Source organism: Oncorhynchus nerka, linkage group LG25 (genome assembly GCF_034236695.1).
Source record: "Oncorhynchus nerka isolate Pitt River linkage group LG25, Oner_Uvic_2.0, whole genome shotgun sequence".
Lineage (NCBI taxonomy): Eukaryota > Metazoa > Chordata > Actinopteri > Salmoniformes > Salmonidae > Oncorhynchus > Oncorhynchus nerka.
Window position 1 is genome coordinate 9,975,930 of NC_088420.1, and position 72,089 is coordinate 10,048,018.

At 41.5% G+C, this 72,089-nt stretch overlaps 3 protein-coding genes and 1 pseudogene across 4 annotated transcripts; all 4 read left to right on the forward strand.

Moving 5' to 3' along the window:
* Positions 1–17,964: 17,964 nt before the first annotated feature.
* On the forward strand, positions 17,965–23,689 carry LOC115109024 (receptor-transporting protein 3-like). Its single transcript, XM_029633569.2, has 2 exons — positions 17,965–18,291; positions 22,704–23,689. Exons 1-2 carry the CDS (start codon positions 18,143–18,145, stop codon positions 23,053–23,055), a joined length of 501 nt encoding a protein of 166 aa, XP_029489429.1. The 5' UTR covers positions 17,965–18,142; the 3' UTR covers positions 23,056–23,689.
* A 4,504-nt stretch (positions 23,690–28,193) lies between these two features.
* Positions 28,194–31,351, forward strand: LOC115109025 (receptor-transporting protein 2-like). The gene is made up of 2 exons (XM_029633570.2): positions 28,194–28,461; positions 29,659–31,351. The coding sequence occupies exons 1-2, from the start codon at positions 28,307–28,309 to the stop codon at positions 30,005–30,007; spliced, it is 504 nt and encodes a 167-aa protein (XP_029489430.1). The 5' UTR covers positions 28,194–28,306; the 3' UTR covers positions 30,008–31,351.
* A 412-nt stretch (positions 31,352–31,763) lies between these two features.
* On the forward strand, positions 31,764–41,657 carry LOC135564485 (5-hydroxytryptamine receptor 3A-like). 2 transcript variants are annotated; one of them, XM_065009522.1, is made up of 10 exons: positions 31,764–33,345; positions 33,645–33,708; positions 34,255–34,424; positions 34,614–34,658; positions 34,959–35,065; positions 39,301–39,470; positions 39,772–39,944; positions 40,181–40,391; positions 40,569–40,772; positions 41,042–41,657. In XM_065009522.1, the coding sequence occupies exons 1-10, from the start codon at positions 33,316–33,318 to the stop codon at positions 41,332–41,334; spliced, it is 1,467 nt and encodes a 488-aa protein (XP_064865594.1). In that variant the 5' UTR covers positions 31,764–33,315; the 3' UTR covers positions 41,335–41,657. The 2 variants fall into 2 exon arrangements, with proteins under 2 accessions (XP_064865594.1, XP_064865593.1); XM_065009521.1 differs by having other exon boundaries at positions 31,765–33,345; positions 41,036–41,657.
* Positions 41,658–48,124: 6,467 nt separating this feature from the next.
* LOC135564590 (5-hydroxytryptamine receptor 3A-like) lies at positions 48,125–55,327 on the forward strand (annotated as a pseudogene).
* Positions 55,328–72,089: the final 16,762 nt, after the last annotated feature.

Below are 72,089 nucleotides of genomic sequence, written 5' to 3' on the forward strand. Positions count from 1 at the left end.
AGGGTTAAATTAACACACTCCTTATTGTGAAGCCTTATTTGCATATTTCCCAGAGTGCATGTAAGAACTAGTTCGTTGTCACTAGCAAATACAGTCATGGGTGGTAACTACAATTCTTTAACATTCATTCAATTTTAGAGTGTGTGGCCTTCACCAAGTGAGTTCCTCTTATGTCAGGACTAGCAGCCTGTCCATGAGGTGTACTTGTACATCAAGCTACCTAAAGAAACAGAAAATAAGATCCTGTCCCAACCATTCTGGCTCAGACAAGGCTTAGGATATGTTTACTGTATCTCAGTATTTAATTTATACAGTATGGGGGTTATTTAATCTGGTGGGGAATTAACATAACATCATGTTGGCATATTACCAGTCAGATAGAAGGGCAATAGAAGGGCAATAAGGACAATAGCAGGCACAAATATGATAGGAGAGGGTGAAAAGGGGTATCTTGCTTTCATACACAATGTGTGGTCAGTGTGGTCAGTGTCATTGTGTAAAATGACCACTGGAGACTAGCAGTAGATTACAGAATGGCTTCGGAAAGTATTCAGACCCTTTAATCAGTACTTTGTTGAAGCGCATATGGCAGCGATTACAGCCTCAATTCTTCTTGGGTATGACTCTGCAAGCTTGACACACCTGTATTTGGGCAGTTTCTCCCATTATTTTTTGCAGATCCTGTCAAGTTGGATTGGGAGCATAGCAGCACAGCTATTTCAGGTCTCTCCAGAGATGTTCGATCTGGTTCAAGTCCGGGCTCTGGCTGGGCCACTCAAGGACATTCAGAGATTTGTCCCGAAGCAACTCCTGCATTGTCTTGGCTGTGTGCTTAGGGTCGGTGTCCTGTTGAAAGGTGAACCTTCACCCCAGTCTGAGGTCCTGAGCACTCTGGAGAAGGTTTTCATCAAGGATCTCTCTGTACTTTGCGCTGTTCATCTTTCCCTCGATCCTGACTAGTCTCCCAGTCCCTGCCGCTGAAAAACATCCCCACAGCAAGATGCTTTCACCCCCATGCTTCACTGTAGGGATGGTGCCTGGTTTCCTCCAGACATGAAGCTTGGCATTCAGGCCAAATAGTTCAATCTTGGTTTCATCAGACCAGAGAATCATGTTTCTTATGGTGTAAGAGTCTTTAGGTGCCTTTTGGCAAACCCCAAGCCGGCTGTCATGTGCCTTTTACTGATTGGCATCCGTCTGGCCACTCTACCATAAAGGCCTGATTGGTGGAGTTCTGCAGAGATGGTTAGCCTTCTGGAAAGTTCTCCCATCCCCACAGAAGTACTCTAGAGCTCTGTCAGAGTGACCATCAGGTTCTTGCTCACCTCCCTGACCAAGGCCATTCTCCCCCGATTGCTCAGAAGAGTCTTGGTGGTTCCGAACTTCTTCACTTTAAGAATGATGGAGATCACTGTGTTCTTGGGGACGTTCAATGCTGCAGAAATGTTTGCCACCCTTCCCAAGATCTGTGCCTCAACTATATCCTGTCTTGGAGCTCTAAAGACAATTCCTTCCACCTCGTGGCTTGGTTTTTGCTCTGACATGCACTGTCAACTGTGGGACCTTATATAGACTGGTGTGCGCCTTTCCAAATCATGTCCAATCCATTGGATTTACCACAGGAGGACTCCAATCAAGTTGTAGAAACATCTCAAGGATGATAAATGAAAAACAGGATGCACCTGAACTCAATTTCAAGTCTCATAGCACAGGGTCTGAATACTTATGTAAATAAGGTATTTCTGTAAAAAAAAAAAATTACATTTGCAAAAATTCTACAAACCTGTTTACACTTTCTCATTTATGGGGTGTAGATTGCTGATTTTTATCTATTTATTCATTTTAGAATAAGGCTGTAGTTTGTACATAACATAATGTGAAAAAAGTCAAGGGTTGTGAATGCGTTCCCAAGGCACTGTAAATAGCACCCATCCTTTTGTTTCTATATTTCCATCACCTTCATGAGGCGTGTTACCAAGTGTTTGTCGCTCGCAGCTTGTGGTGTGTGATGCTTACTGAATCGTTAATAACCACCACCTCTGGCTCTGCACAAGATCTCAGGCGTGCAGGTCGCATATCTCTTTGACAAAAAACTGTTGCCCCATCAGCCCACAATCTAACCACGCCACGCCACACTCCATAGCTGTGTTGTCAGCACGTTTACCACAAGATTTTTCTCTCTTACTGTTAGTATTAGCAAACAGGTCTAATTTTCCTAATACAAACTTGACCTTGATAACTACAGAGTATGCTGAGAACTAGTTGAGATCAACATAAAGCATCTGAATTTCCAATTGGCGTCACCAGAAAATGCAGAGCAACACAACACAGAGCAATATAGTGAAGTTGGAAACTTTTCATTAGTAATTTCAGTATGGTCTGATCATGTGTTGATCAGAGTGTTGTACACTACAGAGTACATGCAATATCAGATGACAAGATGGCGCCAACAGAGATGGTCGCCTCACTTCAGGTCCTTACGAAACTATGCAGTAATTTGTTTTTTATGCATTATTTCTTACATTGTTAGCCCAGAAAAGCACAAGTGTTATTACATACAGCCGGAAAGAACAATTGGATATAAAAGCGAAGTCAATTTACCAACATTTACGACCAGGAACACGATTTTCTCGAAGCGGATCCTTTGTTCGGACCTCCACCCTGGACATGGGATCTAATCCCAGAGGCCGTCCCAAAACAATGCCGTCGCCACAGTTTGAGGCAGACGAAGCGGCCTACTGGTCAGACTTAGAAGGCGAGCACACCATCCACCACTTCCGAGCATATTACTCGCCAATGTCCAATCTCTAGACAACAAGGTGAACGAAATTAGCGCACAAGTTGCCTTCCAGAGAGACATCAGAGATTGAAACATTCTCTGTTTCACAGAAACATGGCTCACTCTGAATATGTTGTCAGAGTCGGTACAGCCACCTGGTTTCTTCATGCATCATGCAGACAGAAGAAGGGCGGGGGGTGTATGCCTTATGATTAACAACTCATGGTGTAATAAGAACAACACACAGGAACTCAAGTCCTTATTTTCACCTGACCTAGAGTTCCTTCGATTATAGTCACAGCCGTGGATATCCCCCGCAAGCAGATACCTCGGCGGTCCTGAAAGAACTTCACTGGACTCTATGTAAACTGGAAACCATATATCCTGAGGCTGCATATATTGTAGCTGGGGATTTTAACAAAGCTAATCTGAGATCAAGGCTTCCTACATTCTATCAGCATATCGAATGCGCGACACGAGCTGGTAGCATTCTGGACCATTGCTTCTCTAACAACCGCGATGCATACAAAGCCCTCCCCCGCCATCACTTCGGCAAATCTGACCATGACTCCATTTTGTTGCATCCATCCTATAGGCAGAAACTAAAACAGGAAACGCCCATGCTCAGGTCTATCCAACGCTGGTCTGACCAATCGGATTCCCCACTTCAAGATTGGGACTGGGATATGTTCCGGGTAGCCTCAGACAATAACACTGACTCGGTGAGCGAGTTTATTAGCAAGTGCATCGGAGATGTTGTACACTGTCCCCACATGCTTCAAGATGGACACCATTGTTCCTGTTCCCAGGAAAGCTAAGGTAACTGAACTGAATGACTAACACCCTGTAGCACTCACTTCTGTCATCATGAAGTGCTTTGAGAGACTAGTCAAGGATCATATCACCTTTACCCTACCTGATACCCTAGACCCACTCCAATTCGCTTACCGCCCCAATAGGTCCACAGACGATGCAATCACCATCACACTGCCTCTATGCCATCTGAACAAGAGGAATACTTATGTAAGAATGCTGTTCATTGACTACAGCTCAGCATAGTACCCTTCAAACTCGTCATTAAACTTGAGACCCTGGGTCTCGACCCCACCCTGGGCAACTAGGTCCTGGACTTTCTGACGGGCCGCCCCCAGGTTGTGAAGATAGGAAACAACCTCTCCACCCCGCTGATCCTCAACACTGAGGCCCCACAAGGGTGCATTCTCAGTCCTCTCCTGTACTCCCTGTTCACCCATGACTGCGTGGCCATGCATGCCTCCAACTCAATCATCAAGTTTGCAGACAACACTACAGTGGTAGGCTTAATTACCAACAACCACGAGACGGCCTACAGGGAGGAGGTAAGGGACCTCAGAGTGTGGTGTCAGGAAAATAACCTCACACTCCACGTCAACAAAACAAAGGAGATGATCGTGGACTTCAGGAAACAGCAGACAGAGCACCCCCCACCCCCCTATCCACATCGACGGGACAGTAGGTAGAAAGTTTTAAGTTCCTTGGCGTACACACCATAGACTGAAATTGTCCACCCACACAGACAGCGTGGTGAAGGCGGCGCCTCAAGTGGCTGAAGAAATTCAACTTGTCATCTAAAACACTCACAAACTTTTACAGATGCACAACCGAGAGTATCCTGTCAGGCTATATCACTGCCTGGTATGGCAACTGCACCGGCCTCAACCGTAAGGCTCTCCAGAGGGTTGTGTGGTCTGCACAACGCATAACCGGGGGCAAACTACCTGCCCTCCAGGACACCTACACCGATGTCACAGGAAGGCCATAAAGATAATCAAGGACAACAACCACCCAAGCCACTGCCTGTTCACCCCATTAACATCCAGAATGTGAGGTCAGTGCAGGTGCATCAAAGCTGGGACCGAGAGACTGAAAAACATCTATCTCAACGCCATCAGACTGTTAAACAGCCATCACTAACATAGAGAAGCTGTTGCCAACATACAGACTCAAATCTCTAGCAACTTTAATAAATTGATTTAATAAAGATATCACTAGTCACTTTAAATGACACCACTTTAATAATGTTTACATATCCTACATTACTCATCTCATATGTTTATTTTTATTATTTTGTATTTTCACCCCTTTTTTCTCCCCAATTGGTAGTTACAGTCTTGTCTCATTGCAGAAACTCCCGAACAGACTAGGGTTAGGTGAAGATCAAGAGCCGTGCATCCCCCGAAACACAACCCAACCAAGCCACATTGCTTCTTGACACAATGCCCACTTAACCCAGAAGCCAGCCCCACCAACGTGTCGGAGGAAGCACTGTACACCTGGAGACTGTGCACTGAACCCAGCCCACCACAGGAATCGCTACTGAGCTATGGGATAATGAAATCCCTGCCTGCCAAACCCTCCCCTAACCCGGACGACGCTGGGCCAATTGTGCGCCGCCCCATGGGTCTCCTGGTCACGACAGAGCCTGAACTCGAACCCAGAATCTCTAGTGGAGAGGCCCCACTCATCTCATATGTATATACTGTATTCTGTAACATCTAATGCATCTTGCCTATGCCACACGGCCAATACTCATCCATATATTTCTATGGACATATTCTTATTCATCCCTTTCAATTTGTGTGTATAAGGTAGTCGTTGTGAATTTGTGAGATTACTTGTTAGATATTACTGCACTGTCGGAACTAGAAGCACAAGCATTAACATCTGCTAACCATGTGTATGTGACCAAAACAATTTGATTTGATTTGATATCTGCATAAGTACAATGTAATTACTAGGTGTTACACTGGATTTATCTACTTGAAATTAAGTGTATCTTGAGGGGTACTTTATTGTAATGATTGTGTACCTACAAAGTACATGATCCATTCTGACAATCTAAATCGTCAGCTTCTGAAAAGCGCCATCCAAGTGAGAAAATACACTCACCAATATACCACAGACAGAGTACATATGTACAGCTGAAGTCAGAAGTTTACATACACCTAGGTTGGAGTCATTAAAACTCATTTTTCAATCCACAAATTTCTTGTTAATGAAACTATAGTATTTGGCAAGTCGGTTAGGACATCTACTTTGTGCATGACACAAGTAATTTTTCCAACAATTGTTTACAGACAGATTGTTTCACTTATAATGCACTGTATCACAATTCCAGTGGGTCAGAAGTTTACATACACTAAGTTGACTGTGCCTTTAAACAGCTTAGAAAATTCCAGAAAATGATGTCATGGCTTTAGAAGCTTTGACAGGCTAATTGGCATCATTTGAGTCAATTGGAGGTGTACCTGTGGATGTATTTCATGTCCTACCTTCAAACTCAGTGCCTCTTTGCTTGACATCATGGGGAAATCAAAATAAATCAATTCTAGACCTCCATAAGTCGGGTTCATCCTTGGGAGCAATTTCCATGGTACCACGTTCATCTGGTACCACGTTCATCTGTACAAACAATAGTGCGCAAGTATAAACACCATGGGACCACACAGCCGTCATACTGCTCAGGTAGGAGATGCGTTCTGTCTCCTAGAGATGAATGCACTTTGGTGCGAAAAATGCAAATCAATCCCAGAACAACAGCAAAGAATCTTGTGAAGATGCTGGAAGAAACAGGTACAAAAGTATCTATATCCACAGTAAAATGAGTCCTATATTGACATAACCTGAAAGGCTGCTCAGCAAGGAAGAAGCCACTGCTTCAAAACGGCCATAAAAAACGTCAGACTATGGTTTGCAACTGCACATGGGGACAAAGATCGTACTTTGTGGAGAAATGTCCTCTGGTCTGATGAAACAAAAATAGAAATGTTTGGCCATAATGACCATCGTTGTCACGCCTTGGTCATAGTGTTTTGTGTTTTCGTTATATATTTGGTCAGGCCAGGGTGTGACATGGGTTTATGTGTTGTGTTTCGTATTGGTGTTTTATAGGATTTGGGATTGCGAATGATTAGGGGTGTGTCTAGTTAGGCTTGGCTGCCTGAGGCGGTTCTCAATCAGAGTCAGGTGATTCTCGTTGTCTCGGATTGGGAACCGTATTTAGGTATTTAGGCTTCATCTCAGTACTGGGCTTCCTCTCAGTACTGGGCTTCCCCTCAGTCCTGAGCTGCCCCTCAGTCCCGAGCTGCCCCTCTGTCCCGAGCTGCCCCTCTGTCCCGAGCTGCCCCTCTGTCCCGAGCTGCCCCTCAGTCCCGAGCTGCCCCTCAGTCCAGTGGGGTTCTAGATGAGGACTATTAGGCCACGGTCGGCGGCGAGGGTGGATTATCCCAGGACGCGAAGGGGAGGAACTAGGACATTAATGGAGTGGGGTCCACGTCCCGAGCCGGAGCCGCCACCATGGACAGACGCCCACCCGGACCCTCCCTATGGTTTTGAGGTGCGTCCGGGAGTCCGCACCTTAGGGGGGGTTCTGTCACGCCTTGGTCATAGTGTTTTGTGTTTTCGTTATATATTTGGTCAGGCCAGGGTGTGACATGGGTTTATGTTTTGTGTTTCGTATTGGGGTTTTATAGGATTTGGGATTTTGAATGATTAGGGGTGTGTCTAGTTAGGCTTGGCTGCCTGAGGCGGTTCTCAATCAGAGTCAGGTGATTCTCGTTGTCTCGGATTGGGAACCGTATTTAGGTATTTAGGCTTCATCTCAGTACTGGGCTTCCTCTCAGTACTGGGCTTCCCCTCAGTCCTGAGCTGCCCCTCAGTCCAGAGCTGCCCCTCAGTCCCGAGCTGCCCCTCTGTCCCGAGCTGCCCCTCTGTCCCGAGCTGCCCCTCTGTCCCGAGCTGCCCCTCAGTCCCGAGCTGCCCCTCAGTCACGAGCTGCCCCTCAGTCCAGTGGGGTTCTAGATGAGGACTATTAGGCCACGGTCGGCGGCGAGGGTGGATTATCCCAGGACGCGAAGGGGAGGAACTAGGACATTAATGGAGTGGGGTCCACGTCCCGAGCCGGAGCCGCCACCATGGACAGACGCCCACCCGGACCCTCCCTATGGTTTTGAGGTGCGTCCGGGAGTCCGCACCTTAGGGGGGGGTTCTGTCACGCCTTGGTCATAGTGTTTTGTGTTTTCGTTATATATTTGGTCAGGCCAGGGTGTGACATGGGTTTATGTTTTGTGTTTCGTATTGGGGTTTTATAGGATTTGGGATTGCGAATGATTAGGGGTGTGTCTAGTTAGGCTTGGCTGCCTGAGGCGGTTCTCAATCAGAGTCAGGTGATTATCGTTGTCTCGGATTGGGAACCGTATTTAGGTAGCCTGGGTTTCACTTTGTATTTCGTGGGTGATTGTTCCTGTCTCTGTGTATTAGCACCAGATAGGCTGTAATAAGTTTCACGTTCCATTTGTTGTTTTGTATTCAATAGTTATTTCATGTATCGTCATTTCTTCATTAAAGACATGAGTAACCACCACGCATTTCGGTCCTCTCTTTCGACAAACGAAGAACGCCGTTACAATCATTATGTTTGGAGAAAAAGGGCGGAGGCTTGCAAGACGAAGAACACCATCCCAACCGTGAAGCACGGGTGTGGCAGCATCATGTTGTGGGGGTGCTTTGCTGCAGGAGGGACTGGTGCACTTCACAAATTAGATGGCATCATGAGGGAGGAAAAGTATGTGGATATATTGAAGCAACATCTCAAGACATCAGTCAGGAAGTTAAAGCTTGGTCACAAATGGTTCTTCCAAATTGACAATGACCCCAAGCATACTTCCAAAGTTGAGGCAAAATGGCAACAAAGTCAAGGTATTGGAGTGGCCATCACAAAGCCCTGACCTCAATCCCATTGAACATTTGTGGGCAGAACTGAATAAGCGTGTGCGAGCAAGGAGGCCTACATCCTGAATGTGTTACACTAGTTCTGTCAGGAGGAATGGGCCAAAATTCACCCAACTTATTGTGGGACGCTTGTGGAAGGCTATCCAAAACGTTTGACTCAAGTTAAACAATTTAAAGGCAATGCTACCAAATACTAATTGAATGTATGTAAACTTCTAACCCACTGGGAATGTGATGAACGAAATAAAAGCTGAAATAAATGTACTCTTCTGTTTTTCTGACATGTCACATTCTTAAAATAAAGTGGTGATCCTAACTGACCTAAGACTTGGAATTTTTACTAGGATTAAATGTGAGGAATTGTGAAAAACTGAGTTCAAATGTAGTTGGCTAAGGTGTATGTAAACTTTCGACTTCAACTGTATAATACCTGCGTAAGTACAAAGTATAAATCGTCAGCTTCTGAAAAGATTGTCGCAGGATTTACATATTTAAAGAAAAGTGTAACTCTTTAAGCAATTTCTATATAATTAGTTATTACCAAGTGAAAATACCTACAAACAAAAGAAGAGCTTCTACTTTAGTCAACTTTATTTCAACATGTAAAAAGACCTTACATTTCTGACAAAATAATAAGGATTTTATTTTTAGATTAATAATTAGATTAATTAGATTAAACAAAGATATATAGGCCTACTCAAAAACATAAAATGACCTATTCTAGTGGTGACTCAAATAGTATGGTGAGTAGCTTAGATAGCTAGCTAATTTAGAAAAATTGGATTGTCTTTTTCGTCTCTTTTTAACATTACAAGTAACAATGGAAATCGACAACTCTGTCTCTGACTGTCTTCATCCGTTTCGTTCTTGTTTTATGTTATTTTATTTTTTAACCTTTATTTACCTAGGCAAGTCTGTTAAGAACAAATTCTTATTTACAATGACGGCCTACCAAAAGGCAAAATGCTTCCTGCGGGGATGTGGGCTGGGATATTTAAAAAAATATATAAAATAAAAATATATACAGTAAATACTATATAGGACAAAAAACACACATCACGACAAGAGAGACAACACTACATAAAGAGAGACCTAATATAGCAAGGCAGCAACACATGACAACACAGCATAAAACTGTCCAGTTTGAGTGTTTGTGTAACGGATTTCCTCCTCTTCGTCTGAGGAGGAGTAAGGATCGGACCAAAGCGCAGCGTGGTAAGTGTTCATGATGATTTTTAATTCAAACTCAGAACACTAAACAATAAATGACAACGTGAATATACAAAACCGAAACAGTACCGTGTGGCCCAAACACTCACACGGAAACAAACACCCACAAACCAAAAGTGAAACCCAGGCTACCTAAGTATGATTCTCAATCAGAGACAACTGACGACACCTTTCTCTGATTGAGAACCATACTAGGCCGAACAGAAAAAACCAACATAGAAAAACAAACAGACTGCCCACCCCAACTCACGCCCTGACCATACTAAAACTAAGAATAAAATAACAGAACTATGGTCAGAACGTGACAGTTTGTTGCAGCTTGTTCCTGACGCTAGCTGCAGCAAACTGCAAAGACGAGCGACCCAGGGATGTGTGTGCTTTGGGGACCTTTAACAGAATGTGACTGGCAGAACGGGTGTTGTATGTGGAGGATAAGGGCTGCAGTAGATATCTCAGATAGGAGAGAGTGAGGCCTAAGAGGGTTTTACAAATAAACATTAACCAGTGGGTCTTGAGACAGGTAAACAGAGATGACCAGTTTACAGAGTAGCATCGAGTGCATTGATGTGTCCTATAAGGAGCATTGGTAGCAGATCTGATGGCCGAATGGTAAAGAACATCTAGCCGTTCGAGAGCACTCTTACCTGCCGATCTATAAATTACATCTCCCTAATCTAGCACGGGTAGGATGGTCATCTGAATCAGGGTTAGTTTGGCAGCAGGGGTGAAAGAGGAGCGATTAAGATAGAGGAAATCAAGTCTAATTTTAACCTTAGCCTACAGCTTGAATATGTGCTGAGAAAAGGACAGTGTACTGTCTATCCACACTCCCAAGTACTTGTATGAGGTGACTACCTCAAGCTCTAAAACCTCAGAGGTAATAATCACATCTGTGGGGAGAGTGGCATTCTTCTTACCAAACCACATGGCCTTTGTTTTGGGAGGTGTTCAAAACCAGGTTAAGGGTAAATAAAGCTTCTTGCACACTAAGAAAGCTTTGTTGTAGAGCATTTAACACACAATCAGCGGAGGGCCAGCTGAGTATAAGATAGTATCATCTGCATATAAATGGATGAGAGAGCTTCCTACCTACTGAGCTATGTTGTTGATGTAAATTGAGAAGAGTGTGGGGCCTAGGATTGAGCCTTGGGGTACTCCCTTGGTGACAGGCAGTGGCTGAGACAACAGCTGTTCTGACTTTAGACACTGCACTCTTTGAGAGAGGTAGTTAGCACACTAGGCCAAAGACGCCTCAGAGACACTAATACTCCTTAGCCGGCCCACAAGAATGGAAAGGTCTACCGTATCAAAAGCTTTGGCCAAGTCAATACAAATAGCAGCACAACTTTGCTTAGAAAAATGGGAAATGGTGACATCATTGAGGACCTTTAAGGTTGCAGTGACACATCCATAACCTGAGCAGAAACCAGATTGCATACCAGAGAGAATACTATAGACATCAAGAAAGCCAGTCAGTTGATTATTTACAAGTTTTTCCACCACTTTTGATAAACAGGGTAAAATAGAAATAAGCCTATAACAGTTAGGATCAGCTTGATCTCCCCCTTTAAATAAAATACCAACAGTGGCTGCCTTCCAAGCAATGGGAACCTCCCCAGAAAGGAGAGACACGTTAAAAAGGTTGGAGATAGGCTTGGCGATGATAGGGGCAGCAACCTTAAAGAAGAAAGGGTCTAAACCAGGGATGGGCAGTTCTAGTCCTCAAGGGCCTGTTTGGTGTCACCGTTTTGCCCCAGCCCCAGCTCCAGCTAACACACCTGACTCCAATCACCTAATCATTATCTTCAGTTTAGAATGCAATTTGATTCATCAGCTGTGTTTGCTAGGGAAGGAGAAAAAGAGAAAAAGTGTGACTCCAATCAGGCCCTCTCGAGGACTGGAGTTGCCCACCCCTGTTCTAAACCATCTGACCCAGATGTTTTTTTGTGGTCAAGTTTCAGGAGCTCCTTTAGCACCTTGGACTCAGTGACCGCCTACAGGGAGAAACTTTGTAGCGGGGCAAGGGGAAAAGAAGGAGCAGCATCGAGGCTAGTCGCTTTAGAAGGGGTGAGAGATTAGGAAATGTTGGACTGGCAAAGAGGCATAGCTGAGTCAAATAAGAATCCTGACTTATTGAAGTGGTGATTAAAGAGGTCAGCCATGTGCTTCTTGTCAGTAACAACCACATCATCAACATTAAGGGACATGGGCAGCTGTGAGGAGGAGGGTTTATTCTCCAGGTCTTTAACCATTTTCCAGAACTTCTTGGGGTTAGACCCACAGAGAGCGAACTGCTCCTTAAAGTAACTAACTTTGGACTTCCGGATAGCCTGAGTGCACTTATTTCTCATTTGCCTGAACAAGAGCAAGTCAGCCTGAGTATGCGTGTGCCGAGCCTTTCACCAAATGCAATTCTTGAGGTGGAGTAACTCTGCAAGATCACAGTCGAACCAGGGGCTGAACCTGTTTTTAATTCATATTTTCTTTATGGGTGTGTTTGTTAACAATACCACTGAAAATATCAAAACAGAAGGTCCAAGTGTCTTCGACAGAGGGGATCAAGCTGATTATATACCATTTTACAGAGGCCAGGTCATGAAGGAAGGCTTGCTCATTAAAGTGTTTTAGCAAGCGTCTATGACAAATCAGGACAGGTCATTTCACTGAGCAGCCATTACGAACACAGGCTGTAAAACAGTGATCACTAAGGTCATTACAGAAAACACCAGACTGATACCTATCATGATTATTTGTGAAGATAACATTGAGGAGAGTAACCTTTTCTGGGGTAATTGAAGTTGTATCTGGTCTGTCCTAGCAAGCCTGGCAGCCTTAACTCAGCAATCAGTCCCCATAAAGTCAAATATATCATTGTAATGTACTTTATTTGTCTTTATTTTTTTTAATGTTTTTTTCTTCTTGGCTTTCAAAATAGCATCAGACTAAACACTACTCACTCAGTCCCAGGTTGGATGGTGTCCTCAGATCTCTCCTGTTTGTTTGGTAGAGCCACCTCCGTATAGCTTGGAAAAAGGAATTCTTGGTAGCAGTAATCCCTCCAGGTAATTTTGGCCAAAATTAGGTTATAGGTTTGGAGTTCTGATCTGGAGCGAAGGCCATGTTGTAGCGGGTAGCATCCTGCATATGTCCCTGCCGAAAAATCCAAGTTTATTTAACTCCAAATCTATCCTTTTGTAAAACATGTTGAAAAATATGAGCGCTCACGTGTAGCATACCGGAGTCGCCTCCTCACTGTTGAAGTTGAGACTGGTGTTTTGCAGTTACTTTTTAATGAAGCTGCTAGTTGAGGACTTGAGAGGCATCGGTTTCTCAAACTAGACACTAATGTACTTGTCCTCTTGCTCAGTTGTGCACCGGGGCCTCCCACTCCTCTTTCTATTCTGGTTAGAGCCAGTTTGTGCTGTTCTGTGAAGGGAGTAGTACATAGCGTTGTATGAGATCTTCAGATTCTTGGCAATTTCTCGCATGGAAGAGCCTTCATTTCTCAGAACAAGAATAGACTGACAAGTTTCAGAAGAAAGTTATTTGTTTCAGGCCATTTTGAGCCTGTAATCAAACCCACAAATGCTGAGGCTCCAGATACTCAACTAGTCTAAAGAAGGCCAGTTTTATTGCTTCTTTAATCGGGACAACAGTTTTCAGCTGTGCTAACATCATTGCAAAATGGTTTTCTAATGATCAATTAGCCTTTTAAAATTATACACTTGGATTAGCTAACACAACGTGCCATTGGAACACAGGAGTGATGGTTGCTGATAATGGGCCTCTGTACGCCTATGTAGATATTCCATGCAAATAAATGTAGTTTCCAGCTACAATAGTCATTTACAACATTAACAATGTCTACACTGTATTTCTGATCAATTTGATGTTATTTTAATGGACAAAAAATGTGATTTTCTTTCAAAAACAAGGACATTTCTAAGTGACCCCAAACTTTTGAACGGTAGTGTAGATACTATACATTACCCCTAATCATCATTATGATTTCTATAGTTTAGGCATATAGCTAGTTAGGCCTAGCTAGTTGTTGTATTATCCAGCTAGCAATAATAGTGCTCGTGTTGACACAAATAGCTAGCTAGCTAGCTAACATTAACATGCTGGGGATCTCACGTAATACCGTTGTGGTATGGATACCCTGAGAACAAGGTTCAGGGACGATAAGACCATTGAGCCCAGCTAACGTTAGCTAGATATTTAGCTAGCGAGTAGCAACCATAGCAAATTTGCCAGCTTTAGGTCGCTAGCTAGCTGGTCATGGTTAGAAAGCTAGCTAGAGCGCTAGCTAGTCTAAAAATAAATAAACAGACCACCCATGGGGAGCCAGGCGCAACCAATCAGAATGAGTTTTCCTCACAAAAAGGGCTTTATTACGGTCAGAAATACACCTTAGAACCCAACACTCAGACGATCCCTCAGGTGGAGAAGCCGGATGTGGAGGTTCTGGGCTGGCGTGGTTACACGTGGTCTGAGGTTGTGAGGCCGGTTGGACATACTGCCAAATTCTTTAAAATGACGTTGAAGGTGGCTTATGGTAGAGAAATTAACATGAAATTATCTGGCAACAGCTCTGGTGGACATTCCTGCAGTCAGCATGCCAATTGCATGCTCCCTCAAAACTTTGACATCTGTGGCATTGTGTTGTGTGACAAAACTGCACATTTTAGAGTGACCTTTTATTGTCTCCAGCATAAGGTGCATCTGTGTAACGATCATGCTGTTTAATCAGCTTCTTGATATGCCACACCTGTCAGGTGGATGGATTATCTTGACAAAGGATAAAATGCTCACTAACAGGGATGTAAACAAATTTGTGCGCACATTTTGAGAGAATGTAAACCAGGTGTCCTGAAAAAATGGAGCGGCGATGGCTAGAAGGCCGGTGACATTGACAGTACCCACCCTTGACGCGCGGATCCAGCAGCGCGCCTCGGGGACGACCCAGAGGACGAGGCGCAGGGAGATCTGGCTGGAGACGGTGGAACTCCCGTAGCATTTCAGGGTCCATCACGTCCGCCACCGGAACCCAGCACTTCTCCTCAGAACCATACCCCTCCCACTCCACGAGGTACTGAAGGCCCCTCGACCGACGCATCGAATCCAGGATGAAATGGATGGAGTACGCCGGGGCCCCCTCAATGTCCAGAGGGGGCAGAGGAACCTCCCTCACCTCAGACTCCTGGAGCGGACCAACCACCACCGGCCTGAGGAGAGACACATGGAATGAGGGGTTAATACGGTAATTGGGGAGAAGATAACCTGTAACACACCTCGTTCACTCTCCTCAGGACTTTGAATGGCCCCACAAACCGCGGACCCAGCTTCTGGCAGGGCAGGCGGAGGGACAGGTTTCGGGTCGAGAGCCAGACCCGGTCCCCCGGCCTCACTGCGGTGAAAGTCCGCGCTGGTTTTTTGGCGCAGAGCGGCCTGTTGGAGGTGAACATGGGCGGCTTCCCATGTCTCCTCCGCGCGCCTGAACCAGTCATCCACCGCAGGAGCCCCGGTCTGACTCTGATCCACGACGCCAGAAACAGCTGGTACCCCATTATGCACTGAAAGGGGGAAAGGTTAGTGGAGGAGTGGTGGACAGATCCACCAGTTGGTCAAAGGTGATGGGGGCATCCCTGCAGGCCAACTCCCGAAGGACATCCTCGCGCAGGCTGCATCTTTAATGGTCGATAAGGGCCCTATCGTTCCATCCTGCTCCGGAGGCCAAGGTCTGAAATTCCAGGGCGAACTCCTGGACGCTCCTCGTCCCCTGCCTCAGGTGGAAGAACTGTTCACCCACCGCTGTACCCGGGTGAACTCCTCGAAGTGGTCCAACGCCGTATCTCCCCCCCCCACAGCGTTTGCCCACTCCAGAGCTCTCCCCGAAAGGCACGAGACGAGGGTGGAAACACTCTCTCTTCCCGAGGGAGCTGGGTGAACGTTGGCCAGGTAGAGGTCCAGCTGTAACAGGAACCCCTGGCACCGTGCTGCCGTCCCATCATACTCCCTGGGAAGGGAGAGAGCATCCCACGGGGACCGGATACCATGGACCAATATCTCTCCCAGCGGCCCATGGTCTGGACAATCCATCGTGGCACCAAGATGTTGCAGCATCGCCACGTGTTCTCGGGCGTGGTCCTTTGACCGGGGTACCTGCTCCTGCTGACTCCATGGGTGGTGTGGAATTCTGTCAGGGTTTTCGCTGCTGGTCATTCGAGTCAAGTGCAGGAGAGCAGAGAATAGGTGATCAGGCAACTTTATTAGCCAAGGGAAACAAACAGACGGGCGCAAACAGCTACAACTCAAGCCAACCATCAAAAGTGACAAGTGCAAAATACCGTCAATAATATAACAATAAGGTTCACCAATAATTCCCCAAATAGGGTACAGGCGATGCCCAAGGTGAAAACCAGACTGGCGCGATACAACAAACACAAAACAAAAACAATTCCAAACAAAGACATGGGGGGGGAACAGAGGAATATATATATATGCAGTGTGATTAGGGAATGTAAACCAGGTGTGCGGGGAACAAGACAAAACAAATGGAACAATGAAAAATGGAGCGGCGATGGCTAGAAGGCTGGTGACGTCGACCGCCGCCCGAACAAGGAGGGGAGTCGACTTCGGCGGAAGTCGTGACAATTGTGGACTACAGGAAAAGGAGGACCGAGCACATCCCCATTCTCATCGACGGGGCTGTAGTGGAGCAGGTTGAGAGCTTCAAGTTCCTTGGTGTACACATCAACAACAAACTAGAATGGTCCAAACACACCAAAAAAGTTGTGAAGAGGGCACGACAAAGCCTATTCCCCCTCAGGAAAGTAAAAAGATTTGGCATGGGTCCTGAGATCCTCAAAAGGTTCTACAGCTGCAACATCGAGAGCATCCTGACTGGTTGCATCACTGCCTGGTACGGCAATTGCTCGGCCTCCGACCGCAAGGCACTACAGAGGGTAGTGTGTACATCCCAGTACCTCACTGGGGCTAAGCTGCCTGCCATCCAGGACCTCTACACCAGGCGGTGTCAGAGGAAGGCCCTAACAATTGCATGGCAAGTGGTACCGGAGTGCCAAGTCTAGGACAAAAAGGCTTCTCAACAGTTTTTACCCCCGAGCCATAAGACTCCTGAACAGGTAATCAAATGGTTACCCGGACTTTTTGCATTGTGTGCCTCCGCCAATCCCTCTTTTTTACGCTGCTGCTACTCTCTGTTTATCATATATGCATAGTCACTTTAACTATACATTCTGCCTGTACATACTACCTCAATTGGCCCGACCAACCGGTGTCTGTATGTAACCTCGCTACTGTTATTTTTCACTGTCTTTTTACTGTTGTTTTATTTCTTTACTTACCTATTGTTCACCTAATACCTTTTTTGCACTATTGGTTAGAGCCTGTAAGTAAGCGTTTCATTGTAAGGTATACACCTGTTGTATTCGGCACACGTGACAAATAAACTTTGATTTGATCCCCTGAACGCAGCTCACTCTCCAGATCCCAATCACCTGAATTCTGATCACCTGTCCACACACCTGTATGTCATTTACACACACTATTTAATTCAGTTCATTGCACCCCATCATTGTGAGGTATTGTTAATTTTTGTACACATTCTATTCGGAGTACTGTTTATTTCTATATTAGTCCTCCCGTGTATCGTAGTTTTTTGCCTATTCCCTGCCTGTACTTTTGCCTATCAGATGCCTGTCATCAACCTCTTGCCTGATCTCCCAGACTGCGTTATTAGCCTTTTCCCTGGCTGTACTGTTACCTTTTTGGATTCCCAGTGTATGACCTTCTGCCTGTCCCTAGATCCTGCTACCTGCCTCCTCCTGTGGTCCTTTTCTAAATAAACACCTGCTGCGCCCTGTGCTTGAAACCAACACTCTGTCTCCCATCATACTCAATACAGATAGCTTGCCATCGTCCATGGAAGATGTTGGGGAAAGGAAATTGAACGTTTACGCCATAGTACATACAGTATTCATAGTTGGTAGTTGAGCAGTGCCGTTAACACATTCTACATGCCGGATTATTGCGCTGGACTTTGTAGAGACGTGTCATAATGACAAAGTAATTTCCGCTGCAAATCGAAACTTAACGGAAAACAGAGAGCAAGCTTTCAGTTTCATTTCTCTCTTCCTTTCGTATCTCTAGCAACAGATGTATTGATGTCAGTTGTCCAAATGCAGAGCCAATCAACAATCAGCTGGACAGCCCAGTCATTGTAGATAGCATATATAAAGCCCAGTGAGTGGACACAATCTCACGGACAGACATACGTTTCGAAAAGCTACAGCTAAACTGTCCGTTTTGGAAACCCACTACTTCCCCTGCTCAGAAGCAATGGATCTTCAGGAATGGGCCAACACTCTCCAGAACACGATTGAGGAGCATGACATAGAGGACACCTGGAGCATTGAATTTGATAACACCATCATTCCTGATCACCCGGCCAGAGGTTGGAAGCAGTACATCAGTGGGGCATTTGCAAGGTAGGCTCTTTGAATAAAGTGTAAATAGACGTATATCAATTCAATTCAGAACATAGAAATGTGTTTACAAATGTACAGTAAACCCGGATTAAATGTTAAATTACTGTATTCAATGGGATAGGGATTTAATAGATTACATTCAGAATTAAGACATGAAATATACTTTACAGTGGGGCAAAAAAAGTATTTAGTCAGCCACCAATTGTGCAAGTTCTCCCACTTAAAAAGATGAGAGAGGCCTGTAATTTTCATCATAGGTACACTTCAACTATGACATACAAAATGAAGAAAAAAAATCCAGAAAATCACATTGTAGGATTTTTATGAATTTATTTGCAAATTATGGTGGAAAATAAGTATTTGGTCAATAACAAAAGTTTATCTCAATACTTTGTTATATACCCTTTGTTGGCAATGACAGAGGTCAAACGTTTTCTGTAAGTCTTCACAAGGTTTTCACACACTGTTGCTGGTATTTTGGCCCATTCCTCCATGCAGATCTCCTCTACAGCAGTGATTTTGGGGGGCTGTTGCTGGGCAACACAGACTTTCAACTCCCTCCAAAGATTTTCTATGGGGTTGAGATCTGGAGACTGGCTAGGCCACTCCAGGACCTTGAAATGCTTCTTACAAATCCACTCCTTCGTTGCCCGGGTGGTGTGTTTGGGATCATTGTCATGCTGAAAGACCCAGCCACGTTTCATCTTCAATGCCCTTGCTGATGGAGGGAGGTTTTCACTCAAACTTTCACGATACATGGCCCTATTCATTCTTTCCTTTACACGGATCAGTCGTCCTGGTCCCTTTGCAGAAAAACAGCCCCAAAGCATGATGTTTCCACCGCCATGCTTCACAGTAGGTATGGTGTTCTTTGGATGCAAACTCAGCATTCTTTGTCCTCCAAACACGACGAGTTGAGTTTTTACCAAAAAGTCATATTCTGGTTTCATCTGACCATATGACATTCTCCCAATCTTCTTCTGGATCATCCAAATGCTCTCTAGCAAACTTCCGACGGGCCTGGACATGTACTGGCTTAAGCAGGGGGACACGTCTGGCACTGCAGGATTTGAGTCCCTGGCGGCGTAGTGTGTTACTGATGGTAGGCTTTGTTACTTTGGTCCCAGCTCTCTGCAGGTCATTCACTAGGTCCCCCCCGTGTGGTTCTGGGATTTTTGCTCACCGTTCTTGTGATCATTTTGACCCCACGGGGTGAGATCTTGCGCGGAGCCCCAGATCGAGGGACATTATCAGTGGTCTTGTATGTCTTCCATTTCCTAATAATTGCTCCCACCGTTGATTTCTTCAAACCAAGCTGCTTACCTATTGCAGATTCAGTCTTCCCAGCCTGGTGCAGGTCTACAATTTTGTTTTTGGTGTCCTTTGACAGCTCTTTGGTCTTGGCCATAGTGGAGTTTGGAGTGTGACTGGTTGAGGTCAGGTGTCTTTATACTGATAACAAGTTCAAACAGGTGCCATTAATACAGGTAACGAGTGGAGGACAGAGGAGCCTCTTAAAGAAGAAGTTACAGGTCTGTGAGAGCCAGAAATCTTGCTTGTTTGTAGGTGACCAAATACTTATTTTCCACCATAATTTGCAAATAAATTCATAAAAAATCCTACAATGTGATTTTCTGGATTTTTTTCTCATTTTGTCTGTCATAGTTGAAGTGCACCTATGATGAAAATTACAGGCCTCTCTCATCTTTTTAAGTGGGAGAACTTGTACAATTGGTGGCTGACTAAATACTTTTTTGCCCCACTGTATATACTAACTTGTTATACTGAAATTAGATATTTACATACAGTTGAAGTTGGAAGTTTACATACACTTAGGTTGGAGTCATTCACTCGTTTTTCAACCACTCCACAAATTTCTAGTTACCAAACTATAGTTTTGGTAAGTCGTTTAGGACATCTACTTTGTGCATGACACAAGTAATTTTTCCAACAATAGTTTACAGACAGATCATTTCACTTATAACTCACTGTATCACAATTCCAGTGGGCCAGAAGTTTACATACACTAAGTTGACTGTGCCTTAAACAGCTTGGAAAATTCCAGAAAATGTCATCGCTTTAGAAGCCTCTGATAGTCTAATTGACATAATTTGAGTCAATTGGAGGTGTACCTGTGGATGTATTTCAAGGCCTACCTTCAAACTCAGTGCCTCTTTGCTTGACATCATGGGAAAATCAAAAGAAATCAGCCAAGACCTCAGAAAAAAAAGTGTAGACCTCCACAAGTCTGGTTCATCCTTGGGAGCAATTTCCAAATGCCTGAAGGTACCACGTTCATCTGTACAAACAATAGTACGCAAGTATAAACACCATGGGACCACGCAGCCGTCATACCGCTCAGGAAGGAGACGCGCTCTGTCTCCTAGAGATGAACGTACTTTGGTGTGAAAAGTGCAAATCAATCCCAGAACAACAGCAAAGGACCTTGTGAAAATGCTGGAGGAAACGGGTACAAAAGTATCTATATCCACAGTAAAACGAGGCTGCTCAGCAAGGAAAAAGCCACTGCTTCAAAACAGCCATAAAAAAAGCCAGACTATGGTTTGCAACTGCACTTTTTGGAGAAATGTCCCCTGGTCTGATGAAACAAAATAGAACTGTTTGGCCATAATGACCATCGTTATGTTTGGAGGAAAAAGGGCGGAGGCTTGCAAGCCGAAGAACACCATACCAACCGTGAAGCACGGGGGTAGCAGCATCATGTTGTGGGGATGCTTTGCTGCAGGAGGGACTGGTGCACTTTACAAAATAGATGGCATCATGAAAAAGGAAAATTACGTGGATATATTGAAGCAACATCTCAAGACATCAGTCAGGAAGTTAAAGCTTGGTCGCAAATGGTTCTTCCAAATGGACAATGACCCCAAGCATACTTCCAAAGTTGTGGCAAAATGGCTTAACCTTTCTGGCGCAGGCGTTCTGCTAGCGACCCACCTCGACAACATCCGGTGAAATTGCAGAGCGCCAAATTCAAAATACAGAAATAGTCCAAATAAACATTCATAAAAAACAAGTGTTATACATCGGCTTGAAGATTAACTTCTTGTTAATCCAGCCGCTTTGTCAGATTTCAAAAAGGCTTTACGGCGAAAGCATACCATGTGATTATCTGAGGATACACCGCGCTTACAAAAGCATACAAACATTTTACAACCAAGTAAAGGAATTACAAAAGCCAGAAATAGCGATAAAATTAATCACTTACCTTTGAAGATCTTCATATGGTTGCAGTCACAAGAGCTACACTACTAAATGTTTGATAAAGTCCCACTTTATATCCCAAAAACTCAGTTTTGTTGGCGCGTGTTCAGTAATCCACTGGCTCAAAGGAGGTCAAAACATGCAGACGATTACATCCTAATAGTACCGGTTTGTTGAAACATGTCAAACGATGTTTATAATTAATCCTCAGATTGTCAATTGTCTAAATAATCGATAATATTTAAACCGTACAATAGCGTATTCAATAGAAAGGAAAAACAACGAAGGGTGCGCACTCCGTCATGCGCAAAACCAGCACTGCATGATTCTACAGTCCACTGAGAGAAAGGTCTCATTCTTCTTCATTTTTTCAGAAAACAAGCCTGAAACAATGTCTAAAGACTGACATCTAGTGGCAGCCATAGGAACTGCAATCTGGGTCGTAACCCATTAGATAGGCATTCAATTAAAAATACCCACATAAAAAAAAATCGCACTTCCGGGATGGATTTTCCTCAGGTTTTCACCTACCATATCAGTGTTATACTCACAGACATTATTTTAACAGTTTTGGAAACGTTAGTGGTTTCTATCCGAATCTAAATGCATATCCTAGCTTCTGGGCCTGAGTAACGGGCAGTTTACTTTGGGCACGCTTTTCATCCAGACATCAACATTTTGCCCCCAAGCCATATTAAGGACAACAAAGTCAAGGTATTGGAGTGGCCATCACAAAGCCTGACCTCAATCCTATAGAAACTTTGTGGGCGGAACTGAAAAAGTGTGTACAAGCAAGGAGGCCTTCAAACTCAGTTACACCAGCTCTGTCAGGAGGAGTGGGTCAAAATTCACCCAACTTATTGTGGGAAGGTTGTGGAATGATACCAGAAACGTTTGACCCAGGTTAAACAATTTAAAGGCAATGCTATCAAATACTAATTGAGTGTATGTAAACTTCTGACCCACTGGGAATGTGATGAAAGAAATAAAAGCTGAAATAAATAATTCCCTCTACTATTATTCTGACATTTCACATCCTTAAAATAAAGTGGTTATTCTAACTGACCTAAGACTTAGAATTTTTTACTAGGATTAAATGTCAGGAATTGTTAAAAACTGAGTTTACATACACCTTAGCCAAATACATTTAAACTTCAGACTTCAACTGTATCACTTATCTCTCCTTGCAGGTTCATGTGCTCAAAGTGTAAGAGGACCTGGCCTTCGAAAAGAGTTCTGGTGGTGTTTCACATGCGTCTGTTGGAGGACAAGGGGATGGTTAAAGTGAAACGCTACAGACAGGAGTGCAAGAAGTGTGTACAGAGTACAATGGAGGAGCCTCGTTTTAAGACAGAGAACATTGAGGTGCTGCTGGAGAAGCTTGTTGTGAAGATCCTCGTCAAGTGCTACCATCAGGACGCAGGCGAAAATAATAACCCATTCCATTTGGAAGGGAGGAGTGATGGACCCCATGAGGCTGCCCATTGTGAAGCCTGTAAACATGGCATCTGCAGACAGGTGACCACAACAGAAACAGAATGAAAAATATAGAAACATCTGGGAAATGTTTAATTCCTAAATGTATTGTATAATCAATGAACAATTTTGAGGAGAGTTGGATGTGGAACTGGATATAATACTGTAAAGATAATTGTATTTCCTGATGAAGCTGCGAAAACTATATCCTCTGAATCAAGGATGGGGGGAAAAAGAAGGCATTAACAGAATTGTCCACCATTTAAATGTACTTGTTTTTTTACTAAAGTTGATAGTTGATTGAGAAAGTAGTTTCCGATATGCATTCTTTGCAATAATCTCTTACACTTTAAAAGAGTTGAAGGAATTACTTCTCAACAGGTGTACAAATCATATATCCCATATGTCAGGTGATGACCTTTATAGTGCAGAGACGACGGGCTACAATGCAAATGCATACAAGCAAGGCAACATTGCTTTAGAAGCCCATTTGCATCCATTACAAATATTTGTGGGACTTTACACAGATCTTAGTGTGCAAAACGTGACAACATTTTTATAATGTTCAGTGTGTGTGTGTGTGTGTGTGTGTGTGTGTGTGCTTTGCATATGGCATCAGCAGGGAGTAAAACACCCTTTTATGATTTATAACTTTGAATCAAATGTCCTGACCTGCTATAAAACTGCTTTAAATATCTAATTTCACTGTTGTCGAGTTATTTCATCAGACAAACAGATAGGAACAATGACTACGTACAACCAGGGGTTAAATTGGGCCAGGTCCCACCCAGTCCGAGACCCTGTACCTATGATCCAAATGAGAGGCAGGCGGAGCTGAGATCCGGTACCTTTCGTTAGCCTATTTGAATTATGTCATAAAAAAAAAATGGTTGTCCACGTTTTACATTTTTCACAGTCAACAACATGAGTGGGAAAAAAGGTGCTTGTGGTTAATGCGTTTATAAGCATTACTAAGCATTACTAATAACATGAACAGGACAAGAAGTCCTGCCTAACCTAAGTACCGGGGGTCTCTAATGTAAACCGGATCTCTTTCCTCCATTGCAAAAGCCTATAAGACTGTCCCACTTTAGCTACTCCATGCTGTCCTACTTCAGTTAGCCGTGGTTGGTGAAATGAGACAACAAAAATGACAGAATTACATTTGAACATAATATGGGCAACTTTTATGTATTTTACTGCACAAGCACAAGGTGTGCACATATTCATCATAACATTTACATCACAGTTTGGCACTGTGTGTTATTCATGACAGTTTAATCATCATAACATTTACATCACAGTTTGGCACTGTGTGTTATTCATGACAGTTTAATCATCATAACATTTACATCACAGTTTGGCACTGTGTGTTATTCATGACAGTTTAATCATCATAACATTTACATCACAGTTTGGCACTGTGTGTTATTCATGACAGTTTAATCATCATAACATTTACATCACAGTTTGGCACTGTGTGTTATTCATGACAGTTTAATCATCATAACATTTACATCACAGTTTGGCACTGTGTGTTATTCATGACAGTTTAATCATCATAACATTTACATCACAGTTTGGCACTGTGTGTTATTCATGACAGTTTAATCATCATAACATTTACATCACAGTTTGGCACTGTGTGTTATTCATGACAGTTTAATCATCATAACATTTACATCACAGTTTGGCACTGTGTGTTATTCATGACAGTTTAATCATCATAACATTTACATCACAGTTTGGCACTGTGTGTTATTCATGACAGTTTAATCATCATAACATTTACATCACAGTTTGGCACTGTGTGTTATTCATGACAGTTTAATCATCATAACATTTACATCACAGTTTGGCACTGTGTGTTATTCATGACAGTTTAATCATCATAACATTTACATCACAGTTTGGCACTGTGTGTTATTCATGACAGTTTAATCATCATAACATTTACATCACAGTTTGGCACTGTGTGTTATTCATGACAGTTTAATCATCATAACATTTACATCACAGTTTGGCACTGTGTGTTATTCATGACAGTTTAATCATCATAACATTTACATCACAGTTTGGCACTGTGTGTTATTCATGACAGTTTAATCATCATAACATTTACATCACAGTTTGGCACTGTGTGTTATTCATGACAGTTTAATCATCATAACATTTACATCACAGTTTGGCACTGTGTGTTATTCATGACAGTTTAATCATCATAACATTAAAACAGAAAAAAAACGATGTCACTGATATTGTTGTTTGCTTCGCGGGGTGAGCTTCCTGTTTGAAGCTTCCTGTTTGAAGCTTCCTGTTTGAAGCTTGCTTTGCCCGCCTCTCTGATGTCACAGTCATATAGGCTTTTCCGATGGATTAAAGACATGTAATCAATAGTGTTTTTTTAACCGTGGGTTCGAGCCCACTTTGCATCAAGCTTTTTTTTTTTGAGGAAAAAACAATTAAATATTTGTCATTGATGCTCGATTTCAAAACACATGTGACGAAGTGGATTATTATAATAATGCATAAACTGTAAAACATTGTAGTCCTGCATGTAAGTGTAACCTTCATAAGAATACACTAATGACAGTCAACTGTCTTCCTGAGGAGTATGTATTCTTTTTTCGTTTTTGCTCAATCTGATTGGGTGGGCCTGGCAGGGCCAGGCTCCCCAGTGAGTGGGCCCTAGACACCACAGTCCCACCCCATGCCTACCAGAGGAGGCTGGTGGGAGAAGCTATATGAGGACATGCCTATTGTAATGGTTAGAATGAAATAAATGGAATGGAGTCAAACGTGTGGTTTCCAGACATGCCGCCCACCAGCCTCCTCTGATGCCCCTGACACCGGTACCTATTTTACTCCAAGTCAAGCACTACACACTAGCATAATAAATATAATATTTCAACTCTACTTATGAGTCAACTCTAAATATATAACGTTATTCATGAACAAATCACTGTGTGCATGACTTTGTATTTAAAGCAATGTTTACTTCTCCTAGAACGACATAAATACTCGCTCCCCTATTCCCCCAGGATTCAGGCATGCATAATAACACATTAACATGCTATATTAATATATGAGCCTGGTGAAATTCACAAAATACTATTAACAGCTGTTACATTCTGACAACCATTTGTCTCTTCGAGCTTGGTGAGAGCATGGTTGTCCTATTATTTTGCATACAACCTTCGCACAACATTCTGGGAACGGCGCAGGATACCCAGCTAGCACATAATGTTCTGAGAACCATATGTTTCTTATATGGGAATTTCAGTCCTTCAGCATAATATTTTCTGCAGGTTTCCTCATGGTTCTATTTCAAGTCATGTTCTCAGAACAATAAGAAAACTTTCCATAAAAACTACAAGAAAACATTAATAATATGCAAACAACCTTGTAAGAAATGTGTTTAAAAACATTCTTTTCTCAGCAATAAAAAAAACTCTAGCATCTATCTCGTTAAATGTGTCCAGGTGTGTTGGCCGCCCCCACTAATTGGCCATACCTGATCTTAATGAGTGCTTGTTTCCTTTGAAATTGGGGTTATTTGAATAGACTAAAATGAACAGCTTTGTGTGAGTAAAAAAAACATGCCATACTAGCTCAATCCTGATGGGGCATTGGACTAATTCCATGGATAGAGAACAGAATATCACATTGACACTGTGCCACAAGGAAAAAAATGTGTTTGTATGATTAATGCCAAAAGAAATAATGTGTCCTATCTGTGTTTGGAGTTCAAAACAGTTAACTTTAGCTAGCAGTGTTATTGAAACATGTTCTCATAATGTAAATACCTTAAAATTACCTTTCATTTCCATTCTTAGAACCTTTAAACCCCCAGGGGAGCCTAGTAAAACATTCTCAGAACCTTTAAACCCCAGGGAAGCCTAGTAAAACATTCTCAGAACCTTTAAACCCCCAGGGAAACATAGTAAAACATTCTCAGAACCTTTAAACCCCCAGGGGAGCCTAGTAAAACATTCTCAGAACCTTTAAACCCCAGGGAAGCCTAGTAAAACATTCTCAGAACCTTTAAACCCCAGGGAAGCCTAGTAAAACATTCTCAGAACCTTTAAACCCCCAGGGAAACATAGTAAAACATTCTCAGAACCTTTAAACCCCCCAGGGGAGCCTAGTAAAATATTCTCAGAACCTTTAAACCCCAGGGAAGCCTAGTAAAACATTCTCAGAACCTTTAAACCCCCAGGGGAGCCTAGTAAAACATTCTCAGAACCTTTAAACCCCAGGGAAGCCTAGTAAAACATTCTCAGAACCTTTAAACCCCAGGGAAGCCTAGTAAAACATTCTCAGAACCTTTAAACCCTAGGGGAGCCTAGTAAAACATTCTCAGAACCTTTAAACCCCCAGGAGAGCCTAGTAAAACATTCTCAGAACCTTTAAACCCCCAGGGAAACATAGTAAAACATTCTCAGAACCTTTAAACCCCCAGGGAAGCATAGTAAAACATTCTCAGAACCTTTAAACCCCCAGGGAAACATAGTAAAACATTCTCAGAACCTTTAAACCCCCAGGGAAACATAGTAAAACATTATCAGAACCTTTAATCCCCAGGGAAGCCTAGTAAAACATTCTCAGAACCTTTAAACCCCAGGGAAACATAGTAAAACATTCTCAGAACCTTTAAACCCCCAGGGAAACATAGTAAAACATTCTCAGACTCTTTAAACCCCCAGGGAAGCATAGTAAAACATTCTCAGAACCGTTAAACCCCCAGGGAAACATAGTAAAACATTATCAGAACCTTTAAACCCCCAGGGAAACATAGTAAAACATTCTCAGACTCTTTAAACCCCCAGGGAAACATAGTAAAACATTCTCAGAACCTTTAAACACCCAGGGAAACATAGTAAAACATTCTCAGAACCTTTAAACCCCCAGGGAAGCATAGTAAAACATTCTCAGAACCTCGCTGCAATCTAAAACATTAAGGTTCCCAGAACAGGAAAAATGTATACTTCTTGTTCTCAGAACCTTTCAATAAGGTTGAGTTTTACCGGTCAGGAAACGTATGGCTTTGTTCCCAGAACCTATGGGAAACAAAAAATGTACATTCCCACAACTTCCAAGGAAACAAATGTGATAGCTGGGCCAGGACTATCAGTTGAAATAGAAACCTAACAGCACACTTAAGTTTCACTTTCCTTTCGCATTCCTGTTGAAGGCAACATTTTTAAGAAAGCTATTTGCATAACTGCCAGGTCATTCTTAGCTACAGTATAAGTGTGTGTGAAGAAGAAGGATATAACAACAAGTCAAAGGGTTTGGCTACTTCACCAAAAGAGCAATGACTAACCAAGAATGGATTAGGATTTTTCAATCAAAGGTCAAAAATCTGAAGAGGAATAAGAGAGACCGCTGGCGTATCGAGTTTGATGATTCCATTAAGGCAGACAATGTGCAATTTGGCTGGCATCAGTACATCAGTGGGGCATTTGGAAGGTAGGAGTCCTTTGATATTGTTGCCCTGTGTGTGTTACCTGTTAGGTGCTAACATAGACAACCAAAAACAGGTAATTGTGTGTATCTGATAAATCAAATACATTAGACTGATAGTTGACATTGAAGTTTTAATCTAAAGGGTAAATGCTGTAAAATGTTTTAAACTATAGTAGATAGATATATTTAAACTGTATGCTGAACAAAAATATAAAAGCAACAATTTCAACGATTTTACGGAGTTACAGTTCATATGAGGAAATCAGTCAATTGGGTGCATGGCTGCACCCCTGCCCAGTCATGTGAAATCCATAGATTAGGGCTGATTAGTCAATCAGAATGAGTTTTTCCCCACAAAAGGGCTTTATTACAGACAGAAATAAGCCTCAGCACCCCCCCTCAGACGATCCGGCAGGTGAAGAAGCCGGATGTGGAGGTCCTGGGCTGGCGTCCTGGGCTGGCTTGATTACACACGGTCTGCGGTTGTGAGGCCGGTTGCAAGTATTGCCAAATTCTCTAAAACGATGTTGGGGACGGCTTATGGTAGAGAAATTAAATGAGCTTTGGCAACATCTCTGGTGGACATTCCTGCAGTCAGCATTCCAAATTGCATGCTCCCTCAAAACTTAAGACATCTGTGGCATTGTGTTGTGTGACAAAACTGCACATTTTAGAGTGGTCTTTTATTGTCCCCAGCGCAAAGTGCACCTGTGTAATGATCATGCTCTTTAATCAGCTTATCGATATGCCACACCTGTCAGGTTGATGGATTATCTTGGCAAAGGAGAAATGCTCACCAACAGGGATGTAGACAAATTTGTGCACAAAATTTGAGAGACATAAACTTGTGCGTATGGAAAAGTTTGGGGATATTTTACTTCAGCTCATGGAACAAGGGACCAACACTACATATTTTTGTTCAGTATATTGTTCAGTATATTTCTCTAGCTTTCATGTAGCCCTCTCAAAAAGTATGTTTGAATGCAATTATTTGTAATTCAACACCAGGTAAAGACTGAATTATTTGTAATTCAACACCAGGTAAAGACTGTGCCTGGGGTTGAATTACAAAGAATACTTGCGCAAAGTATAACACAAGTTGATTACAACAGCACCGTAATGGATTTCAACAATTGCTCTGTTAAAAGCTGCTTGTGTCTGAAACCCACTTTCCCTTTTTTCTCCAATTTCCAAATGAAGGTTCAAGTGCTCCAAGTGTAACAGAAGTTGGTCCTCTGGCCGGGTGAATGTGGTGTTTCACATGCATCTATCGTCAGGGCAGGGAATGGTGAAAGTGCGATGTTTGCGTCAGGAATGCAGGCAATGTGACGGCGCTCTTATGGAGGAGGCCAGTTTCGATGAGGAGAAACTCGAAGTCCTACTGGAGAAACTGATGGAGAAGATTCGTGTCAAGTGCTACCGCGAGAACCTGGGCAAGAGAAACAGACGTGATTTCGATGACGAAGACGATGAAGGTCCCCCCCATGAGAGTGCCCATTGCGAAGCCTGCAGTATGGGCCTTTGCACAAAGCGTTTTAAAGCCCGGTAGAATATGGTAGAAATAGACTGGTATACACCCTAATACACTTTTTATAATATTTCTCTTTGTTTACTTGTCTATATCTAGTGGTCATTGGGTACACCCTAATGTCTGATTGCTAAAGCTATTTGTTGATTAAATAAATGCAGTGAGACACTGGTGGAACTGGTGGAAGATAGGTGTGGCTGCACAGGGCACAACGAAAGTGGAATAAGAGCCTCAGCAACGTGAGATTAGAGAGGTAGAGAAGGTTCCTCAGCTATGTGAGGTTAGAGAAGTAGAGAAGGTTCCTCTACTATGTGAGATTAGAGAAGTAGAGAAGGTTACTCAGCTATGTGGGGTTAGAGAGGTAGAGAAGGTTCCTCTACTATGTGGGATTAGAGAAGTAGAGAATGTTCCTCTACTATGTGGGGTTAGAGAGGTAGAGAAGGTTCCTCTACTATGTGATATTAGAGAGGTAGAGAAGGTTCCTCAGCTATGTGAGGTTAAAGAAGTAGAGAAGGTTCCTCAGCTATGTGGGGTTAGAGAAGTAGAGAAGGTTCCTCAGCTATGTGGGGTTAGAGAGGTAGAGAAGGTTCCTCAGCTATGTGGGGTTAGAGAAGTAGAGAAGGTTCCTCAGCTATGTGGGGTTAGAGAGGTAGAGAAGGTTCCTCATCTATGTGGGGTTAGAGAAGTCGAGAAGGTTACTCAGCTATGTGAGGTTAGAGAGGTAGAGAAGGTTCCTCAGCTATGTGGGGTTAGAGAGGTAGAGAAGGTTCCTCAGCTATGTGGGGTTAGAGAAGTAGAGAAGGTTACTCAGCTATGTGAGGTTAGAGAGGTAGAGAAGGTTCCTCAGCTATGTGGGGTTAGAGAGGTAGAGAAGGTTCCTCAGCTATGTGGGGTTAGAGAAGTAGAGAAGGTTACTCAGCTATGTGGGGTTAGAGAAGTAGAGAAGGTTCCTCTACTTGTGATTCCTTTGAAGAGGAAATGGATTGCCTTTATTTTGCAGCTGTTCCAGTGTGTGTACAAACAATGTGTCACGTCCTGACCTTAGTTCCTTTTCTATGTCTCTATTTTGGTTTGGTCAGGGCGTGAGTTGGGGTGGGCATTCTATGTGTTTTTTCTATGTTTTTTATTTCTATGTTTCGGCCTAGTATGGTTCCCAATCAGAGGCAGCTGTCAATCGTTGTCTCTGATTGAGAACCATACTTAGGTAGCCTTTTCCCACCTGTGTTTTGTGGGTAATTATTTTTTCCGTGTTTGTGTTGGTGTGCACCTCGGTTGTGTCACGGTCTTTTTCTTCTTCTTTTTCTGTTTACCTGTTTGTTTCTTGGTTGTTTCGGTTTCACTTTCATTAAAAGACGTGGAACTACATGCACGCTGCGCCTTGGTCGATTTATGACAGGGAGTTTGACGATAGCGAGAGTGACACAAAGCTTTATTACTGTCATTGAATTATTCTGCTGGTACACCAACAATACTGTTGGGTCTGTGTATTTCCTGTCTTACTCCACAGTGTGTCTATTTGTAACTGTAATCCAATCTAATGAAGGCGAAACAAGTTTTATTGCACAAGACATTTGTTGATGATGTGGTGTGATATTAGGCGTGAACCACTACAACACTACACGACACAGCATGTCACTCTTTTGTATTCTTACGTGGATGTTTATTACCCATAACCAAAATAAACACACCACATATCCTCTTCCTCTTTCATGATGATGACTTAGCCTTTATGGTAACGGTGACAGGCCTGCACTGGCCACAACACCCCCAAATAAACACAATACAAATAAAATGGCTTTATGAACGAATGTATTATTGGCAGCGTGATGATAAAGTTAAAAAGGATTAACTGTATTTTAGCCATGTTTCCTCCATACAGGTTTAGCTACTCCTAACGACAATTATTTGAATGTTCATCTTAACACGATGCTAATGTTTACAGAGACAGTATTGATTGCAAACATCTACAGTTGAAGTCGGAAGTTTACACACACCTTAGCCAAATACATTTAAACTCAGTTGTTCACAATTCCTGACATTTAATCCTAGTAAACATTCCCTGTTTTAGGTCAGTTAGGATCACCATTTTATTTTAAGAATGTGAAATGTCAGAATAATTACTAGAGAGAATGATTTATTACAGATTTTATTTCCTTCGTCACATTCCCAGTGGGTCAGAAGTTTACATACACTCAAATAGTATTTGGGAGCATTGCCTTTAAATAGTTTAACTTGGGTCAAACGTTTCTGGTAGCCTTCCACAAGCTTCCCACAATAAGTAGGGTGAATTTTGGCCCATAATTATTGGAATGTTCATCTTAACACGAGGCTGATGTTTACAGACACATTAGTACTTGATTGCAGATATCTACGAATAAAGAGGTCTCCTTAATTAAGTCATGAACTAATTCCAGGACTCATATTATCGCCAGTCTATAATTAAATTATCAGCCTCTATGTTGTATCAGACACGAGATAGAGAATAAACATTACCATTTCATAACATTTCAGAAGTTATATAACAAATGATTTGGGTGGGAGAGCTGAATGGGGGGACATTGGGACACCTGTTCCTTTGTGTGCTGAGGTGAACCCACAGCTCATTTCCATAGCCCAGTACATGTATTGTCTCCAGAGCTGTGGTACACTATCGTCCGATGCCCACTGGTTGCACTTGTTGCGTAGGTTGGTACACCACAGTTCTGAGGTGAAATGTCCCCTAGGTACAGGTCTAGGATCAGCTTCCCCTCCCCCAATCCTAACCTTAACCATTAGTGTGGAAAATGATACACTTGACCCAGGATCAGCTTCTATGGGCAACTTCACCCTCCACCACAGCCATTTACTGTGGCTCACGCCTGTTTTGTATCCAACCCCCTGCAGGTAAAGTAGCTCTGTACCACAAGAGTTCACCTGCTCTACTGACCACCTCATTTGCCCCAAGGTTTATGGATCTCACTCATGGTCTTCTCTGTTGCTAGGCATATTTCTACCACATTTCTACAACACTTTAGTTTGATTGCACAATCAAGAATATCATTGAATCCTCGTGTCACTTCTAACGTATCAGAGATCTTTGTTGTAGGAGAACGGTGTTCAAACTTGAAAATAGTCTGGAGCTGTAAGATTTTCTGTGGATTCTCCAACAGCAACTTATGATATGACATGACAATACATCAACATAAGTGTTTAACTATGCAAATGAGTCTGTATATATACAATTTGTTCCAGCTGGTGAAGAGGTGCCATCGATGGGTGTTAGGAAACAAAGCTTTGCTCTGAACAGTTCTTCAGCCATATGATCGAAACGGTCAACAACTTGCTGCTTAATGGCAGCCAAGGATTTTTCCAAAATGGAGGTAAATATCTTTCATTCTAATGCCTTTCGTTACATTGGGGGATTTACGTTACTTAAGTTGTGTGTCTGTGTGTTGTGCTTCAATGCATTACTGTAATTGGTCGAAACATTTGATCGGTGTCGGTGTAATGAGAGAGGTGCATTTCAATTAAGGTAAATTAAGGTTTGAATTCATAAAGTAATTCATGGTGTTATACAAATTGTGTTAATTATCAAACATACACTAAACAATGGACCGTATCTCTAAAACACAGTTTGACCTTTGAACCTAACAGTGATTTTTTAAAATGACTATTTCAGTCTCAACGATGGTGGGTCAGTTCCCACCAGGTTCTGTTCATCATCTGCTGCATCATGGTACAGGGTAGGTACAGTTTGGACACGGGAAAAGAAAAAGTCAACTAATTTAAGTAAACTTAAAATATTATATTTGAGTAATAGTTTGTTTTCATTTATTCTTTAGTTTTATGTTCACTTGTTGATATTACTTGGGGTAGCTGATACCTTAACGATGAAGTTCATAACATAATGTATTTGTGGGTTTGCAGTCAATTCATTTCACTATCATATGAAAAAGTACCAAGGTCTTCATCATTCAAACAAGATTCTAATAATGATATCTACAATACGCAAGAACCCCAAAATTAAAGACTTTTTACAAAATGCAAGAACACCATTAGTTGGTGAAATGAAAGACTTTCACTGAAGATGTTCTTATATTTGACCTCATTTATCAGATTCTCATATCCAGGGCAACATACAGTAGTGAGTGAATACATTTTCATCCTGGTCCCCTGTGGGAATTGAACCCAGAACTCTGGCATTGCAGCATCATGTTTTACCAACTGAGCCACACAGGGTCATAACAAAACCACAATATAAAGCAGCATGGTTACCATTGTTTCCCCAGCGCCATGCCTGAGATGTAAGATAGTGGTGAACTGCACCAACCCCAACACCATATCCCTTCTGGCCGCCCTGGAGAACGTCATGACATTGTACTCCATACGACCTGTCATGAACCTCTCAACCCCCACCAACATCAGCATGTACTTCACTCTCTACGGCATCCTGGGTGTGGTAAGGAGTAGTAGGACAGCATGGTATCCCTTTCAACTAGTTCACCTCAGGAGACATACCATTAAATCCATCAATGTATTTGACATGTGCTATATAGTTCTGAATGTTCCTCCACATCCTGTTTTGTAGACTTATGTAAAATGTGGCTTTATTGCCATTACTTTGTAGGAAAACTAATTCTCTTTTCAGGAAGAAAAAGCACAACTGTTGAACACCTACATTTGGCTGGTGAAGGTCAGTATTGTATTGTATTATTTTTGCAAATATATGTACACAGTGTATGGGAGTCATTTTTGCACTTTGGTTTCTGATTCTCCTACAGCACGTTACTTCGTGTTACATATGTGTTAGGGCACACAACATCCATTCACCAATATGTACTGAATAGCAATAGTAATATATATATTTGGTTAAAACTAAAAGATATATTTTATCTTTGACTGTCGAACAATCCTAAACATCATATTATCATTTATAATGCTCCTTACAGACTTCTTACAAACATATTGTATTGTTGCTAACTTGTTGTTTTAGGAATGGGAGAATGAATTTTTCAGCTGGGACCCAGTCCAATGCGGCTCTGCCAATATTTCTCTCCCCAGGGAAAGGTTCTGGTCACCAGATGTGGTAATCAATGAATTGTGAGTTAAACATCTCTATAGTCTCTATATAGATACAATATACATCTTTTTTTGATGGAACATTGAATTTGGTCTTACTGCTATTAGCCCATAGAAACACATTGAATAACAGACATAATACATGGAAAAACAAAAGTCAAAAATGTTTGATAAGGAAGTTTTGTTTTAAAGTGTCTGTCGTATATCTGAGAGCTATAAGAAAGATCAGGACATGTATCATTTTTTTGACCAATATCTAAACTATTTTTTTTGGCACGAAAACTACTTCAATATACACTGAACAAAAATATAAATGTGACATGCAACAATTTCAACGATTTTACGGAGTTACAGTTCAAAGGAGGAAATCAGTCAATTGAAATAATTTCATTCGACCCTAATCTATGTATTTCACATGATTGAGAATACAGATATGCATCTATTTGTTACAGATACCTTTAAAAAAACATAACAAATGGGCCTCACAATGGGCCTAAGGATGGGCCCTGCGGTACTTTCGTGCATTCAAATTGACAATTGATCAAATTGTGTTCGTTGTCCGTAACTTATGCCTGCGCATACCATAACCCCACTGTCACCAAACATCTGTTCACAATGTTCACAATGTTGGCGTATTTCACATGATTGGGAATACAGATATGCATCTATTTGTTACAGATACCTTTAAAAAAAATGGGCCTAGGATTTCGTTGTGGTATTTTTGTGCATTGAAATTGACAATTGATCAAATGCAATTATGTTCGTTGTCCGTAGCATATGCCTGAGCATACCATAACCCCACCGCCTCCATGGGGAACTCTGTTTACAATGTTCATGATGTTGACAACAGCAAACCGCACGCCCAAACAACGTCATACACATGGTCTGTGGTTGTGAGGCCGGTTGGACGTACTGCCAAATTCTCTAAAATGACACACTCCCTCAAAACTTTTCCCCAGCATAAGGTGCACCTGCGTAATGATCATGCTCCTCAATCAGCTTCTTGATATGCCACACCTGTCAGGTGGATGCATTACCTTGTCAAAGGACAAATGCTCACTAACAGGGATGTAAACGAATTTGTGCAAGCTGACGTCAAGGCAAAGGGTGGCTACTTTGAAGAATCTCAAATATAAATAATATATACAATGTTTTTGGTTACTACATGATTCCCATCTGTATTATTTCATAGTTTTATTGTCTTCACTATTATTTTACAATGTAGAAAATAGTGAAAATATAGAAAAAAACATGGATTGAGTAGGTGTGTCCAAACGTTTGAGTGGCACTGCATGTACTTCCATAATTGATTTTAACTGCTACCGTGCTCCCTTCAGATGAGTCTTTTAACTGCTACCGTGCTCCCTTCAGATGAGTCTTTTAACTGCTACCGTGCTCCCTTCAGATGAGTCTTGTGAGGCTTGTCGTTGTCAACAAACATGTATGTGTTTGTGAGTCTCACCTTTCATACACGAGGTTGGTAACTTCTTCAAACGAGTCTCATGATGTATATAGCCCTTGGTTCTCCCCAGACCTGACTGCCCTTAACCAACACAAAAACATCCTATGGCGTTCTGCATTAGCATCGAACAGCCCCCGTGATATGCAGCTGTTCAGGGAAGCTAGAAACCGTTATACACAGGCAGTTAGAAAAGCCAAGGCTAGCTTTTTCAAGCAGAAATTTGCTTCCTGCAACACTAACTCTAAAAAGTTCTGGGACACTGTAAAGTCCATGGAGAATAAGAACACCTCCTCCCAGCTGCCCACTGCACTGAAGATAGGAAACACTGTCACCACTGATAAATCCACCATAATTGAGAATTTCAATAAGCATTTTTCTACGGCTGGCCATGCTTTCCACCTGGCAACTCCTACCCCGGTCAACAGCACTGCACCCCCAACAGCAACTCGCCCAAGCCTTCCCCATTTCTCCTTCTCCCAAATCCATTCAGCTGAAGTTCTGAAAGAGCTGAAAAATCTGGACCCCTACAAATCAGCCGGGCTAGACAATCTGGACCCTTTCTTTCTAAAATTATCTGCGAAATTGTTGCCACCCCTATTACTAGCCTGTTCAACCTCTCTTTCTTGTCATCTGAGATTCCCAAAGATTGGAAAGCAGCTGCGGTCATCCCCCTCTTCAAAGGGGGACACTCTTGACCCAAACTGCTACAGACCTATATCTATCCTACCATGCCTTTCTAAGGTCTTGAAAGCCAAGTCAACAAACAGATTACCGACCATTTCGAATCTCACCATACCTTCTCTGCTATGCAATCTGGTTTCAGAGCTGGTCATGGGTGCACCTCAGCCACGCTCAAGGTCCTAAACGATATCTTAACCGCCATCGATAAGAAACATTACTGTGCAGCCGTATTCATTGATCTGGCCAAGGCTTTCGACTCTGTCAACCACCACATCCTTATCGGCAGACTCGACAGCCTTGGTTTCTCAAATGATTGCCTCGCCTGGTTCACCAACTACTTCTCTGATAGAGTTCAGTGTGTCAAATCGGAGGGTCTGCTGTCCGGACCTCTGGCAGTCTCTATGGGGGTGCCACAGGGTTCAATTCTTGGACCGACTCTCTTCTCTGTATACATCAATGATGTTGCTCTTGCTGCTGGTGAGTCTCTGATCCACCTCTACGCAGACGACACCATTCTGTATACTTCCGGCCCTTCTTTGGACACTGTGTTAACAACCCTCCAGGCAAGCTTCAATGCCATACAACTCTCCTTCCGTGGCCTCCAATTGCTCTTAAATACAAGTAAAACTAAATGCATGCTCTTCAACCGATCGCTACCTGCACCTACCCGCCTGTCCAACATCACTACTCTGGACGGCTCTGACTTAGAATACGTGGACAACTACAAATACTTAGGTGTCTGGTTAGACTGTAAACTCTCCTTCCAGACCCATATCAAACATCTCCAATCCAAAGTTAAATCTAGAATTGGCTTCCTATTTCGCAACAAAGCATCCTTCACTCATGCTGCCAAACATACCCTTGTAAAATTGACCATCCTACCAATCCTCGACTTTGGCGATGTCATTTACAAAATAGCCTCCAATACCCTACTCAACAAATTGGATGCAGTCTATCACAGTGCTATCCGTTTTGTCACCAAAGCCCCATATACTACCCACCATTGCGACCTGTACGCTCTCGTTGGCTGGCCCTCGCTTCATACTCGTCGCCAAACCCACTGGCTCCATGTCATCTACAAGACCCTGCTAGGTAAAGTCCCCCCTTATCTCAGCTCGCTGGTCACCATAGCATCTCCCACCTGTAGCACACGCTCCAGCAGGTATATCTCTCTAGTCACCACCAAAACCAATTCTTTCTTTGGCCGCCTCTCCTTCCAGTTCTCTGCTGCCAATGACTGGAACGAACTACAAAAATCTCTTAAATTGGAAACACTTATCTCCCTCACTAGCTTTAAACACCAACTGTCAGAGCATCTTACAGATTACTGCACCTGTACATAGCCCACCTATAATTTAGCCCAAACAACTACCTCTTTCCTAACTGTATTTAATTTATTTATTTATTTTGCTCCTTTGCACCCCATTATTTTTATTTCTACTTTGCACATTCTTCCATTGCAATACTACCATTCCAGTGTTTTACTTGCTATATTGTATTTACTTTGCCACCATGGCCTTTTTTGCCTTTACCTCCCTTCTCACCTAATTCGCTCACATTGTATATAGACTTGTTTTTTTTTACTGTATTATTGACTGTATGTTTGTTTTACTCCATGTGTAACTCTGTGTCGTTGTATGTGTCGAACTGCTTTGCTTTATCTTGGCCAGGTCGCAATTGTAAATGAGAACTTGTTCTCAACTTGCTTACCTGGTTAAATAAAGGTGAAATAAATAAAAATAAATAAAAAATTTTTAGTTTGTTTGGACTCAGACAGACGTTTTCGAGAAAAGACAGATTTTCGGGATGTCGAATGGTCTGACAAACACAACTGTAGCTCAGCAACCTTCCACCGCAGATGCAGAAGGCCGATGTGGTGGATTGAGAAACAGGCCATAGAAATCCATATCTTAAACAGACAGATCTTGATAGGGATGTTTGTATTATGCTAATTAGAATTGTGCTGGAGAGCAGACATCTTAGCAAACACTTTAATTCTGTCCCTTTTTATGGCACTAGTGACTGCTTCAGTCACAATGAAAAAATATAAAACATGTGATTTATATCCTGCCCATGGTTTGAAATCATCCCCCTATTTCACCCTGTTTTACAGTATGGATGAAAACAGAGCTCCCATCGTCCCTTATGTGTACATTAAGCACACTGGTATAGTGCGAGACGCCAACCCTGTCAGAGTGGTTAGCTCCTGTAACCTGGAGATCTACACCTTCCCCTTTGACGTCCAGAACTGCACCTTCACCTTCAGATCCTATATCCACCGCGGTAAGACGTCAATGCAACCATGCTTTAGGACTTACTTGAACATAAGGGTCAGACGCCAAACCCATCGCTCCTTCTCTCCCAAAAGAACATCCTGACTCTCTTGTGATCTGAAATGATAGATGTGAAACAGGGTGGCCCATCGAGTCCATTGAAGTTTTTGATAAATTACTCGGTGTCAACCAAGGGATCTGTTTGGTATTAGGCCCAAGTTTACCATCCCCTCAGTACAGATCATGTTCTGCTTCCATATAGGTTCAGCCCATTCATCCCAGTATGTCCCATTCCTTTTTCTCCCCTGCAGTGTCGGACATAAGGATTATTTTAGGGAAGAAGGTGGAGGACATCCTGAAACGCTCCATTAGCGTGATGTCCACTGAAGGGGAGTGGGAGCTGATGGACATCAAATCCAGCAAGTTCAAGTTATCAACATTTGATCAGGGAGAAAGCAACGCCTATGATGAGCTCTGCTTTTACGTAAGAACCCAAAGCACTGTAATTTCTCAGACGCCAGTAATTTAGCTCTACTAGCACTGAATATTGAGCTCTCTATATTTTTAGCGTTACTTTTGTTTCAGAGAGTACTTCCTGCTTCACACATAGGATGCTAACCCAGATAATTATGGCTTTGTCTTGTCTGATATGGGAATCGACTGCACCAAGCCAGATCACCCTTGAAGATTTTCATTCACCATTGTGTCTCTAAACTGTAGATTATCCTGAGGCGCAGAGCCACCCTCTACGTGGTGAACCTCCTGATCCCCAGCTGCTTTCTCATCACTGTGGATCTCTTCAGCTTCCTGCTGCCTCCCCAGAACGTGGACCGCTCCTCCTTCAAGATGACCCTAATTTTGGGCTACTCCGTCTTCCTGCTCATCGTAAATAACCTGCTGCCCGTTACAGGAAGCACCATTCCACTGATAAGTGAGTATGAAAACATGTGTACTGGAAACACCATATTTTTCGTAAGTCATAAATGTAGATGTTTACTTTGTGTTATTGGATTAACTGGTTAGGGTCAAGTATCATTTTGAAGTCCACTTCCTTTGTCCTCCTAAGAGTTGCTGAATATTTTCCTCTCTTCACCTCCTGCACATGCAGATGTGTTCTTCGCCATCTGCTTGACTCTGATGGTGGCCAGCCTGCTGGAGACTATTCTCATCACCAACCTCCTGGTCGGCTCCAGTAACTTCCACCCAGTGCCTGGCTGGGTCCGAGTGCTCGTCCTGCGCTTCATGGGCACCCTCGTCTGGCTGCCTCAGAAATCCAGAGAGGACAAGATCATCCTCAATCCAGTTGCAAGAGGTACCCTGTCTGATCCTCCAGGGATTTACAATTACACAGACTTTCATTCAGTTAGCAGATCCTTGTCTTGTTCAACCCAATGCAATATAGTGAAAGCCTTCAATCACAGGCCTGAACAGTAACATAAATGCAAGTATCACTCTGATAAATTTTCCCAGACACTTGACTAGTCTAAGGTCCGACCTTAGACAACCAATCATTTCTATCTTTAGGAGGTATATTCATAAGTTCGCATTTCTCCTTCCTTCCCTCTTGTCTCTAAGAAACAGATGTGAAAGTCTGCCCTCTAGTGACGGTGGAGAGACAGGTTCAAACAGGAGAACCAGGTAAGATGTGGGCAGAGGCAGGCGATCCAGCCCTGGCGGAGCTGAGGAATCTGGGCAATGAGCTCCAGTCCATCCGCCTCCAGGTGGCCCAGCATGTGGACGGGAACCAGATCTCCCAGGACTGGATGCAGGTGGGCTACATCATAGACCGGCTGCTGTTTGGCGTCTACTGCGTCTTCGTCACATTCAGCTTCATCGTCATCCTCAGCATCTGGAGTAATTCATACAAACAGTGATGTACTGGTTAAAAAAATAGGTGGTTAAACGCCATTCGCTGTGAATAAAGAAATGCTCCCGATATGTTCTTTGTATTTTTCCAAGATAGGTGGCTAAATGTTTGTGTAAAATACAAAATGTTTGGAAAGAGTGCTTACCCTCCACTACACCACTGTGTACAAGACTTAAGAGTCTCCCATGTTGTCAACTGCTGTTTAGATTTAAAAACAATTACCTTAAAATTAGCATAACTTAACAATTGTTTGTTTGATCTTCTGGCTGCATTGAGTAAGTGTGTTGACTTATATTACTATATTAGATTAAATGTATGTTTCTTTGTCAAATAAACATACTTTCACAAAAATCACTGTTTCATTACTAACAACAATTCATTGGGGTCATCTGAGACGTTTTCTGTATTGTAATGTTGATGGTGGATCAATGATGATGAAGATGAAGATCTGTCACGCAAGACACGGATCAATGACATGCAAAGTAGGGAATCATCCAATAACCACATCCTTGTTTGATTAGAGTGTCGACATACAGGAAGTTATTTTGGTGTATTTTATTAGGATCCCCATTAGCTGTTACAAAAGCAGCAGCTACTCTTCCTGGGGTCCATACAATGCTCTTAGTTTTAGAGATGTTCAGTTTCCAGTTTATTACTGGCCACCCATTCAAAATCTGACTATAACTTCTTTGTAAGGGTTTCTGTCACTTCATTAGCTGTGTTTGCTGAAACGCACATGGTTGAATCATCAGCATACATAGACACACAGGCTTTGTTTAATGCCAGTGGCAGGTCATTGGTAAAAATAGAAAAAAGTAGAGAGCTGCCCTGCGGTACACCATAAAAGAAAAACATTCTCAGTTCTATTAGATTATTAGCTCGGAATCGACAATATGTCAGAGGTTGAAAAGCCATAAAACATACAGTACCAGTCAAAAGTTTGCACACACCTACTCATTCAAGGGTTTTTCTTTATTTTTAATATTTTCTACATTGTAGAATAATAGTGAAGACATCAAAATTATGAAATAACACATATGGAATCATGTAGAAACCAAAAAAGTGGTAAACAGATTATTCAAAGTAGCCACCCTTTGCCTCGTTGGCAGCTTTGCACACTCTTGACATTCTCTCAACTAGCTTCATGAGGTAGTCACCTGGAATTCATTTCAATTAACAGGTGTGCCTTGTTAAAAGTTCATTTGTGGAATTTCTTTCCTTCTTAATGTGTTTAAGCCAATCGGTTATGTTGTGAGAAAGTAGGGTTGGTATACAGGTAAGGTTGGTATGTTTGGTAAAAGACCAAGTTCATATTATGGCAAGAACAGCTCAATTAAGCAAAGAGAAACGACAGTCTATCATTACTTTAAGACATGAAGCTTAGTCAATATGGAACATGTCAAGAACTTTGAATGTTTCTTCAAGTGCAGTCGCAAAAAACCATCAAACGCTATGATAAAATTAGCTCTCATGAAGACCACCACAGGAAGGAGGACCCAGAGTTACCTCTGCAGTAGAGGATAAATTCATTAGAGTTCCCAGCCTCAGAAATTGCAGCCCAAATAAATGCTTCACAGAGTTCAAGTAACAGACACATCTCAACATCAACTGTTCAGAGGAGACTGCGTGAATCAGGAATTCATGGTCGAATTGCTGCAAACAAACCACTACTAAAGGACACCTTTTAGAAGAAGAGACTTGCTTGGGACAAGAAACATGAGCTATGGACATTAGACCGGGGGAAATCTGTCCTTGGTCTGATGAGTCCAAATTTGAAGATATTAGTTCCAACCGCAGTATCTTTGTGAGACGCAGAGTAGGTGAACGGATGATCTCCGCATGTGTGGTTCCCACCGTGAAGCATGATGGTATAGGGGTGCGTTGTTGGTGACACTGTCAGTGATTTATTTATAATTCAATGCACACTTAACCAGCATGGCTACCACAGCATTCTGCAGTGATATGCAATCCCATCTGGTTTGCGCTTAGTGGGACTATCATTTGTTTTTCAACAGGACAATGACCCAACACACCTCCAGGCTGTGTAAGGGCTATTTGACCTAGAAGGAGAGTGATGGAGTGCTACATCAGATGTCCTGGCCTTCACAATCACCCGACCTAATTTAGATGTTTTGGGATGAGTTGGATCGCAGCGTGAAGGAAAAGAAGCCAAAAAGTGCTCAGCATATGTGGGAACTCCTTCAAGACTGTTGAAAAAGCTATCCCTACTGCCTATGATCTGGCGGACTCACTAAACACAAATGCTTCATTTGTAAATTAGGTCTGAATGTTGGAGTGTACCCCTGGCTATCCGTAAATAAATAAAAACACGAAAATTGTGCCGTCTGGTTTGGTTAATATAAGGAATATGAAATTATTCATCCTTTTACATTTTAGCAATTCCGTTTACTTTTGATACTTAAGTATATTTAAAAACAAATAATTTTAAACTTTTACTCAAGTAGTTTTTTACCTGGTGACCACATTTTTATTCTATTAAGGAATCTTTACTTTTACTCAGAATGACAAATGTGTACTTTTTCCAGCACTGCTTATTGATTAGGTACCATTGATACTAAAGCATGTGTGCTTTTTACCCTTGTCTTTCCTACCATTCTCTTTCTTTCTCTTTATCTCCCTTTCCTTTGCTCTCCAGAATCTCTCTGTCTGTCTCTCTCCTCTCTCTCTCTCTGATTCTGTCTCTCTCTGTCTCTCTCTGTCTCTCTCTCTCTGTCTCTCTCTCTCTGTCTCCTCTCTCTCTCTCTCTCTCTGTCTCTCTGTCTCTCTCTCTCTCTCTGTCTCTCTCTCTCTCTGTCTCTCTCTCTCTCTCTCTCTCTGTCTCTTTCTCCATCCATCTTTCCTTAGGTCATGAACTAATTCCAGGGCTCATATATCGCCCGTCTAGAATTAAATTATCAGCCTATATATTGTATCAGACGCTGGACAGAGAATAAATATTACCATACATTTCATGCAACTTGTACACTCCCGTTGGCTGGCCCTCGCTTCATACTCCTCGCCAAACCCACTGGCTCCAGGTCATCTAAAAGTCTCTGCTAGGTAAAGCCCCGCCTTATCTCAGCTCACTGGTCACCATAGTAGCATGCCCTCCAGCACGTATATCTCACTGGTCACCCCCAAAGCCAAATCTTCCTATGGCCATCCTTTCCTTCCAGTTCTCTGCTGTCAATGACTGGAACGAACTGCAAAAATCCAACTACCTCATCCCCATACTGTATTTATTTTTCAGAGCAGTGTTTAATTGCTATATTGTAATTACTTCGCCACCATGGCCTATTTATTGCCTGTACCTCCCTTATCTTACCTCATTTGCTCACATTGTATATAGACTTTTTCTACTGTATTATTGACTGTATGTTTGTTTTTTCCATGTGTAACTCTGTGTTGTTGTTTGTGCTGCACTGCTTTGCTTTATCTTGGCCAGGTCGGAGTTGTACATGAGAACTTGTTGATCTGGTCTACCTGGTTAAATAAAGGTGAAATAAAAAATGTATAAAAAAAATGTATAAAAAAAGAACACAAGTTATATGACAAATTATTTGGGTGGGAGAGCTGAATGGGGGGACACTGGGACACCTGTTCCTTTGTGTGCTGAGGTGAACCCCCAGCTCATTTCCATAGCCTAGTACATGTATTGTCTGTAGAGCTGTGGTACACTATCATCCGATGCCCACTGGTTGCACTTGTTGCATAGGTTGGCACACCACAGCTCTGAGGTGAAATGTCCCCTAGGTACAGATGTATGATCAGCTTCCCCTCCCCCAATCCTAACCTTAACCATTAGTGTGGAAAATGATACACTGACCCAGGATCAGCTTCTATGGGCAACTTCACCCTCCACCACAGCCATTTACTGTGGCTTACGCCTGTTTTGTATCCAACCCCCTGCAGGTAAAGTAGCTCTGTACCACAAGAGTTCACCTGCTCTACTGACCACCTCATTTGCCCCAAGGTTTATGGATCTCACTCATGGTCTTCTCTGTTGCTAGGAGTATTTCTACAACACTTTAGTTTGATTGTACAATCAAGAACATCATTGAATCCTTGCGTCACTTCTAAGGGATCAGAGATATTTGTGTTCAAAGTTGAAAATAGTCTGGAGCTGTGATTTTCTGAGGATTCTACAAAAGCAACTTCATCTATATTCTTCGGAGCTGTCTATTTACCACCACAAACCGATGCTGGCCCTAAGACCACACTCAATGAGCTGTATATGGCCATAAGCAAACAGGAAAACGCTCATCCAGAGGCGGTGCTCCTAGTGGTCGGGGACTTTAATGCAAGGAATCTTAAATCTGTTTTACCTCATTTCTACCAGCATGTTAAATGTCCAACCAGAGGGAAAACAACTCTAGACCACCTTTACTCCACACACAGAGACAAGTAAAAGCTCTCACTCGCCCTCCATTTGGCAAATCTGACCATAATTCTATCCCCGATTCCTGCTATAGAAGCAAAAATTAAAGCAGGAAGCACCAGTGACTCTGTCAACAAAAAAGTGGTCAGATGAAGCAGATGCTAAGTTACAGGACAGTTTTTCTAGCACAGACTGGAATATGTTCAGGGATTCTGGCGTTGAGGAGTACAACACATCAGTCGCTGGCTTCATCAATAACTGCATCGATGAGGTAGTCCCGACAGTGACTGTACCTACATACCCCAACCAGAAAACATGGATTACAGGCAACATCCGCACTGAGCTAAAGGGTAGAGCTGCCGCTTTCAAGGAGCAGGACTTTAACCAAGAAGCTTATAAGAAATCCCACTATGCCGTCCGACAAACTATCAAACCAGCAAAGCGTCTATACAGGACTAAGATCGAATTGCACTAAACCGGCATCGACGCTCGTCAGATGTGGCAGGAATTGCAAACTATTGCAGACTACAAAGGAAGCACAGCCGAGAGTTGCCCGGTGACACGAGCCTACCAGACGAGCTAAATTACTTCTATGCTCGTTTCGAGGCAAGTAACACTGAAACATGCATGAGAGCATCAGCTGTTCTGGACGACTGTGTGATCATGCTCTCCATAGCTGATGTGAGTAAGACCTTTAAACAGGTCAACATTCACAAGGCCGCAGGGTCAGACGGTTTACCAGGACATGTACTACGAGCATGCGCTGACCAACTGGCAAGTGTCTTCACTGACATTTTCAACCTCTCCCTGTCCGAGTCTGTAATACCAACATGTTTCAAGCAGACCACCATAGTCCCTGTGCCCAAGAACACTAAGGTAACCTGCCTAAATGACTACCGACCCGTAGCACTCACGTGTGTAGCCATGAAGTGCATTGAAAGGCTGGTCATGGCTCAAATCAACACCATTGAAACCCTAGGCCCACTCCAATTTGCATACCGCCCCAACAGATCCAGAGATGATGTAATCTCTATTGCACTCCACACTGCCCTTTCACACCTGGACAAGAGGAACACCTACAGTATTTGAGAAGGCTATTCATTGACTACAGATCAGCGTTCAAAACCATAGTGCCCTCAAAGCTCATCACTAAGCTAAGGACCCTGGGACTAAACACCTGCCTCTGCAACTGGATCCTGGACTTCCTGATGGGCCGCCCCCAGGTGGTAAGGGTAGGGAACAACACATCCGCCACGCTGATCCTCACCACGAGGGCCCCTCAGGGGTGCGTGCTCAGGCCCCTCCTGTATTCCCTGTCACTCATTACTGCACGGCCAGGCATGACTCCAACACCATCGTTAAGTTTGCTGATGACACAACAGTGACAGATGACACGGTAGGCCTGATCACCGACAACAATGAAACAGCCTATAGGGAGGAGGTCAGAGACCTGGCCGTGTAGTGCCAGGACAACAACCTCTCCCTCAACATGATCAAGACAAAGGAGAGGATTGTGGACTACAGGAAAAAGAGGACCGAGCACACCCCCCATTCTCATCGACAGGGCTGTAGTGGAGCAGGTTGAGAGCTTCAAGTTCCTTGGTGTCCACATCACCAACAAACTAACATGGTCCAAACACACCAAGACAGTCGTGAAGAGGGCACAACTAAATATATTTCCCATCTGGAGACTGAAAAGATTTGGCATGGGTCCTCGGATCCTCAAAATGTTCTACAGCTGCACCATCGAGAGCATCCTGACTGGTTGCATCACTGCCCGGTATGGCAACTGCTCAACTTCCGACCGCAAGGCGCTACAGAGGGTAGTGCGTACGGTCCAGTACATCACTGGGGCAAAACTTCCTACCTTCCAGGACCTCTATACCAACGACTCCAGCCACCCTAGTCATAGACTGTTCTCTCTGCTACCACACGGCAAGCGGTACCGGAGCGCCAAGTCTAGGTCAAAGATGCTTCTAAACAGCTTCTACCCCCAAGCTATAAGACTCCTGAACATCTAATCAAATGGCCACCCAGACTATCTGCATTGACCCCCCCCCCCCCCTCATTTAAGCTGCTGCTACTCTCTGTTATTATCTATGCATAGTTACTTCAATAATAACTCCATGTACATGCACATATTAACCTCAATTACCTCAAATAACCGGTGCCTCCTGTATACAGCCTCGCTATTCTTTATTTGGTCAGGTATTTTTCTTTAAACTGCGTTGTTGGTTAAGGGGTTGCAAGTAAACCTTTCACTGTAAGGTCTATACACCTGTTTTATTCAGTGCCTGTGACTAATAACTTTTGATTTGTTATGCCATGACAATACATCAACATAAGTGTTTAACTATGCAAATGAGTCTGTATATATACAATTTGTTCCAGCTGGTGAAGAGATGCCATCGCTATGGGAGTGAGGTAACAAAGCTTTGCTCTGAACAGTTCTTCAGCCAAACATTAGGATTGAAACAGTCAACAGCAGTTTGCAAAAACTTGCAGTTTGATGGCAGCCAAGGATTTTTCCAAAATGGAGGTAAATATCTTTCATTCTAATGCCTTTCGTTACATTGGGGGATTTACGTTACTTAAGTTGTGTGTCTGTGTGTTGTGCTTCAATGCATTTACTGTAATTGGTCAAAACATTTGTTAGGTCTCTTTTGTGGTAAATTAAGGTGTGAATTCTTACTGTAATTCATGGTGTTATACACATTGTGTTAATTCTCAAACATACACTAAACAATGGACCGTATCTCTAAAATACAGTTTGACCTTTGAACCTAACAGTGATTTTTTTAAATGACTATTTCAGTCTCAACGATGGTGGGTCAGTTCCCACCAGGTTCTGTTCATCATCTGCTGCATCATGGTACAGGGTAGGTACAGTTTGGACACGGGGAAAAATGAGTAAAGTCAACTAAATTATGCTAAGTAAAGTTAAAATATTCTAGTTGAGTAAAAGTTGGTGTTCATTTATTCTTTAGTTTTATGTTCACTTTTTGATATTGCTTGGGGTAGCTGATACTTTAGCAATCAAGTTCATAACATAATGTATTTGTGGGTTTGCAGTCAATTCATTTCACTATCATATGAAAAAGTAGCAAGGTCTTCATCATTCTAAGAAGATTCTAATAATGATATCTACAATACGCAAGAACCCCAAAATTAAAGACTTTTCACTGAAGATGATCTGATATTTGACATTCTCATATCCAGAGCAACATTCAGTAGAGAGTGAATACATGTTCATCCTGGTCCCCTGTTTGGAAATGAACCCACAACCCTGGTTTTGCAACTGCCATGTTTTACCAATTGAGTCACACAGGACCATAACAAAACCACAACATAAAGCAGCATGGTTACCATTGTTTCCCCAGCGCCATGCCTGAGATGTAAGATAGTGGTGAACTGCACCAACCCCAACACCATATCCCTTCTGGCCGCCCTGGAGAACGTCATGAAGTTGTACTCCATACGACCTGTCATGAACCTCTCAACCCCCACCAACATCAGCATGTACTTCACTCTCTACGGCATCCTGGGTGTGGTAAGGAGTAGTAGGACAGCATGGTAACCCTTTCAACTAGTTCAGCTGAGGAGACATACCATTAAATCCATCAATGTATTTGACATGTGCTATATAGTTCTGAATGTTCTTCCACATCCTGTTTTGTAGACTTATGTAAAATGTGGCTTTATTGCCATTACTTTGTAGGAAAACTAATTCTCTTTTCAGGAGGAAAAAGCACAACTGTTGAACACCTACATTTGGCTGGTGAAGGTCAGTATTGTATTGTATTGGGAATACAGTATTATTTTATTATTTTTGCAAATATATGTACACAGTGTATGGGAGTCATTTTTGCACTTTGGTTTCTGATTCTCCTACAGCACGTTACTTCGTGTTACATATGTGTTAGGACACACAACATCCATTCACCAATATGTACTGAATAGCAATAGTAATATATATATTTGGTTAAAACTAAAAGATATATTTTATCTTTGACTGTCGAACAATCCTAAACATCATATTATCATTTATAATGCTCCTTACAGACTTCTTACAAACATATTGTATTGTTGCTAACTTGTTGTTTTAGGAATGGGAGAATGAATTTTTCAGCTGGGACCCAGTCCAATGCGGCTCTGCCAATATTTCTCTCCCCAGGGAAAGGTTCTGGTCACCAGATGTGGTAATCAATGAATTGTGAGTTAAACATCTCTATAGTCTCTATATAGATACGATATACTTATTTTTTTGATGAAACATTGAATTTGGTCTTACTGATATTAGCCCATAGAAACACATTGAATAACAGACTAATACATGGAAAAATACATAGTCAAAAAATGATGAAAATGAAGTTTGTTTTAAAGTGTCTATATCTGAGAGATAAACGAAAGATCAGGAAATGTATCATTGTTTTTTACCCACATTTAAACTCTTTTTTTGGCACTAAAACTGATTCAATATACACTGAACAAAAATATAAACACGACATGCAACAATTTCAACGATTTTACTGAGTTACAGTAGAGAAATTGACATTAAATCCTCTGCCAAGAGCTCTGGTGGACATTCCTGCAGTCAGAATGCCAATTACACACTCCCTCAAAACTTTTCCCCAGCATAAGGTGCACCTGCGTAATAATCAGGCTCCTCAATCAGCTTCTTGATATGCCACACCTGTCAGGTGGATGCATTACCTTGTCAAAGGACAAATGCTCACTAACAGGGATGTAAACGACTTTGTGCAAGCTGACGTCAAGGCAAAGGGTGGCTACTTTGAAGAATCTCAAATATAAATAATATATACAATGTTTTTGGTTACTACATGATTCCCATCTGTATTATTTCATAGTTTTATTGTCTTCACTATTATTTTACAATGTAGAAAATATAGAAAATATAGAAAAAAACATGGATTGAGTAGGTGTGTCCAAATGTTTGAGTGGCACTGCATGTACTTCCATAATTGATTTTAACTGCTACCGTGCTCCCTTCAGATGAGTCTTTTAACTGCTACCGTGCTCCTTCAGATGAGTCTTGTGAGGCTTGTGGTTGTCCTAGAGCAAAACAACAAACATGTACAGTGCCTTGCGAAAGTATTCGGCCCCCTTGAACTTTGCGACCTTTTGCCACATTTCAGGCTTCAAACATAAAGATATAAAACTGTATTTTTTGTGAAGAATCAACAACAGTGGGACACAATCATGAAGTGGAACGACATTTATTGGATATTTCAAACTTTTTAACAAATCAAAAACTGAAAAATTGGGCGTGCAAAATTATTCAGCCCCTTTACTTTCAGTGCAGCAAACTCTCTCCAGAAGTTCAGTGAGGATCTCTGAATGATCCAATGTTGACCTAAATGACTAATGATGATAAATACAATCCACCTATGTGTAATCAAGTCTCCGTATAAATGCACCTGCACTGTGATAGTCTCAGAGGTCCGTTAAAAGCGCAGAGAGCATCATGAAGAACAAGGAACACACCAGGCAGGTCCGAGATACTGTTGTGAAGAAGTTTAAAGCCGGATTTGGATACAAAAAGATTTCCCAAGCTTTAAACATCCCAAGGAGCACTGTGCAAGCGATAATATTGAAATGGAAGGAGTATCAGACCACTGCAAATCTACCAAGACCTGGCCGTCCCTCTAAACTTTCAGCTCATACAAGGAGAAGACTGATCAGAGATGCAGCCAAGAGGCCCATGATCACTCTGGATGAACTGCAGAGATCTACAGCTGAGGTGGGAGACTCTGTCCATAGGACAACAATCAGTCGTATATTGCACAAATCTGGCCTTTATGGAAGAGTGGCAAGAAGAAAGCCATTTCTTAAAGATATCCATAAAAAGTGTTGTTTAAAGTTTGCCACAAGCCACCTGGGAGACACACCAAACATGTGGAAGAAGGTGCTCTGGTCAGATGAAACCAAAATGGAACTTTTTGGCAACAATGCAAAACGTTATGTTTGGCGTTAAAGCAACACAGCTCATCACCCTGAACACACCATCCCCACTGTCAAACATGGTGGTGGCAGCATCATGGTTTGGGCCTGCTTTTCTTCAGCAGGGACAGGGAAGATGGTTAAAATTGATGGGAAGATGGATGGAGCCAAATACAGGACCATTCTGGAAGAAAATCTGATGGAGTCTGCAAAACACCTGAGACTGGGACGGAGATTTGTCTTCCAACAAGACAATGATCCAAAACATAAAGCAAAATCTACAATGGAATGGTTCAAAAATAAACATATCCAGGTGTTAGAATGGCCAAGTCAAAGTCCAGACCTGAATACAATCGAGAATCTGTGGAAAGAACTGAAAACTGCTGTTCACAAATGCTCTCCATCCAACCTCACTGAGCTCGAGCTGTTTTGCAAGGAGGAATGGGAAAACATTTCAGTCTCTAGATGTGCAAAACTGATAGAGACATACCCCAAGCGACTTACAGCTGTAATCGCAGCAAAAGGTGGCGCTACAAAGTATTAACTTAAGGGGGCTGAATAATTTTGCACGCCCAATTTTTCAGTTTTGGATTTGTTAAAAAAGTTTGAAATATCCAATAAATGTCGTTCCACTTCATGATTGTGTCCCACTTGTTGTTGATTCTTCACAAAAAAAAATACAGTTTTATATCTTTATGTTTGAAGCCTGAAATGTGGCAAAAGGTCGCAAAGTTCAAGGGGGCCGAATACTTTCGCAAGGTACTGTATGTGTTTGTGAGTCTCACCTTTCGGACACGAGGTTGGTAACTTCTTCAAACGAGTCTCATGATGTATATGTAGCGCGTGGAACAAAATTGAGAACACCATAGTATTTGTGAGAGTCTCATCTTTCCATGGAGTGGTCATTTTAGTTTGTTTGGACTCAGACAGACGTTTTCAAGAAAAGACAGATTTTCGGGATGTCGAATGGTCTGACAAACACAACTGTAGCTCAGCAACCTTCCACCGCAGATGCAGAAGGCCGTCATTGGCCGATGTGGTGGATTGAGACACAGGCCATAGAAATCCATATCTTAAACAGACAGATCTTGATAGGGATGTTTGTATTATGCTAATTAGAATTCTGCGGGAGAGCAGACATCTTAACAAACACTTTAATTCTGTCCCTTTTTATTGCACTAGTGACTGATTAAGTCACAATGAAAAAATATAAAACATATGATTTATATCCTGCCCATGGTTTGAAATCGTCCCCCTATTTCACCCTGTTTTACAGTATGGATGAAAACAGAGCTCCCATCGTCCCTTATGTGTACATTAAGCACACTGGTATAGTGCGAGACGCCAACCCTGTCAGAGTGGTTAGCTCCTGTAACCTGGAGATCTACACCTTCCCCTTTGACGTCCAGAACTGCACCTTCACCTTCAGATCCTATATCCACCACGGTAAGACGTCAATGCAACCATGCTTTAGGACTTACTTGAACATAAGGGTCAGACGCCAAACCCATCGCTCCTTCTCTCCCAAAAGAACATCCTGACTCTCTTGTGATCTGAAATGATAGATGTGAAACAGGGTGGCCCATCAAGTCCATTAAAGTTTTTGATAAATTACTTGGTGTCAACCAAGGGATCTGTTTGGTGTTAGGCCCAAGTTTACCATCCCCTCAGTACAGATCATGTTTTGCTTCCATATAGGCTCAGCCCATTCATCCCAGTATGTCCCATTCCTTTATCTCCCTGCAGTGTCGGACATAAGGATTATCTTAGGGAAGAAGGTGGAGGACATCCTGAAACGCTCCATTAGCGTGATGTCCACTGAAGGGGAGTGGGAGCTGATGGACATCAAATCCAGCAAGTTCAAGTTATCAACATTCAATCAGGAGAAAGCAACCCCTATGATGAGCTTTGCTTCTATGTAAGAACCAAAAGCACTGCAATTTCTCAGACGCCATTCATTTGGCTCTACTAGCACTGAACGTTGAGCTCTCTATATTTCTAGCGTTACTTTTGTTTCAGAGAGTACTTCCTGTTTCACACATAGGATGCTAACCCAGATAATTATGGCTTTGTCTTGTCTGATATGGGAATCGACTGCACCAAGCCAGGTCACCCTTGAAGGTTTTCATTCCCCATTGTGTCTCTAAACTGTAGATTGTCCTGAGGCGCAGAGCCACCCTCTACGTGGTGAACCTCCTGATACCCAGCTGCTTTCTCATCACTGTGGATCTCTTCAGCTTCCTGCTGCCTCCCCAGAACGTGGACCGCTCCTCCTTCAAGATGACCCTAATTTTGGGCTACTCCGTCTTCCTGCTCATCGTGAATGACCTTCTTCCCGTCACAGGAAGCACCATTCCACTGATAAGTGAGTATGAAAACATGTGTACTGGGAACACCATATTTTTCGTAAGTCATAAATGTAGATGTTTACTTTGTGTTATTGGATTAGCTGGTTAGGGTCAAGTATCATTTTGAAGTCCGCTTCCTTTGTCCTCCTAAGAGTTGCTGAATATTTTCCTCTCTTCACCTCCTGCACATGCAGATGTGTTCTTCGCCATCTGCTTGGCTCTGATGGTGGCCAGCCTACTGGAGACTATTCTCATCACCAACCTCCTGGTCGGCTCCAGTAACTTCCACCCAGTGCCTGGCTGGGTCCGAGTGTTCGTCCTGCGCTTCATGGGCACCCTCGTCTGGCTGCCTCAGAAATCCAGAGAGGACAAGATCATCCTCAATTCAGTTGCAAGAGGTACCCTGTCTGATCCTCCAGGGATTTACAATTACACAGACTTTCATTCAGTTAGCAGATCCTTGTCTTGTCCCAACCCAATATAGTGAAAGCCTTCAATCGCAGGCCTGAACAGTAACATAAATGCCGGAATCACTCTGATACATTTTTCCAGACACTTGACAAGGTCCGACCTCAGACAGAATGGTACTTCCCACGTACGTCAATAATTTCTGTCTTTAGGAGGTACATTCATAAGTTCACCTTTCTCCCTGCCTTCCCTCTTGTCTCGAACAAACAGACGTGAAAGTCTGCCCTCTAGTGTTGGTGGAGAGACAGGTTCAAACAGGAGAACCAGGTAAGATGTGGGCAGAGGCAGGCGATCCAGCCCTGGCGGAGCTGAGGAATCTGGGCAATGAGCTCCAGTCCGTCCGCCTCCAGGTGGCCCAGCATGTGGACGGGAACCAGATCTCCCAGGACTGGATGCAGGTGGGCTACATCATAGACCGGCTGCTGTTTGGCGTCTACTGCATCTTCATCACCTTCAGCTTCATCGTCATCCTCAGCATCTGGAGTAATTCGTACAACCAGTGATGTACTGGTTTAAAAAACTAGGTGGTGAAACGCCATTTGTTGTGAAAAAAGTAACGCTCCCGATACGTTCTTCGCATTTTTCCACGATAGGTGGCTAAATGTTTGTGTAAAATACAAAATGTGTGGAAATAGTTCTTACCCTCCACTACACCACCGTGTACAAGACTTAAGAGTCTCCCATGTTGTCAACTGCTGTTTAGATTTAAAAACAATTACCTTAAAATTACCATAACTTTAACAATTGTTTGTTTGATCTTCTGGCTTCACTGAGTAAGTGTGTTGACTTACATATTACTATATTAGAGGAAATATATTTTTCTTTGACAAATAAACATGCTTTCACGAAAACCACTGTTTCATTACTAACAACAATTCATTGGGGTCATCTGAGACGTTTTCTGAATTGTAATGTTGATGGTGGATCAATGACATGCAAAGTAGTGTATCATCCAAAAACCACATCCTTCACTAAGTTATTTTTTTGTTGTATTTCATTAGGATCCCCATTTTCTGTTACAAAAACAGCAGCTACTCTTCCTGGGGTCCAACACGAAACATGCAACATTACATAATACAGAACATTAAACATTTGAAAACAGGTTTGCTGTTCATTTGAGCAATATGAGACGTAAGGGAGTTTCAGACAATAATGGCTCTATATAATTTGCTCACTTTCTTGATTTTGTTCTGGGTTTGGGGACTGTGAAAAGACCCCTGGTGGCGTGTCTGGTGGGGTAAGTGTGTGTGTCAAAGATGTGTAAGTTTACTATGGAAACCATTTGGAATTTGCAACATATGAATGTTTCTTATAAAAAGAAGAAGTGATGCAGTCAGTCTCTCCTCAACTCTCAGCCAAGAGAGACTGGCATGCATAGCATTTATATTAGCTCTCTGATTACCATGAAGTGCAAGACGTGCCACTCTGTTCTGGGCCAGCTGCAGCTTAACTAGGTTTTTCTTTGCAGCACTTGACCACATGATTGGGCAATAATCAAGACAAAACTAGAGTCTGCAGGACTGTTTGAAGTGTGGTGTCAAAAAGCAGAGCATCTCTTTATTACAGACAGACCTCTCCCCATCTTTACAACCATTGAATCTATGTGTTTTGACCATGACAGTTTACAATCTAAGGTAACACCAAGTAATTCAATCTCCTCAAGTTGTTCAACAGCCATACTTTCATTACCAGATTCAGCTGAGGTCTCGAACTTACGGAACGATTTGTACCAAATACAATGCTCTTAGTTTTAGAGATGTTCGCTTCCAGTTTGTTGCTGGCCACCCATTCCAAATCTGACTACAAGAAAGAGAGCTGCCCTGCGGTACACCATATCCTACATGTTTGAAATTAAAGAGGCTTCCATTAAAGAACAACATTCTCAGTTCTATTCGATTATTAGCTCGGAATCGACAATATGTCAGAGGTTGAAAATCCATAAAACATACAGTACCAGTCAAAAGTTTGCACACATCTACTCATTCAAGGGTTTTTCTTTATTTTTAATATTTTCTACATTGTAGAATAATAGTGAAGACATCAACATAATGAAATAACACATATGGAATCATGTAGAAACCAAAAAAGTGGTAAACAGATTATTCAAAGTAGCCACCCTTTGCCTTGTTGACAGCTTTGCACACTCTTGACATTCTCTCAACTAGCTTCATGAGGTAGTCACCTGAAATGCATTTCAATTAACAGGTGTGCCTTGTTAAAAGTTCATTTGTGGAATTTCTTTCCCTCTTCACGTCTTTAAGCCAATCGGTTATGTTGTGAGAAGGTAGGGTTGGTATACAGGTAAGGTTGGTAAGTTTGGTAAAAGACCAAGTTCATATTTTGGCAAGAACAGCTCAATTAAGCAAAGAGAAACAACAGTCCATCATTACTTTAAGACATGAAGCTCAGTCAATCTGGAAAATGTCAAGAACTTTGAATGTTTCCTCAAGTGCAGTCGCAAAAACCATCAAGCGCTATGATGAAATTAGCTCTCATGAAGACCACCACAGGAAGGAGGACCCAGAGTTACCTCTGCAGTAGAGGATAAATTCAAATTCACCAGCCTCAGAAATTGCAGCCCAAATAAATGCTTTACAGAGTTCAAGTAACAGACACATCTCAACATCAACTGTTCAGAGGAGACTGCGTGAATCACGCCTTAAGGGTCCAATTGCTGCAAACAAACCACTACTAAAGGACACCAATAAGAAGAAGAGACTTTCTTGGGCCAAGAAACATGAGCAGGGGATATTAAACCGGTGGAAATCTGTCCTTGGTCTGATGAGTCCAAATGTGAGATTATTGGTTCCAACCTCAGTATCTTTGTGAGACGCAGAGTAGGTGAACGGACGATCTCTGCATGTGTGGTTCCCACTGTTGATGGTATGGGGGTGTGTTAAGAGAATTTTTATCTACAATGACTAATTATGTATACATTTCAATCAGGATGTACTAATCAGAATACTATTATGTTACTGTATATGTACTAATCAGAATACTATTATGTTACTGTATATGTACTAATCAGAATACTATTATGTTACTGTATATGTATGAATTTTCTTTCTTAATCCTAGTACTGAATATAATGTGTGTAAATATAATCAAGGATTAGAACAATGACGGTCTGTTCCTTGGTAGAAATGAATTAACTAAATCTTCAGACTGGCTAGAATGCTTATCTACACCGGAAGACTTTGGCTCAGCCATAAATGATATTAAATTGGTAGGGAGACGATGTGGGAAGGCTTGAGATACTGCCTTTGTACCAGGGGGGGAGAAGAGACGGGTTGGTACTGGAACTAATGACGTCATTTTCAGTTTATAACCTGTGGTAACCTGTATCGTGTTCAGTACTCTCGTGAATAAAGGCTGCTATTTGACTTTAAGACCGGGCTCTGTCCATTTCTATAAAATAAGGGTCTTACATATTCTTATGAATTGACAGAGTGTTTAATTTGAATTGGGTATTAACTTCTTTGATATAGGGGGCGCTCTTTTAATTTTGGGATAAAAAAAACGTTCCCGTTTTAAACAAGATATTTTGTCACGAAAAGATGCTCGACTATGCATATAATTGACAGCTTTGGAAAGAAAACACTCTGACGTTTCCAAATCTGCAAAGATATTATCTGTGAGTGCCACAGAACTGATGCTACAGGCGAAACCAAGATGAAATTTCAAACAGGAAATGCCCCAGATTTTGAAGGTGCTGTGTTCCAATGTCTCCTTATATGGCTGTGAATGCGCCAGGAATGAGCTTACACTTTCTGTCGTTTCCCCAAGGTGTCTGCAGCATTGTGACGTATTTGTAGGCATATCATTGGAAGATTGACCATAAGAGACTACATTTACCAGGTGCTCGCTTGGTGTCCTCCGTTGCAATTATTGCGTAATCTCCACCTGCGTGTATTTTTCCATTTGCTTCAGAGGAGAAACCCAACTGGCACGAATGACTTATCATCGAATAGATATGTGAAAAACACCTTGAGGATTGATTCTAAACAACGTTTGCCATGTTTCTGTCGATATTATGGAGTTAATTTGGAAAAAGTTTGGCGTTGTAATGACTGAATTTTGGGGGTTTTCTTAGCCAAACATGATGAACAAAACAGAACGATTTCTCCTACACAAATAATATTTTTGGAAAAAAACTGAACATTTGCTATCTAACTGAGATTCTCCTAATTGAAAACATCCGAAGTTCTTCAAAGGTAAATTATTTTATTTGAATGCTTTTCTTGTTTTTGTGAAAATGTTGCCTGCTCAATGCTAGGCTTAATGCTATGCTAGCTATCAATACTCTTACACAAATGCTTGTGTAGCTATGGTTGAAAAGCATATTTTGAAAATCTGAGATGACAGTGTTGTTAACAAAAGGCTAAGCTTGTGAGCCAATATATTTATTTTATTTCATTTGCGATTTTCATGAATAGTTAACGTTGCTATGGTAATGAGCTTGAGGCTATGATTACGCTCCCGGATATGGGATTGCTCGACGCTAGAGGTTAAAACAGAGGAATTAAATGCCTGCAACAATTGGTCCTTCGAACCGGGATCTAAAATAACCGTCTCTGCCATCTGGAGGTCGTATGCCGGAAAAATCGTGCACGAGCGGGTCTGGTCCCGTTATTTAAGGCCTGGCCTCTGAATTGAGGTTATAAAACAGGCCGGTATACACCCCAGACGAAAGGGACGGTGACTAGATCCAACGAACAATGCTTTTCCCAGTCGGCGGCAAGGTTAGTAGCCTATATTCTCAATTCTGGGGGGATTTGAGTTTTTTGATTGATGTTCTAAAATTTTTAGAATTCCTCAATAATGGGAGCTTTGCTTTTCCCACAGGGTTTTGTATGACCAACATACACTGGGGTTTGTATAACCGATATACACTGAGCAGGTTCGAAAATAACCTGTGGTAATGTGCACTACCGTAAATAAACTAAATTTAATCATGAGAGGCATATTCGCCCGAGATTAAGACGGGATATTAAATAGGTGCTGGGGATAGGACGGTGATCTTGTACAAATACTAGGCGTGGGGAGACAGGAAGGGAATGCTCAAGATAACTGGAATGGTCATTTGAATTCTGGCAGTATTGATCATCGTTCCGATTCAACAAATACTACTGAAATATCCAAATAAGGAGGAGAGGGAACCAAAATCTAAAGGAATGGGATAAAAGCCAAATCTATAGACAAGAGGTTCCATGCGAGAGGGAAGCCTAAGAAATAGTGGCGTGAGATAACGATTATTAGCGTTCTTTAAAAGCCCTCTGACACAACCGGAAAATAAGATATTAACTAGGGATTTACAACCCTGGGCTTATAGTTGTATAGGTAACACCTAATATCTGATGTTAACTAGGATTTACGACCCCTGGGCTTATAGTTGTATAGGTAAGACCTAATATCTGATGTTAACTAGGATTTACAACCCCTGGGCTTATAGTTGTATAGGTAAGACCTAATATCTGATGTTAACTAGGGATTTACAACCTCTGGGCTTATAGTTGTATAGGTAACACCTAATATCTGATGTTAACTAGGGATTTACGACCCTGGGCTTATAGTTGTATAGGTAAGACCTAATATCTGATGTTAACTAGGGATTTACAACCCCTGGGCTTATAGTTGTATAGGTAAGACCTAATATCTGATGTTAACTAGGATTTACAACCCCTGGGCTTATAGTTGTACAGGTAACACCTAATATCTGATGTTAACTAGGATTTACAACCCCTGGGCTTATAGTTGTATAGGTAAGACCTAATATCTGATGTTAACTAGGGATTTAATAACCCTGGGCTTATAGTTGTATAGGTAAGACCTAATATCTGATGTTAACTAGGATTTACAACCCTGGGCTTATAGTTGTATAGGTAAGACCTAATATCTGATGTTAACTAGGATTTACAACCCCTGGGCTTATAGTTGTATAGGTAAGACCTAATATCTGATGTTAACTAGGGATTTACAACCCCTGGGCTTATAGTTGTATAGGTAACACCTAATATCTGATGTTAACTAGGGATTTACAACCCCTGGGCTTATAGTTGTATAGGTAAGACCTAATATCTGATGTTAACTAGGGATTTACAACCCCTGGGCTTATAGTTTTTTATTTCACCTTTATTTAACCAGGTAAGCAAGTTGAGAACAAGTTCTCATTTACAATTGCGACCTGGCCAAGATAAAGCAAAGCAGTTCGACACATACAACGACACAGAGTTACACATGGAGTAAAACAAACATACAGTCAATAATACAGTAAAAAAATATATATATATATATAAAGTGAGCAAATTAGGTGAGAAGGGAGGTAAAGGCAAAAAAGGCCATGGTGGCAAAGTAAATACAATATAGCAAGTAAAACACTGGAATGGTAGTTTTGCAATGGAAGAATGTGCAAAGTAGAAATAAAAATAATGGGGTGCAAAGGAGCAAAATAAATAAATAAATTAAATACAGTTGGGAAAGAGGTAGTTGTTTGGGCTAAATTATAGGTGGGCTATGTACAGGTGCAGTAATCTGTAAGATGCTCTGACAGTTGGTGCTTAAAGCTAGTGAGGGAGATAAGTGTTTCCAATTTAAGAGATTTTTGTAGTTCGTTCCAGTCATTGGCAGCAGAGAACTGGAAGGAGAGGCGGCCAAAGAAAGAATTGGTTTTGGGGGTGACTAGAGAGATATACCTGCTGGAGCGTGTGCTACAGGTGGGAGATGCTATGGTGACCAGCGAGCTGAGATAAGGGGGGACTTTACCTAGCAGGGTCTTGTAGATGACATGGAGCCAGTGGGTTTGGCGACGAGTATGAAGCGAGGGCCAGCCAACGAGAGCATACAGGTCGCAATGGTGGGTAGTATATGGGGCTTTGGTGACAAAACAGATTGCATTGTGATAGACTGCATCCAATTTGTTGAGTAGGGTATTGGAGGCTATTTTGTAAATGACATAAATGACATTGTATAGGTAAGACCTAATATCTGATGTTAACTAGGGATTTACAACCCCTGGGCTTATAGTTGTATAGGTAAGACCTAATATCTGATGTTAACTAGGGATTTACAACCCTTGGGCTTATAGTTGTATAGGTAACACCTAATATCTGATGTTAACTAGGGATTTACGACCCCTGGGCTTATAGTTGTATAGGTAAGACCTAATATCTGATGTTAACTAGGGATTTACAACCCCTGGGCTTATAGTTGTATAGGTAACACCTAATATCTGATGTTAACTAGGGATTTACAACCCCTGGGCTTATAGTTGTATAGGTAAGACCTAATATCTGATGTTAACTAGGGATTTACAACCCTGGGCTTATAGTTGTATAGGTAAGACCTAATATCTGATGTTAACTAGGGATTTACAACCCTGGGCTTATAGTTGTATAGGTAACACCTAATATCTGATGTTAACTAGGATTTACAACCCCTGGGCTTATAGTTGTATAGGTAAGACCTAATATCTGATGTTAACTAGGGATTTACAACCCCTGGGCTTATAGTTGTATAGGTAAGACCTAATATCTGATGTTAACTAGGGATTTAAAACCCCTGGGCTTATAGTTGTATAGGTAAGACCTAATATCTGATGTTAACTAGGGATTTACAACCCCTGGGCTTATAGTTGTATAGGTAACACCTAATATCTGATGTTAACTAGGGATTTACGACCCCTGGGCTTATAGTTGTATAGGTAAGACCTAATATCTGATGTTAACTAGGGATTTACAACACCTGGGCTTATAGTTGTATAGGTAACACCTAATATCTGATGTTAACTAGGGATTTACAACCCCTGGGCTTATAGTTGTATAGGTAAGACCTAATATCTGATGTTAACTAGGGATTTACAACCCCTGGGCTTATAGTTGTATAGGTAACACCTAATATCTGATGTTAACTAGGGATTTACAACCCCTGGGCTTATAGTTGTATAGGTAACACCTAATATCTGATGTTAACTAGGGATTTACAACCCCTGGGCTTATAGTTGTATAGGTAACACCTAATTTCTGATGTTAACTAGGGGATTTACAACCCCTGGACTTATAGTTGTATAGGTAAGACCTAATATCTGATGTTAACTAGGATTTACAACCCCTGGGCTTATAGTTGTATAGGTAAGACCTAATATCTGATGTTAACTAGGGATTTACAACCCCTGGGCTTATAGTTGTATAGGTAACACCTAATATCTGATGTTAACTAGGGATTTACAACCCCTGGGCTTATAGTTGTATAGGTAAGACCTAATATCTGATGTTAACTAGGGATTTACAACCCCTGGGCTTATAGTTGTATAGGTAAGACCTAATATCTGATGTTAACTAGGGATTTACAACCCCTGGGCTTATAGTTGTATAGGTAACACCTAATATCTGATGTTAACTAGGGATTTACAACCCCTGGGCTTATAGTTGTATAGGTAAGACCTAATATCTGATGTTAACTAGGGATTTACAACCCCTGGGCTTATAGTTGTATAGGTAAGACCTAATATCTGATGTTAACTAGGGATTTACAACCCCTGGGCTTATAGTTGTATAGGTAAGACCTAATATCTGATGTTAACTAGGGATTTACAACCCCTGGGCTTATAGTTGTATAGGTAAGACCTAATATCTGATGTTAACTAGGGATTTACAACCCCTGGGCTTATAGTTGTATAGGTAAGACCTAATATCTGATGTTAACTAGGGATTTACAACCCCTGGGCTTATAGTTGTATAGGTAAGACCTAATATCTGATATTAACTAGGGATTTACAACCCTGGGCTTATAGGGTAACACCTAATATCTGATGTTAACTATTTAGTTGTATAGTTGTATAGACCTAATATCTGATGTTAACTAGGGATTTACAACCCTGGGCTTATAGTTGTATAGGTAACACCTAATATCTGATGTTAACTAGGGATTTACAACCCCTGGGCTTATAGGTAACACCTAAGTTGATGTTAATAGGATTAAGACCTAATATCTGATGTTAACTAGGGATTTACTTATAGTTGTATAGGTAACACCTAATATCCTAGGGATTTGGGCTTATAGTTGTATAGGTAAGACCTAATATCTGATGTTAACTAGGATTTACAACCCCTGGGCTTATAGTTGTAAGGTAAGACCTAATATCTGATTCAACAGTCAAAGCTATTGATAAGATTTCCATAAAGGAGAAATACATACTGATTATCATTAACCTGTTACTCCTACAGGTTAATGATAATTCGATTTATGCCCATCGAAATGTTTTTATAAAATTAGCGAATTTAGAGATATTGGTTGGTGTTGTAAATTATAATTCAAGATTTGAACAGATGTGATAAATTAGGTTTGGTTTATCGAACTACTGTTGCTGCAGACAACCAACAATTATTTACAATTCATTGAAAGTCGTTACGGATTGGGCCCTTTTGTCGGCACGGAAATTGTTTGTCTTTTAGAAGGAAAATGCGTGCATTATTTTTTTGAGTCACTTTTCAGAAGTTGATAAAAATGTCCAAATACATTTTTAAAAGTAGTTTGTGAGTCGTCAGGATAGTCAGGAAAGATGCTAAAAACTAGCAGCTGATTCGCTAGGTGGGCATCATAGATTTGTGGCGTTTATTTGGACTGTATTAGGCTATGAGAAAGGGAGACTGGATGTCTGAATCGTAAAACATTGTGATAATGGATTCTGATGGTTATTGATTCCTGGTTTGATTGTTTATGTAACACCAGTGTAACACCAGTGAATTTGAGCACTGTTTCCATAGTGTGGAACCATGTTAGGGTATTAATGTTGAAAAGCAACCTCTATAGAAAAACATAATTGCATAATGTTTCGGGAAATTAGCTAGGTTGAATTTGGTTATTTGAGCTTTTCCCCTGATACGTAGACATCTGTAACAGGGGCAAGTTGTTGTTTTCTTGAGGAACAAGCAGATGATGATTTGGTTTATTGAGATGTAAACGTGAGTCTCTGAGTCATTTTGTCATCTGAAGCATTATAGCAGTGAGTTTTTGTATAGTTTGTTTTTTGCCGATAAAAGTGGTTTGTTTATTTGGTTACTGGTTATGGTCAATTTTAGGGTTTGAATTAACTTAATTAAACATTGTATTCTGGTGTGTTTAAGTAGGATTCCTTATTCCGGGACGGATGGAAGTCATCTAAAATATGTCAATTGAAGGAGCCATGGGAGAAGGCGTTTACATTGTTATTAAATATCTGGGATTAAATTACGGATTTCTTACACTGAGAAGTGTACAACATTTGCGGCATAGGGAAAAAGTAATACATTGGATAATCTGGTTAATTGTATCTAAGGGTAGCATGTTCATTTAAGTAAACATATATTTTGACGTTGTTTAAAACTTAATTAATTAATTATTATTAATCATTTGATTAATCATTAATGATTTGAGGTAAAAAGGGGAATTATCATTAGGTTCATTTTATAGTTCACTTTTGAGTTTCTGAATCGAAGTAGCATAGTGAATGCTAGTTAGGCGTTTTGTGTTCTTCTGGGAAAATTGATGTTTAGGTGTCTCACTTTTAGATGTTTCCTGGGATTATAATCTTGGGGAGAGAGGGTGAGATTGAGGGAATAAACGACCAAATTGAAAAAAAATAAAAGAGGCACGCTCACATATGGAACTTTATGAGTTTTTATTTTATGAGTTTCAATTACACAAGTGAATTTTTTTGATTTTAAGGATAAAGGGTTCTTTAATATGTCTAATGTAGTATGGAACATGACTATAAAAGGGTGGTATGACCTATTGAACTTATCATGGCTATCTTTTGGGTCTGATCAGCCTCAGGGGAGAGCCATTTGTATAATGAATATGTGGTCAGTTGGGTTACTAATGTTAAGGTAAATTAATACTAATGGAGTTTTAGTTTGGGGTTTAGAATTATTGTTTGAATCACTGAAGAGAAAGTGTTTCAGGATTCTGTTTTACAATATTAGCTGTGAAGTTTTTGAATGGGCTATTATTGATTTGATATTACAACAGAAATATATTTATATATTTATCATTGAGAATAAATAGGGGTGATAAATTACTGTAGATAAGGTATTCCACACTATGCAAAATATATTAATTCATGTTATTGTCAGATAGAATACTGAGGGTCCCTGAAGGAAAGAGCTTGTAAGTGTAGGAAGGATTTTGATATGGTTAGCATTTGTTTTGGCTCTGTTTAATGAACTATTAGGAGGTTTTTTAAATAGTATTACATTTAACAGGACTATAGGACATCTGTGATGATTTAGGATTATTGTAAGGATTAAGATAGATTGATTAAGGAAATGTAAGGACTTTAGAGATTGCCACTTATAGACATGTTTTTTCTCAAATCAATGATTTTAGATAGTCAAACAGTGAGATGCTTAGTGGCATTTTGAGAGATAGGAGAGAAAGGAATTACTGTTTAAATTGGTAAATATATATATTTAAGAACATATATAAATAGCACAGATACTTCTTAAACTAGATTAGACACTGGACAGAGAATTGATACATGATTGAGATGAATGGATGCCCAAATGAGAATTGGACATACATGATAATGTCAGAAAATAAGGATAATTTACTAATCCTACCTAAGTCATTATTTAGGGTATATAAGGTTGTTACCTGGGCAGAGCCAGGTATCAAAAGGGGGGTAAGTTAGTGGCCTATAGGATAATAAACTAATAATAAAAAATAATAAAATTTAGCTAACAAATAGGCATAGAAGTTAAAGATATAATCAGATCAAACATATGAGAAACTGTTTGTTAACCAAGCCCGTAGGTCCAGGATTTTATCCATTACAGGTGAACTACAGGTGAAGTCCTCAATCCAGTCCCCGAGGCTTGATGGGGGACCATACCAAGGACTCCTGGTGACAGCTAGCTGAAAGAGCTACCCGGATTCATATCACACGGCGGGAGGGTAAGACACCCTGACAACGTCGAACAATAAACAGTGTTCGAGAGGAGAACTGGAATTAACAGAATTCCGGGGGCCATCTCTCGAATTAAGTAAATCCTTCCTGTCCTATCACCCCTGTTTTAGTTCATAGAAGTGAAGATGTGTCTGGCTCTTGCTAGTGATGTGTTCTCGGGGAGAGGGTGGGGCTTCACATGGAAGCTGTTCGTCTGAGCTGTCTTATCGTGGGTGCCATATTCCTAATACAGCACGTCCTACTTGAGTATGCAGAGAGTGGAAATTTGACCCATGGTTTAGACAATGAGGATTTTGTTCCAAAACAAGCATAAGAGATCCCTAGATCTGTGCAGACAGGAAGTTAGAGTAGAGGTTGGGAAGGATCTCTCAATGGAGTTTTATGTAGACCAAATGGGGTCTCTAACTACATGGCAGTCTGGGACTCTGAGCCATTATGGTATATATCGGTGCTGGTCCCCATATTGATCGTGGACACAGGTCATAGCTCATTTGGAGAGAGAGGGCTATATGAATCCACTCACCCAGTATAGAAGGAGGTGGAGTATAGTGAAGGTGAGAGGTTTTGATTGTAATCCGGAGAGAGGGATGTATTGCATAAAGATACGCCTAACCCGTTAAACAGTAATGAAGGAGGATCTAGGGTTGTGGTATGATGGATATGACCAGTTCTTGGTTGACACCCTAGTACGGTTCCGGGTAGAGGAGGTTAGGCCAGTATGGTAAAGCTGTTCATGAAAGCAGGAATGACAGATAATGACAGTTGCATTGACTTGCACGATTTATATCCACAGGTTCCTCCTTTACAGTGACCGGAGGAGATTATTACCGTTTGGCCCGGTACAGTACTCTTGGGAAATGATGTAGGGGTGAGGTTTTACCGGCAGATTGGACAGGATTATGCTCCCTTGTACATTTGGGAATGCCTTTCACACTCATTCAACACCAAGACATGAAGTTTTAGCCAAACGGGAGAAAATAACTACTCCATCTGGGTCTTTTGATGACAAAGTATACATTGATAACATTGGGGTTCCACGGGAGGTGCCAGATGAGTTCAAAGCAAGAGATCAGAATCCTAGCAGGATTAGAGTTAAGCATTTCCAGGTGGTCTACTATCAATAAGAACGTGGACTGGATTTATTATATTTATTATAATCAACAGAGCTTTAACAATTATACCAGAGATGCTATTAAAGGTTTTGCAGAACAGACTGAAGCAACCAGCCTGATGGCTTGGCAGAATAGAATTGCATTAGATATGTTATTGGCTGAAAGGGGAGAAGTATGCGTGATTATCGGGACCATGTTTGTGCTTACATCCCAAATAACACAGCTCCGGACTAATCAGTGCCCGAAGCCTCAGCTGGTTTGACCACCCAAGCTCACGGTTTGGCAGAAAACTCTGGGGCGGATACTTCTCTGACTAATTGGTTTGATAGTACGTTTGGAAAATGGAAAAATATTATGATCACTGTATTATGGGCTACATTCACCTGTGTGACTGTTTTAGTTTTATGGGGCTGTTGTCTAATTCCCTGTGTACGAGGCCTTATTTCCAGGACTCTGGAGAAATCAATGACAATAGATGGTGAGGTACCAGCAGATTCCAGGTTCTGACCCGTGAAGTGCTGAATGCATGTCTACAGAACAAGTGGACGAATCTGGATCCTTCCTTTGCGGGAATTTATGTTTGAGGGGACCATTTTTGATGTTTAGGGAGGTTAGGTTGTATCCTGTTTCAATATTAGACTGTTTTTTTTGTGAAGATTGTAATGAAAATCCTGATAAGAAGAGTTATGATTCTGATGTAGGCCTAAGAAGCAGTCAGTGCGAATGCAAGTATTGGGTTGTTTTTAGGTGATGTTTGATGTCAAGAAATATTTCTAATAAAAATAGAAATAGGCTTTTTAATATTACAATATAACTACATGTGTGATTGGATGTATAATATTTAATCAAAGGGTGGATATGTTAAGGGAATTTTTATCTATAATGACTAATTATGTATAAATTTCAATCAGGATGTACTAATCAGAATAGTATTATGTTACTATATATGTACTAATCAGAATACTATTATGTTACTGTATATGTATGAATTTTCTTTCTTAATCCTAGTACTGAATATAATGTGTGTAAATATAATCAAGGATTAGAACAATGACGGTCTGTTCCTTGGTAGAAATGAATTAACTAAATCTTCAGACTGGCTAGAATGCTTATCTACAACGGAAGACTTTGGCTCAGCCATAAATTATATTAAATTGGTAGGGGACGATGTGGGAAGGCTTGAGATACTGCCTTTGTACCAGGGGGGGAGAAGAGACGGGTTGGTACTGGAACTAATGACGTCATTTTCAGTTTATAACCTGTGGTAACCTGTATCGTGTTCAGTACTCTCGTGAATAAAGGCACCTATTTGACTTTAAGACCGGGCTCTGTCCATTTCTATAAAATAAGGGTCTTACAAATTCTTATGAATTGACAGAGTGTTTCATTTTAATTGGGTATTAAAACAGAGGAATTCAATTCCTGCAACAGGGTGCTTTGCTGGTGACACTGTCGGTGATTTATTTAGAGTTCAATAACCAGCATGGCTACCACAGCATTCTGTAGCGATACGCAATCCCATCTGGTTTGCGCTTAGTGGGACTATCATTTGTTTTTCAACAGGACAATGACCCAACACACCTCCAGGCTGTGTAAGGGCTATTTGACCTAGAAGGAGAGTGATGGAGTGCTGCATCAGATGACCTGGCCTCCACAATCACCCGACCTCAACCCAATTGAGATGATTTAGGATAAGTTGGACTGCAGTGTGAAGGAGAAGAAGCCAACAAGTACTCAGCATATGTGGGAACTTCTTCAAGAGAGAATGCCAAGAGCGTGCAAAGCTGTCATCAAGGCAAAGGGTGGCTACTTTGAATCATTCAAAATATAAATATATTTTGTTTGTTTAAAACCTTTTTCATTCCAACGTGTTATTTCATAGTTTTGATGTCTTCTCTATTATTCGACAAAGTAGAACATTGTAAAAATAAAGAAAACCCCTTGAAAGAGTAGGTATGTCAAAACCTTTGACTGGTTCTGTATGTTTTCTTAACAACAGGTTATGGTCAATAATATCAAAGGCTGCACTGAAATCTAACAGTACAGCTCCCACAATGTCTACAGTGGGACTGCAGTAAGAACAAGGAGGTCTCCTCCTCCCTGTCCACAGTGGGACTGCAGTAAGAACAAGGAGGTCTCCTCCCTGTCTACAATGGTACTGCAGTAAGAACAATGATATTATCTCCTCCCTGTCCACAGTGGTACTGCAGTAAGAACAATGATATTATCTCCTCCCTGTCCACAGTGGTACTGCAGTAAGAACAATGATATTATCTCCTCCCTAACCACAGTGGTACTGCAGTAAGAACAATTATATTATCTCCTCCCTGTCCACAGTGGTACTGCAGTAAGAACAATGATATTATCTCCTCCCTAACCACAGTGGTACTGCAGTAAGAACAATGATATTATCTCCTCCCTGTCCACAGTGGTACTGCAGTAAGAACAATGCTATTATCTCCTCCCTAACCACAGTGGTACTGCAGTAAGAACAATGATATTATCTCCTCCCTGTCCACAGTGGTACTGCAGTAAGAACAATGATATTATCTCCTTCCTGTCCACAGTGGTACTGCAGTAAGAACAATGATATTATCTCCTCCCTGTCCACAGTGGTACTGCAGTAAGAACCAATGATATTATCTCCTCCCTGTCCACAGTGGTACTGCAGTTTAGATGTTCCGCATAACTTATTTGCATAAAGGTAACCTGTTTAAAATTGATTTCCTCTTTCACTGGGATTAATGTATTTTTCATTTGTTCTTTCTGGTTTGTTTTATGGTACATAGTTTTGTTGTAAACAGAAAGGTGTTAATCTGTCAATGTTTGTTTTTTAAATAAAAATGTCCCTCTAAAAATACCTTATTACAAGCATGAATGACAACTTTGAGAGAACTGGAATGTTATTATATTACTGAGAATGATCCATTTGACAAATAGGTGCATAGCCTGCAGCATTACCTGAGTGGTGAGGTTTTACCAACTTGACACAATATAGTATATTATGTTGCATGATACAAGTTTTGTCATTTTTGGAGGTTGCCAATGTCCCTTACTTATGAATATCTTTGGCCTTATTGACAGTGGTGTAAAGAACTTAAGTAAAAAATACTTTAAAGTACTACCTAAGAGTATTTTGGGGGTATATGTTCTACATATGACCATTTATATTTTTGCCAACTTTCACTTTTACTTAAATACATTCCTAATGAAAATAATGTGCTTTTTACTTCATACATTTTCCCTGACACCCAAAACTACATTTCGACAGGAAAATGGTCCACTTATCAAGAGAACATCCCTGGTCATCCCTACTGTCTCTGATATGGCGGACTCACTAAGCTCAAATGCTTAATTTGTAAATTAGGTCTGAGTGTTGGATTGTGCCCCTGCCTATCCGTAACTAAATAAAAACAAGAAAATTGTGCCGTCTGGTTTGCTGAATAGGAGGAATTTAGGAGGAATTTGGAAAATGATTTATACTTTTACATTTTAGCAATTCCATGTACGTTTGATAAATAAGTATATTTAAAAACAAATACTTAAAACTTTTACTCAAGTAGTATTTTACTTGGTGACCACATTTTACTTGAGTCATATTCCATAAAGGAATCTTTACTTTTACTCAGAATGACAAATGAGTACTTTTTCCAACACTGCTTATTGATTAGGTACCATTGATACTAAAGCATTTAATCCTGTGCATGTGCTCTTCTCACCCTTGTCTTTCCTACCATCTCTCTTTATCTCTCATTATTTATTTCTCTCTTTCTTTCTTTCATTCGTTATCTCCCTCTTCCTTTGCTCTCCGTCCCTCTCTCTCTCTCATCCTCTCTTTCCTTCTCTCTCAATCCCTCTTTCCTTAGGTCATGAACTAATTCCAGGACTCATATTATCACCCATCTATAATTAAATTATCAGCCTATATATTGTATCAGACACGAGATAGAGAATAAACATTACCATTTCATAACACAAGTTATATAACAAATGATTTGGGTGGGAGAGCTGAATGGGGGGACATTGGGACACCTGTTCCTTTGTGTGCTGAGGTGAACCCCCAGCTCATTTCCATAACCCAGTACGTGTATTGTCTGCAGAGCTGTGGTCCACTATCGTCCGATGCCCACTGGTTGCACTTGTTGCGTAGGTTGGTACACCACAGCTCTGAGGTGAAATTTCCCATAGGTACAGGTCTAGGAGCAGACTCTCCTCCCCCAATCCTAACCTTAAGCATTAGTGTGGAAAATGATACACTGACCCAGGATCAGCATCTAGGGGCAACTTCACCCTCCACCACAGCCATTTACTGTGGCTCACGCCTGTTTTGTATCCAACCCCCTGCAGGTAAAGTAGCTCTGTACCACAAGAGTTCACCTGCTCTACTGACCACCTCATTTGCCCCAAGGTTTATGGATCTCACTCATGGTCATCTCTGTTGCTAGGCATATTTCTACAACACTTTAGTTTAATTGCACAATCAAGAAATCATTGACTCTTTGTGTCACTTCTAACGTATCAGAGATCTTTGTTGCAGGAGAACTGTGTTCAAAC

Coding starts and splice junctions, on each gene's coding strand:
- LOC115109025 (XM_029633570.2), top strand. CDS start 28,307: ATGACTAACCAAGAATGGATTAGGATTTTTCAATCAAAGGTCAAAAAT. Junction 28,462..29,658: donor ATCAGTGGGGCATTTGGAAG/GTAGGAGTCCTT, acceptor TTCCAAATGAAG/GTTCAAGTGCTCCAAGTGTA.
- LOC135564485 (XM_065009521.1), top strand. CDS start 33,316: ATGGCAGCCAAGGATTTTTCCAAAATGGAG. Junction 39,471..39,771: donor CAGATCCTATATCCACCGCG/GTAAGACGTCAA, acceptor TCTCCCCTGCAG/TGTCGGACATAAGGATTATT. Junction 39,945..40,180: donor ATGATGAGCTCTGCTTTTAC/GTAAGAACCCAA, acceptor TCTAAACTGTAG/ATTATCCTGAGGCGCAGAGC.
- LOC115109024 (XM_029633569.2), top strand. CDS start 18,143: ATGGATCTTCAGGAATGGGCCAACACTCTCCAGAACACGATTGAGGAG. Junction 18,292..22,703: donor ATCAGTGGGGCATTTGCAAG/GTAGGCTCTTTG, acceptor CTCTCCTTGCAG/GTTCATGTGCTCAAAGTGTA.